The 68,767-nt window shown below is 39.6% G+C and overlaps 6 protein-coding genes and 1 long non-coding RNA gene across 13 annotated transcripts in view; 3 read left to right on the forward strand and 4 right to left on the reverse strand.

Annotated features, from left to right (window-relative positions):
- Positions 1–3,608: 3,608 nt before the first annotated feature.
- Positions 3,609–17,275, reverse strand: LOC137092309 (ecto-ADP-ribosyltransferase 5-like). 2 transcript variants are annotated; one of them, XM_067456586.1, is made up of 3 exons: positions 17,089–17,267; positions 16,860–16,946; positions 3,609–4,470 (listed from the first exon to the last, which is right to left on the reverse strand). In XM_067456586.1, exons 2-3 carry the CDS (start codon positions 16,908–16,910, stop codon positions 3,670–3,672), a joined length of 852 nt encoding a protein of 283 aa, XP_067312687.1. In that variant the 5' UTR covers positions 16,911–16,946; positions 17,089–17,267; the 3' UTR covers positions 3,609–3,669. The 2 variants fall into 2 exon arrangements, with proteins under 2 accessions (XP_067312687.1, XP_067312694.1); XM_067456593.1 differs by lacking the exon at positions 3,609–4,470 and adding an exon at positions 15,887–16,783 and having other exon boundaries at positions 17,089–17,275.
- On the forward strand, positions 16,260–24,004 carry LOC137092275 (uncharacterized). Of its 4 annotated transcripts, none has more exons than XM_067456541.1 (3): positions 16,260–16,375; positions 22,370–22,438; positions 22,865–24,004. In XM_067456541.1, the coding sequence occupies exon 3, from the start codon at positions 22,886–22,888 to the stop codon at positions 23,945–23,947; it is 1,062 nt and encodes a 353-aa protein (XP_067312642.1). In that variant the 5' UTR covers positions 16,260–16,375; positions 22,370–22,438; positions 22,865–22,885; the 3' UTR covers positions 23,948–24,004. The 4 variants fall into 4 exon arrangements, with proteins under 4 accessions (XP_067312642.1, XP_067312655.1, XP_067312649.1 ...); XM_067456548.1 differs by lacking the exon at positions 16,260–16,375 and adding an exon at positions 21,481–21,617; XM_067456554.1 differs by lacking the exon at positions 22,370–22,438 and having other exon boundaries at positions 16,266–16,375.
- LOC137092348 (NAD(P)(+)--arginine ADP-ribosyltransferase 2-like) lies at positions 19,516–22,349 on the reverse strand. The gene is made up of 2 exons (XM_067456629.1): positions 22,093–22,349; positions 19,516–22,016 (listed from the first exon to the last, which is right to left on the reverse strand). Exons 1-2 carry the CDS (start codon positions 22,138–22,140, stop codon positions 21,228–21,230), a joined length of 837 nt encoding a protein of 278 aa, XP_067312730.1. The 5' UTR covers positions 22,141–22,349; the 3' UTR covers positions 19,516–21,227.
- Positions 24,005–25,159: 1,155 nt separating the features above from the next.
- On the forward strand, positions 25,160–36,259 carry LOC137092198 (kelch-like protein 10). 3 transcript variants are annotated; one of them, XM_067456467.1, is made up of 8 exons: positions 25,160–26,886; positions 26,975–27,464; positions 29,346–29,756; positions 30,173–30,370; positions 30,874–31,023; positions 31,199–31,315; positions 31,422–31,513; positions 34,464–35,012. In XM_067456467.1, exons 1-8 carry the CDS (start codon positions 26,741–26,743, stop codon positions 34,597–34,599), a joined length of 1,740 nt encoding a protein of 579 aa, XP_067312568.1. In that variant the 5' UTR covers positions 25,160–26,740; the 3' UTR covers positions 34,600–35,012. The 3 variants fall into 3 exon arrangements, 1 of the variants encoding a protein (XP_067312568.1); XR_010908180.1 differs by lacking the exon at positions 25,160–26,886 and adding an exon at positions 36,125–36,259 and having other exon boundaries at positions 26,906–27,464; positions 34,464–34,939; XR_010908181.1 differs by lacking the exon at positions 25,160–26,886 and adding an exon at positions 36,155–36,237 and having other exon boundaries at positions 26,906–27,464; positions 34,464–34,939.
- A 2,785-nt stretch (positions 36,260–39,044) lies between these two features.
- LOC137048695 (ecto-ADP-ribosyltransferase 5-like) lies at positions 39,045–41,485 on the reverse strand. The gene is made up of 3 exons (XM_067426916.1): positions 41,435–41,485; positions 40,641–41,358; positions 39,045–39,088 (listed from the first exon to the last, which is right to left on the reverse strand). The coding sequence occupies exons 1-3, from the start codon at positions 41,483–41,485 to the stop codon at positions 39,045–39,047; spliced, it is 813 nt and encodes a 270-aa protein (XP_067283017.1).
- Positions 41,486–49,816: 8,331 nt separating this feature from the next.
- On the reverse strand, positions 49,817–56,330 carry LOC137092396 (cytochrome P450 2K6-like). Its single transcript, XM_067456649.1, has 9 exons — positions 56,099–56,330; positions 53,803–53,965; positions 53,028–53,177; positions 52,785–52,945; positions 52,425–52,604; positions 52,192–52,333; positions 50,332–50,516; positions 50,107–50,248; positions 49,817–50,025 (listed from the first exon to the last, which is right to left on the reverse strand). Exons 1-9 carry the CDS (start codon positions 56,300–56,302, stop codon positions 49,838–49,840), a joined length of 1,515 nt encoding a protein of 504 aa, XP_067312750.1. The 5' UTR covers positions 56,303–56,330; the 3' UTR covers positions 49,817–49,837.
- Positions 56,331–68,234: 11,904 nt separating this feature from the next.
- LOC137050704 (uncharacterized) overlaps positions 68,235–68,767 on the forward strand; it is a 1,576-nt gene continuing 1,043 nt past the window's right edge. Inside the window, exon 1 of the long non-coding RNA XR_010899908.1 lies at positions 68,235–68,767. This exon is cut by the window's right edge and continues 23 nt beyond it. This is a non-coding gene — a long non-coding RNA (uncharacterized lncRNA).

The following is a 68,767-nucleotide window of genomic DNA, read 5'->3' on the forward strand; positions in this document are numbered from 1 at the left end:
ACGGCACCAGAGCCACGTATGACACACTGAAACAGGTGGCATATGGGCCTGGGATGCATCAAGATACGGCAGAGTATGTTAGAGAATGGCTAGTTCGCTGCCAGTTCCAACCAGCAAACCCGAGCCACAGAACCCCACTGCAACACAGAGGGACCACGTTCCCATGGTCAAACCTACAAATCGACCGGGTAGAACCCCTGCCCAGGTCCACAAAAGGCAAAAAGTACTTTCTCACAGTGGTGTGCCAGTTTACCAAGTGGGTGGAGTGTCAACCAGCACCCAACGACACCGCCCAGACCACGGCATACCACCTGATGAATCACATCTTTTTCCTGTCAAGATTGCCACTGAGAATCAACTCAGACAGAGGCATCCACTTCACTACTGAGGCCATGCAACAGATCTGGAAATGCCTAAGAAACGCGGCCGTGATCATGCTCCTGTGCCTCCAGACAATCAGAGGCCAGCCACCACCAGACATCATCACACCGGGTCCAGCCTCGGGCATCGTACTGAGAGAGCAACCTGGACTGCTGATCACCAACTGCAAATGAATCCTCAAAAGAAAGACGTACTCTCCTGAACTTCACATCAGCAGCGCAAGCTCCTCCAGCCCTGCACACAAACACAAAGGGGGGGAGGAGCCCAAGCCCTCTGCCTAACCTTACCCCAGCTTCAAGAACCTTCTCCTCCAACACCAGTTAGTCACCTTGTAGGCAATACTGCCAAGCCCCACACTATGTCATGCATGTGATTTGAGAAAGAAGGCCTTTAACGAACACAAGGCCGCCTCTGAAGGGATTCTCAAAACCCCAATGACTTTGAACTTTGAAACAGAGAAACCAAAGTGGATCACCAGAAGGCACCCAGCCTGGCCACAATGCGAGGCACCCTCTGGAAAAGTTCCTAGTCAGCATAGGACATAAAAGTGTCAAGATGCACAGTCCATCTTCCTAGGCAGGAGACCTAAAGGACTGACTTGCCATTGCGAGGAACATGGTTCCACCCAGGGCTGCAGAAAGCCCACAGCACACCTGCACCACACAAACGGACTTCTGGATGACAGGTGACGCACCGTCAGGGCACCTGCTGCCTCGACACCTGCTGCACAAGCACAGAGACCTGAACTGGGCTACTGTCTGCCTTATCTGCCGTGGAACGACCATCACTTCAGGAGACACAAACAACTGGAGCCTAACATGGCTATGGTGTGTCTGATCTTCCTGAATCTTTGATATCGCTCGTTGTTGTCCATAGGAGGGACAACAACTAGCGAAAGGGGGGATTATGTAGCGACTCAGGCGAATCAAACACACAATCGCCAGTTACATTTAACAAATATGTTTTGAAAGTTGTGCTCACTAGCAGACCTTCCCCCAACACAGCAGAGGGAGATTCTTCAGTCACCCTGGAAACCATCTGATAAGGTGTTTTATGGCCCCCAAAGGGTCTTAAACTCTCTTATACACAAAGAGTTTAAGACACAGAGCTTTTGCCTCAAATTATAGACAAACCATCTATAAATGAACATGCACCCCAGGACATTATATGTAAACACATAACTGTCTTGTAAAATGTTTATTCTGTATGGTATTCTGCATCTTTTTATCTTTGTCTTAACAAATTACTAGTTCAGATAACCTCATATATGTCATGTCTCCTATCAAATTAATGCTCACTTCACGACTTACACTTCCATGTATATCACTTATTCAGAAAATGCAGTGTGTGTTTGTTGCATTAATTATAGTATGAAGACTCAGAGACCCACTGAGTCGAACTTTCAAACAAAGGGCAATAAAATCTGCTGAGGAATTTCCCGCCGGGAAATCCCAACACTCTCATTGGTTAAGTCTAACCCTGGAGGGTGGGACTATTTCCAGACCTTAAAAGACCAGTGAAGACAGCCTCTCCTTCTCTTCTCTTCTCCGAAACTCTCTGGCTTTTACTTCTTCAACTCTCTCCTGTGGGAGCCAACACCCACGGGGGGGGGGCTGGCACTTAAGCCATGCCACCAATGCAGGCCCTCCAAGCAGGCCTCATCTCTTCCAAAAATCTTCTCTTCTACAATCCGATCTTCAAGAACACGAAGCATCGCTAAAGCAAACAGCCGCTTCCCTCCCAACCTCGGAAAGGACCGCCGGACACGCAGAGACACGCAGAGACACGCAGAGACACATACGCACACAAGCGAGAAGCCAAAACGAAACCAAAAAGAATGCAAGTATTCTTATTCTTACTGCTGTAAAGAGGATGTGTTATTCTCCCGTTGGGATAAATTAACTCCGTGAAGGTCGTATTTGGTGAATTGAAGGAAAGTTGTTTCTTACCCTCCCCCACTCTCTTTGTCTCTCTCTCTCTCTTTTATCTCTCTCTAACTTCAGTCTAGTCATTATTCTCTTTTATGTATTCTTTCGTTAATATCTATACTTCTACTCTCTTGATGCATATTTAGTATGTACTTTCTGTGTGAATTGTAGTGTTATTTTTAGTCTGTGTTTATTAAACCTTCAAAGGACATTTAATGAGTTGAATCTGTTATTCTGCCACATACACGAAGTCAATGAAACTTGCGATCTAAACGTTACCTAACTGCTTATGCTACTATGTTAGTAAAGTAAACTGTATGACCATTTGAAATATTGAACTTGTCCTGATCAGTAAAGTTAATGTTTCTCATGCGCTCGTAAAGCAGTAATCCCTTTATTGAGAATTGATTTGAAAAGTCTATAACTAATTTGCAGGACAAACTTAGTAGGATAATTTCAAGCAATTTCATAAAGGGTTACTTGTATTTAATTAAACAATTTTCCCTATTGGAAAATTTTAATACGTAATGAACAACTGGCAAATCATATTCATAAATTCATGAATATTGAATATTAAATCCCTTTTGAGTTAATTATTCCCCGAGACATTAAACTCATGAGTCGTTGTTGTTACAGCATTATGCATTTGTTTGAGCCACAGAGGTTAGCTGTCAAACCGTGTAAGAGTCAAAGCAGCTCTGCCCTTGTTCCTCCTGACTGGAGCTTTTATCTGCCTCTGGTTGATTGCCTCATGGTCTTCAGCTGGGACCTGTCAGGTGTTGTCCTAATTAGCTTTGCCACTAGTGACAAGTAGGACACGAGCTTGTCCCAATATATATATTACATGAAGCTAGAATAAAACTTTATTTTGATATATTGCACATTCAGACGTCCACACAACAAAATAATCTGGGGGCCATGATATTTTTTGAGAAAATCATCAAAAACGCTGTTGGGTAAAAAGTTAAGCATTTTTTAACGTTCCCATAACCAAAACTGCATGCTTGGGAATTGTTTTTAAAACAAAAAAATTGTAAGATGGATGTGTATTTTTTGCTGAATGTATTTATTTTTGAGTGAATGTCTGATTTTATTCACACAATATAGCTTTTATTCAGTACAGTTTATCTTTTTTATTTAATTGTATTATTTATTTATAGTTTTAAACATTTCACACACAATATACAATGTGCTCATGACAAAATACCACATTTACAGGCATGTACAAATACAGAAAACAAAATGACTCTATTCATTTTGTTTAGAAAAGCCCCCCCCCCCCATTATTAAACTTGATTGAATTAAGCATGATGAGCAATACAAAGATCAGTAACAACGAGAGACATGTAAAATCTACAGGTTAACTGATTAACAGGTAAACACAAAATAATAATGGCAAAAGTAGTAAACCATTAAAGTAAGCAGCATGGTTTCCACTGTTAAACAATGCACAGTTCAGGTCACTTGTTTTTCCAGTGCTATTCAACACAAAAACAGTCTCACACCAGAGATCTGGCTGATCTGTTCTGTTTTTGACAGCAGTGACATTAAACGTCTCATATGGAGGAATCAGCACCTCTTTCTCATCAGGATACTTTGAATATTTTGTCAAATTAGCCCCTTCACAAGTGTAGATTTCAAAACAAGATTTATTTCCGAAACCCTGTATTACTTTACGATCAAGCGATGAGGATGAAAATGAGCTCAGACGGACCTCTGTGTTCTGGACATCAAACCTAACATTTGTACCACGGTAAGTTACATAGCATCTGTTTTGTGTTTTCTTCAGAATCTGTAATGCCTCTGTTAACAGAAAGTGAAGTGAATACCATTTGAATGTCTTGTCTTGGTACTTTTGTTTGCCAGTACGAGTGGCACTTGTGAAATTACTGTACACTTTAGAGTCTTTGTTAGTGTACACATGAATGGCGACTGAATGAATCTGCTGCAAGTTATCCTCTGGTTCCTTTGCATTCTCTTCAGCTTCTTGCCAAGTCTTTTTAAATTCAGCTGAGGCGGATTTTTCCTCTTCTAGATATTTTGTCTTTACCAGGTGTGCCATTTCCTCTCTACATTCCATATATTGATCATCAACAGATTTCGGTGCCATATCCAATGGAAATATCCTTACTCCAACAGCAGCAGCAGCAGCTCTGTGATCCTGCAGCAACAGGAATCATAATGATCACATCATAAGTATTCATGTCTGTAATATTCATACTAGAACACAAGCTTACCTGTCCCAGAGCAGCTAAAATGAGAAGAGCTTCAATGATCAGCAGCATCTTGATTAAGTCAAATCCCTCAGATGATCTATAGATCTAGAGAAGAATAGCTGAATTGTGACTCTGATGCATCTATCTGTTAATATGGGACAGGTTTGCAATCTTATCTCAAGAGAATTTCTAATAATTATCCAGCAAATATGGTACAAACACACCAATGATCTGAGCCAATTTTGGTGAAGCCAATCACAGCAGTGGGCGTTTACACTGAAGTCTCACAGAAGCCAATCACAGCCGTGGGCATTTACACTGAAGTTTCACAGAAGCCAATCACAGCAGTGGGCATTTACACTGAAGTCTCACAGCAGACACCCCCCTTCAAACAGAGCGTTTACTTTTATTTCTAAAGTATGACTATTTTTGATGTGAAAATCATACTAACATTATAAGTGCTCCACAGGAAACATAATAAAACAATGCAGTGCATAACTCTGGTTTCTAGACCATTTATTCCTAAATTAATTAGCTAAAACCGCAGTGAAGAGGATTTGAGAGGCTGACACCAAATTTGGTCAAATGATTTTTCAGTACCTTTCCCATAAAACTGTTCCAGATTTCATAACATTTTACCATACAGTTCTGCATGTTAATGGTTGAGGGATACGAAGAAAAAGAAGAATGCATAGAAATGCAATAGATGTCTATGCAAATTTAGTGCTTGACCTCTAATACTGTACTATAAGATATAAGACATTAACTAATTACGCTGTTAAGGGGGGGGGGGGGGGGGATGCTGTTTCATGCATACTGAGCTTGTTACACTGTTAAAGACTTGGAGTCCCATCCTAAACATAGACAAAGTTTCAAAAACTAATGTTGGACTTTTGATGGAGTATTTCTGTGTCAAAAATACTCCTTCCGGTTTCTCACAAGTTTTGGAGAGGTTTTTTTTGAGTATGGCTCGTTACGTTAATAGAGCGAAGGGTCCTTGTATGGGCCGTACGGGCTCTTCTCCCGGTAGGGTGCGTGTGCGCGTGACTAGGAAATGCACGACCATAAACACTCTCAGCTGCAGATCCACTCGTCTGTGAACACTTATGTTGTTATAGTCCGCGCCGCGCCGCGCCGCGCTCCACTTTATTCCTATGGGTGACATCAAGCGACTTCAATGCTTTAGCACAGCATTCCGGGAAGGCAGCGCTGCATTTGAACCGATTTGAACGCAGAAATGACGGAAAGCTTCACAACATCGCTTCAGTCGCATCACAAAGTGGATCTCCACCGTTCACTGCTGTCAGGACTTCACCAAATCATACCAAAGAAGTGTGTTTTTGACAGAGCGGTCCCAGCGATAAAGGTTCGGTCCTGCTTTGGAAGCAGCCGGTGAGTAAAACTGCTTCAAATGTCTATGCTGTTGGCTTGTCGCGTGAGTAAACATCAGTAAACGACACGATCGCGTGCTTCGTCATTCAAATGCGCTAACGGTTACTCCATTGTTGTTCTATGTATAACGCTACACTAGTCTGACGTGCAAAACCGGTTTGCATGCTACTGCTAAGGTTTAGTCGCATACAATAGTCCATAAACCGAATCATGTCCTCATAAACTGCGAGTAAACACACACAAATGTTGACAGGCCACTAAATACAGTACATACCACAGAGACTGACGACCTGCTGCTGCTGTTTCTCCTGTTCAATTTATTTCAGCCTCCGAATGATTCTGGATCATATATCTATTAGCTGAGATCGATAGCCATGCGTTTCTCCACGCTTGAGGACGTCACCGCTTTGTTCGCAATTGTCATTCTTTAGCTCCGCCCACTCGATACGCCTCCGGGCGCTCGTTTTTTCCCGGAAAGACTCGGTACAGCCTATATTTCTTTTATAAATATAATAAAACTAAAGACTTTTCGGAGATATGAAGGATGCAATACTACTCTATAGGTACTCAAGATTGACATGAGATTGACTGAAACTGAGTGTTTCACCCCCCCTTTAATGTGAACAGATGCATCAAAATATGTGTGACAAGATTAACTCATGCTGAAAAGAGGTTAGTTCATGCTAAAGGGTTAGTTCACCCAAAAAAAAAAAATATTTCATTAATTACTCACCCTCATGTCGTTGGACACCCGTAAGACCTTCGTTCATCTTTGGAACACAAATGTTGAAATATTCAACACAATTTTTTTTTGAAAGCTGATGGCTGTGAAAGGCTTTCAGAAAGGCCTCCACTGGCATTCAGTACATTCCCACTGACCCACTCACAAGACCCATAAAGGCACTAAAAACATTGATGCAAAGTCCATCTCAATACAGTGGCTTAACAGTAATTTTACATTGCGACGAAAATAGTTTTTGAGCTCAAACTAAATCAAAATAATAACTTTATCCGGCAAGTTATTGTCTTCTGTGTAGGTCTCGGACGTGAACTCACGCGATAGAAGCGCCCCCCTCCTCTTCCGGGTCTTGTATCTGAACGGCGGATCTGCATCATATTCTCACGCATGCGTCAAGTTCACGTCAATAACTTGGTGGATAAAGTCGTTATTTTGATTTTTGTGCGCACAATAACTATGTTCGTCTTTAGTGCCTTTATAGGTCTTGTGAGTGGGAATGTACTGAATGCCAATGGAGGCCTTTCTGAAAGCCTTTCTCAGCCATCAGCTTTCAACAAAAATATCTTCATTTGAAGATGAACAAAGGTCTTACGGGTGTCCAACGACATGAGGGTGAGTAATTAATGAAATAATTTTCATTTTTAATTGAACTAACCCTTTAAATTAAGCATACATTTCTATAAACTGCACTTGTATGCTTTGTTTGCGGATGAAGAAAGAGTCAATGAATCCTCTACAGTCAAGCGGCTTCAGTGTATCCCGTAATACATTCACCAGCTTCAGCATTTCTCTCCGGTTGCTTTCCTGTTCCATCAAGATGCCCATGTCTTCATCCAGGGTCCTAAAAATGGACACATGTTGGTGGTGATCTGCAGGTAGAGACACACACCAGCTTTAAAATGTATCGCTATCTGATTATCTGAAGTGAAGAAATGGCATTAAAAAGGGTGGTCAAAAATGAAGCATGCACTGCGGTATCTTTATGGCAGTACTGAATTCTGGAGTGCAGTTCACATAATGGCCACAAGAGGGGTTGTGTTATTATATCTGGGCTGTTTTCTTCATTGGGTTACATTGGGTTAGGTGTTACACTGTGATTTTCTGTGTTCACTCTTTGAGATTAAAAGTTCAGTTTTTGAGGATACATGTGTTCAATCGGCGAGACATCACAAATTGTTTAATACTCAATCATATAATTTAGACCACATGTGAAACTCAAGGCCCGCGGGCCGGGAACTGTCTTTGGCCCGCACGATAATTGCCAAGCTAGTCACCTATGAAAATATTCAGCTATACCCCCCACCAAAAAAAGAAAAAAAGAAAGGGGTTTTCAAGACTGGTGGGAAGGAGAGAATATGATTGTGGATATAAAGGGTAAACTTGTTTGTCTTTGTCTAAACTTCTGATACTCCCCAGCTGTCAATTTTCATCCATGGAGTGAAACTCAAGTCTGTGCAGGGGAACTTTTGGGATTAAGATCAGTGCATGGGGCTATGGGAAAAGATCTCTCTGAAGAGGTGTCCAGATGCATTAATGAAATGGGGCTGTCTTGGGAAAAACTTGTGGGATTGACGACAGATGGCGCGCCCATGATGTGCGGTCAATTTGGATTGGTGGGCAGGATCCGGGAGACATCATAAACCATCTCAATGCGCTCAACCTACAGCTTCAGGTACGGGGCGTCTGATCACAGGCATGTACGTTGCAGTGAGTACTTTAAAATCAAGCTGTGCCTGTGGGAGACACATATGCTGCAAGGAAACACGAGCCATTTTCCGTGCTGCCAAACTATGAGAGATCAGGTCTCTACTGCCATTTTCCCAACTGAACAGTTTGCTGAAAAACTCAACTCGAACTGCAAGAATGCAGGTTTGCACTGCTCAGTAATCCATTTGCTGACGTAGAAAACACATCTACCAACCTCCAAATTGAGGTGATCTAACTCCCATGTAGTGAAACAATCAAGGCAAAGTATTAGTATGTGGGCGCTGCACATTTTTCCTCGTTTCATCACCGAAACAATGTCCCAGCTACTCAACGTACGTACCCAAGCTGCTGTAATGCTCTCTATGTTTGGCTGCACATATCTCTGTGAACAACTGTTCTCTTTGATTAAGAAAAAAAAAAAAAAAAAAAAAAAAACACTGAATCCTGAGGATTCCTCAGCTCAGAGCCTGACCCCAAACACTGATAAACTTGCATCCAAGACGAGATGATATCTGGCTTAGACTACTGTACATCAGAAGAGATTATCTCTTCCTCTATACTGCACTCTGTCTGTCTCAAGGTGGCATGCGTAGGTGGCCCGATGCGGTATTTTACAGCTTCCTGGATCTTGCTGCATCTTCCTGCAATCAACGCCTGTTTGCTTTTCTAAGGATGTTGTTTTTCATGCATCTCCAGTAATGACTTCATGCTTCAGCTGGCAGAGGAGCTGCACGCTGAGTGGACAACTTTCAAAGTGGCAACAAGCATGGACGTGCACATGGACAGTGCAGATCTACTGATGAGAATGACGGGCACGGTGAAGGCACAATGCAAACAGAATAAAATGTTTGCCAAATGCCTGAAGCTGTCTGTGGGAAATTCATCAGTCACGGTGATGAATGTTTGCTTAAACTGTATTTGAGCAATGTACTGTAAACAGTCACAAAAAGCTTGTTTTTGTTTTGTTTTGTTTTGTTTTGTTTTGTTTTGTTTTTCAAAATTAATCTTACAGTCACCATGATGGTGATCAGTGTTTGCTTTAGTTGTTCTTTTAAAAATGAGTTTTTTTCCCTTTGACTGCTGTACCTATATGTTTAAGACATAATTAATCTAAAAATGGTGACAATCAACAAAACTCTGAATAACAAAAAGCAATCAACTCAATTCAAAACAAAACAAAAGCAAAAATAAAGCAAATAGTAAGAATAAAATAGTTATGTAATTCATCTGCATAATTTATTGATGTATTAACTAAGTTTGAATTATACAGTATCAAAACATCATTCACAACATATCTGATATCTGATTGTGTCGACACTGCTGGATCTCATACTGTAATTTCACAGGATTAGTAATGCAAAATACTTCCTTCTTCATGCAACCACAACTTCTCCACTAAACTCAGCTCACACGTCGAGTGCAAAATGCCCTATACATGCTCAAAATATTATCTTGCATGTGCAGAGTTGTCACATTCGCTCTAAATACTTTCTTCGTGCAACCGCTATTTTTAGATTATGTTGTGTATTTTATTGGATCAGATAAAATTTTATCACTTGGTCACATTATAATGTGCCGCTCACATCTATTTTAACCCAAAAGTTACACAAATTAATAAACGAACAAACAAATAAATAAAAATTATAAAATGCTTTCTCCTCTACTAAACAGCACCAAACTGTCCCCAAATTATCTTACTCAGTGAAGTCTGACAATCATTTTAAACTTTATTAACAGGAAACATCTATCTACGTGTCAGTTTTACAAATTGTAAGTCTATCAATTCAGTATACATTTGCACAATAAAACTGTTCTTGAATTTGTGTTGGCAAAATAATCTGGCACTGTCCTACACATAAAGAAGATTTTATGCATTACCATTATTAATAACTTTTTTATCATCACATCACTTTATTAGCTGTATTAGTATTTGTTTAAAATTCATTTTTTTATAAAAGGAAAAACACTGAACACATTCAATATTTATGCACATTTTTAGTAAAAAAAAAAATCATGTTTTGAAGCTTTCTGACAAAATGTACTGCAAGTTTATGAAACTTTACCTTCCACTTTAAACATATAAAAACACATTAATAGCTTTCCCTCAGAAATGTTCAGTGAAAATACTTACATGAGCAATAATTTGATTCTCAGACTTTTCACTCTTCAAGAAGACCTGCTGTATAAATTCAAACATATATTTTAAATCCTAAAAATTCTCCACGTTTAGTGCATTCAACAAGCCAAAAAGGACAATGAATGCATCTGTAAAGCCTCCCACGTTTTCCATAACAACCTCCTCTTCCAGGACAATGACAACATTGAGCATACTGCAGAGCAATCTCAAGAATTCTCCTTTTCCTTTTCCTTATACTTCCATGCATCTGTACTCTGTAAAAAAGCACAATATTAATACTAGATGAGTCTATAATGAATAAACCAAGAATAGTGAACATCCTCGCTGCACTCACTGTCATTTATTGGAAAAAGTTCCACTTTGTATTTATTTATTATTTTTTTGTCTCAGTGGTTTCAGATCTTCGTATTCAAAATATAACAAAGTTAGCTTTTAGTTACAAGTAACCAATAAAATAGTTTTGCATTTATACATACTGTAAATATCTGTAGCTAAGGGTGGGCCCATTGTCATGTTAATCCAAGAAAAAATAATTAATAAACATAATACAAAACCAAAAACCCACGAGGGGGAAAAAATAAACTATAAATAAAAAAAACAACTTGGAACAGAACATCAAGGATCACAGAGACAACCAGGAGACAAAACACAACGATCAAACACAAGACTGCAAACACAAGGAGACTATAAAGGGTAATGATCAGGAGGGAAAAGGAGGGGTTAATTAAACAATAATGAGATAACAAGAGGGGTGGTACCCAGACAGAAGACAAGAGCACATGGCCCAGATACAAACCAAAACACCATGTGCAAAACAAGACAGGACAGACATGTGACGCCCATCCTGCCAGATATATATATATATATATATATATATTTTAACAATTTTTCAAGAATTATTTTAAATGTGATTTATTTTGTCATTCATTAGAACTCTCTTCTAATATTAATACAAATACGCTAATTCGTCTCTTCAGTGTCACGTCAGTAGTAATGTTTTGTGTTCTCCGTGCCAATATCCAAATTCGAGTTCAACTAGCAGCGTCTCTTTTGTTATAAAAAAAAATGACTGGACAGCCATTTATGACGCATTTAAGACAGAAAATCGTTCTTTTGAATATAGTTGAAATTTAACTGTCCCCAACTGAGCAAGCAAAAATCCAAAGGCGACTATGGAAGCTATGGGAGGTTTTTAGTCTGGCATGTAATATTTGTGAGCAATAATTGTGAGCAATATTTGTGAGCAAGTGGTTTTCTTAAATGCACATAAGATACATGTGCTGCAATTACAATGGCAGATTGTCGATATAGGACTCAGAGATTGTGATTTATCTTTGTGATATAGTTATTAGGACGCGGGTTGTTGCAGCCGCTCACACTTTATTACATTGAGCTTAGTGCTTACAGTATTTTGTTTCTGCGACATTGGTAGCATGGCGGATTTTCAAAAAAACAAACGGTCATTCCGCGCGCCGCACTCAAACACCATGAACACAGCTCAAACGGGAACTTGAGACGGCATCAACATGTAGAAGTAGACATATTACTATATTAAAAGAAAAGAGAGAATAAAAGGTCCAACATATGAGGAATACTCATCAGCACTATGCTGACTTCAAAAGTTTGTTCCTCTTTCCTTCAGTGTTTTCACTAATGCTCAATCATCACTTGATTAAAATAATAATACATTATTTGCAGTGCATCTGGAAAGTATTCACAGTGCTTCACTTTTTTCCACATTTTATGTTACAGCCTTATTCCAAAATGGATTAAATTAATTATTTCCCCAAAAAATTCTACAAACAATACCCCATAATGACAATGTGAAAGTTTGTTGCAAAATAAATAAATAAATACACATGTACATAATTATTTGCTCAATACTTGAAGCCCCTTTGGCACCAATTACAGCCTCAAGTATTTTTGATTATAATGCTAAAAGCTTGGCACACCTATTTTTGGGCAATTTCTACCATTCTTCTTGGCAGAACCTCTCAAGTTCCATCAGGTTGGATGAGAAGTGTCAGTGCACAGCCATTTTCTGTAAAAAAACAAACACACACACACACACACACACACACACACACACACACACACACACACACACACACACATTCAAAACAGCTGCAAGGTGAGCAATGTGAGTAGCAAGTTGAGTAGCTGAGTAACATTTTAAAAAAATTTCTACAAACAATTTATAAATAATGCTTTTGAGCTAACCTTTTGAGAACATCATTAAAGACCAGATAACACTGAACAAACATTCTATTAATATTACTGAGATAATGTTTGTTGGTCATTTTGAGAGGTCTTTGCCAGATAGGCAACATTATGAGAATGCTCTCTGTTAGCTGAATCCTTTAAATAGAGAACAATCCATTAGCATATTAGCAGTTAAAATATGACATCTACACTGCAAACTAGACGGACACCAGAGTAATTGGAGAACAGAAAACAACAAAATATAAATCAAGCAGGACCAAGCTTCTTTAAAAAGTATTCATGGAAATAAACATTACAGCTTGTCTTATGAGAAAGATTCATGAATAATATTCATTCCATTCATGGAGACCTCAGTGCAGAGTCGTGCCTGTCGTGTCAGTACTGGCAGAAAACAAGAGAGACATTGTGATGAGCAGATTCTGATAATGTAAATGTGGATCTTTTACTCCAGATTCCTGCAGGAGACACAAACACATCAATCAGTTCAGTCTCATTAAGTGTGACAGTAAATGAGTCAGTACATGGACAGTATTACTGATACTACAATTTTGTAAATATAGCTGCAGGGAGCAGTTATGAGGCCAAACACACCAATGATATGAATGAATTTTAATGCAGTTCCTAATGATATGTAAAGAGATATAAATCATTATAGACTATGGTATAAAAAGATAATTTCTGTCAAAAACCAGTAGGTGGTGTTGAAACCTCTGTACAAGTGCATTCAGGGCTTCATGTATAGTACAACAAAGCATTGCAAACATATGACATTTCTTCACACACAGTAAAGCCTAACAGTTATATATACTAAATGAAAATTAGATAATTGAACTCAAATATTACCAAAACCATCAACGCCTGATCATATTTTCTTTGGACTTTTGCTTCATAACAAAGTGTTTTATAAAACTTAGTAAATTATCAACATCTAAACCTCAGCTGATTCTCAATAAGAACTTTTGTAGACGCATGACAGAAATAAAGTATATCTGGTGAGTAATAAGTGAAGCTGGTAATGCTGTTTGTGAAGTTGTTTAATCCTTCTCTGCTGAGATCTTCAGAGATTTATTGTCGTCTTTTATCTTCAGATTATTTCATCTAATGCTGTGGCTGAAGTCAGTAGTAGTTTATGTGTTTCTTTCCTTCAGTGATTCTGCTTGTTAACAGCAGGTGTTCATCACTAATCTTCACTTATCACTTAAATATTCACTTATCTACTTAACTGCAATGTATTTCATTTTTTGTGAACTCAACTGAAATAAGTTAAAAGTACTCATAACTGATTTGATTTGACTATTGTGAGCTAGCAGTAACTTTAAGTGCGCTGAGTTCCTTTAAAATTTAATTTCACTGGCTTTACTCAATATAGTGAAGTTTCTGGACTATAATGTATTTGAAGGCAGTGTAAAGTTTAATTGAAATATCCTTGTTTAATGGATTCGATTAAAATAAGTTCAGAGTACACATAACAGTTTACAGTGTGTATGAAGTCCAGAACATAATTTATTTATTGCATTACATGGGTACGATTACTTTATCGCTTCTAATATCTTTTGACTGGTGTTTTCTGAAGATCATCAACCCAAATTTGAGATGATATCATGAGAGCTCAAAAATGAAAACAATTTTTGAACAAAATTTAAAAGTGGGTACTACACAACTCGATTCATAAGACAATGTGGCATGAAACATGTCATCGTTGTTTATGTTTTGTACAATGAATATTAACGTCTAAGTAAGTTTAATAAAATCATGTGTTCAAAATGTCACAATCGTTTTTTTCAAAATCCTTTAGATTATCTTATTAAAATAATGCTGAACCGTATGGTGCAAAATCACAAATCAAAATAGTAATCATAAACATAAATCAATTACAAATCACCCATACAATCAAAGTTCAGATGCTGGATGCGATCAGACTGATTCCTGACAGTATTTTTTGCTTGGCTTTTTCAACATAACAACTGTGTTTTATAAACACACAGTTACATAATAAAAAACTAACATTAAATAGTCAAGGGTCAAGAGTCCGACTAAAGCAAACACTGATCCCCATAATGGTGACTTTAAACAAAACATTCCATAAAACATCAACAACTAAACCTCTGTGATTTCATATACAGAAAAAGGACTTGTGCATATATATATTGGAAATAAAGTCAAACCGGTCAGTAAAACGTGCAGCTGGTAATGCTGTTTTTGGAATTGTCCATATCAAATTCCCATATGGAAACTTCCTGTAAAAAACTTCATCAATAAATTGAAAGAATGTTTCAGGAACACAATCTTTTGATAAAACAAAACAAAAAAGTTCCACAAACATACAGAAAATATTAATGTTCTTTTAACCAAACTGAATTAGAAACATTACTTCTCCATCTAGATGTCTTCTAATTTGTGTGCGGAGGGAAGAGTGAGTTTCAAAATGACAAAATGTCCCCACAAAGACGACATTTTTAGGTCCCCATGAGGAATATATATCTTCTTATAAATCACACATAAGGAGTTTTTTTGAGAAAGTAAAAACGCAGAATGTTTCCTGTGATGGGTAGGTTTAGTTTAGGCAGGGGCAGTGTAAGGGGATAGAAAATACGGTTTGTACAGAATGAAATCCATTACTCCTATTGAAAATAGTAAAACCTGAGATCACCTATATTGTGGGATCCAGCCAGCGGTCCCCACTTTTCAAAGGGCTTATAAATCATGCAGGATGATTTTTTAAATTTTTTTTAGAAAGTACAAATGCAGAATGTTTCCTGTGATAGGTAGATTTAGGGGCAGTGTAGGGGGATAGACTGTACAGTTTGTACGGTATAAAAATCATTACGTCTATGGAGAGTCCCCACAAAGATAGTGAACCAGATATATATATTTTAGTTTATCTTTTCTTATTATTAAACTGTCACATAAGCATTTTCTTGCCTCTTGTTTGAGTCCCCCCACCTATAGGGCAGGTTGTAAAATTTCATAAAAAAATTACAATGTGTGTCATGAAACAAGACAAGTAAAAATGTAAGGTGTAACATGTAAGATCAAAAAATGTAATAATACATCATACAGACATATCATACATCTGGAATGTAAAATGGGAGGGAAAAAATAAAAATGTTTTGAACTGAATCAACACATTGAGATTTTTTTTATTTTTTTATTAAATGTTTGAAAAACATTTTCTACCATCACTACTAAATTTTATCAAACGATCCCTTCAGTTAAGCACAACAAGCACTTCAAACTATGATACAAATATATGTTTAACTGGTTAGCAGGTAAACACTTGGCAAAATAATAATGGCAAAACTAGTAAACCATTAAAGTGAGCAGCATGGTTTCCACTGTTAAGCAAAACACAGTTCATGTCACTTGTTTTTCCAGTGCTATTCAACACAAACACAGTCTCACACCAGAGATCTGGCTGATCTGTTCTGTTTTTGACAGCAGTGACTTTAAACGTCTCATATGGAGGAATCAGCACCTCTTTCTCATCAGGATACTTTGAATATTTAGTCAAATTAGCCCCTTCACAAGTGTAGATTTCAAAACAAGATTCATTTCCGAAACCCTGTATTACTTTACGATCAAGCGATGAGGATGAAAATGAGCTCAGACGGACCTCTGTGTTCTGGACATCAAACTTAACATTTGTACCACGGTAAGTTACATAGCATCTGTTTTGTGTTTTCTTCAGAATCTGTAATGCCTCTGTTAACAGAAAGTGAAGTGAATACCATTTGAACGTCTTGTCTTTGTACTTTTGTTTGTCAGTACGAGTGGCACTTGTGAAATTACTGTACACTTTAGAGTCTTTGTTAGTGTACACATGAATGGCGACTGAATGAATCTGCTGTAAGTTACCCTCTGGTTCCTTTGCATTCTCTTCAGCTTCTTGCCAAGTCTTTTTAAATTCATCCGAGGCAGATTTTTCCTCCTCTAGATATTTTGTCTTTACCAGGTCTGCCATGTAATCTCTACAGCCGTCATATTGATTATCAACAGATTTCTCTGCCATATCCAATGGAAATATCCTTACTCCAACAGCAGCAGCAGCAGCTCTGTGATCCTGCAGCAACAGGAATCATAATGATCACATCATCAGTATTCAAGTCTGTAATATTCATACTAGAACACAAGCTTACCTGTCCCAGAGCAGCTAAAATGAGAAGAAGAGCTTCAATGATCAGCAGCATCTTGATTCAGTCAAATCCCTCAGATGATCTATAGATCTAGTTGGAAACAAATGATAAAAGACATTAACAAACTCAACAGGGTGTCATAAACACTATAATCTATCACTGCAATAAGAACATGTGAACCAGGAATGTTCACTTTTAGAAGTGTTATATTGATCTTTAACCAAAAACTTGCCTCTGAATACTGTCGTTTGTTCTGGTCCGATTCCTTTTCGTTATTTTTTAGGAGCAAAAACGAGAGATCAGAAAAGTCACTGTGTGTGTGTGTGTGTGTGTGTGTGTGTGTGTGTGTGTGTGTGTGTGTGTGTGTGTGTGTGTGTGTGTGTGATAACAAGCAGGGCGGTACCCAGACAGAAGATAAGAGCACATGGCCCAGATACAAACCAGAAAACCATGAGAAAACAAGACTGGACAGACATGTGACACCTATCCTGCCAGATTCAGTGAATATATATATATATATATATATATATATATATATATATATATATATATATATATATATATATATATATATATATATATAATACTATTTTCTAACATTTAACAGTTCTTCAATAATTATTTTAAATGTGATTTATTTTGTCATGGACTTCAGTTATGTCACACCAGTAGTAATATTACGTTTTTCTCCGTGCCAATATCCAAATTCGATTTCAACTAGCAGCGTCTCTTTTGTTATAAAAAAAAAATGGCTGAAGTGCCATTTATGACGCATTTAAGAAAGAAAATCGTTCTTTTGAATATAGTTGAAATTTAACTGTCCCCAACTGAGTAAGCAAAAATCCAAAGGCGACTATGGAAGCTATGGGAGCTTTTTAGTCTGGTATTTAATATTTGTGAGCAATATTTGTGAGCAAGTGGTTTTCTTAAATGCACATAAGATACATGTGCTGCAATTACAATGGCATACCAATCTCTACCACCTCAGTGGAAAGACCTGAATCTATGAGCTAGGCCCCCTCAGAAGCCAAGCCCACAGTTTCCATAACTCTGGGTGGGGTTGAAATATTGACCCCATCCCTTGGAAAAGAAGATCCCTCCTGACAGGAATATCCCCCGGAGGGCTGTCTAGGAGAGACCTATGTTCTAATGTATGTCCGACCAGAATGAGACAAAACCTCGTCCCGGTGTCTCTATCCAGAACTCCTGGGAGCAGCACCACCAGGGGAAAGGTATACAGACACAGCCTCGGCCAAGTCTGCACCATGGCAACCCCAGAGGGGCTGGATAAGTCTCCACTTCCCAGGTGTCAATCCCTGCCTGACAGGAAATCTGCTCCATGATTTACTCATGATTGCCCCCCAGCCGGTGAGGGATGCGTCCGTCGTTAGCATCAGCGACACCGATCCTTGGGACAGAGACCAATGCTTCTTCCACATAATCAGGGCACGGAGGCATTGCCGCGTGACCATGATCATGCAAAAAAAGGATTTCCCCTCGGGGAGAACCCCTTGGTCTTGAGCCACTACTGCAAGGGTCTCATGTACAGCAGGCCAAAAGTTATCACATTGGACGCTGCTGCCATCAGACCTAACAGTCTCTGAAACTGTTTCACAGTAAGTGACTGGCCTAGTCTTTACCTTATTTATGGCTATGAGAATGGCTTCTACCCGAGCGGGCATTAGATAAGCCTTCAGGGTCTTCGAATCCCAAACTACGCCTAGAAATGTGGTACTCTGTATTGGAGATAAAACACTTTCTTGTCGTTTAGCCTCAACCCCGACACTTTCATGTGAGCGAGAACAGCACCTCGATGCTGAACCGCTAGTTTGAATCGTCAATTCTCTCTATAGTTCAGAACACGGATGCCCTGGAGTCTCAGAGGAGCCAGAGTTGCATCCACGCACTTTGTGAATATACGGGGAAATAAAGCTAGGCCGCTTTAGTTTATTTACCTGCAAAGTAACTGATGCGGATCTAGAATGGGATGCAGCCTCCATCCTTCTTCGGAAATATAAAGTACCGGCTGTAACTCTCTGCTGTGGGGAGGGACCCTCTCTATAGCCTCTTTTTGCAGAAGAGTCTGTACTTCTTGTTCCATAACCACAGCATGCTCGGGGCTGACCACTGTGGATACCACCCTGTTATATCTGCAGGACCCAATCAGAGATAATTGGCAGAAGTTTCCACGCTGCCAGGAAATCTACTAAGGGAACTAGCCTCTTAAGGCCAGCCTCTGGTATTTGTTGAGCGGTCAGCTCAGTATCCTGAAATGGCGCACCGGCAGGGAGCAACCGAACTGACCCTCTTTGAGCCCTCCTCGGAGGGCCCGAGCTTCCCCTTGCTGCTACGTTTCCGGGCGGACATGGAGATGTGTGCTCGCTGAGGACCGCTGAGCCCTGAAGCACCAGAGGTGGCAGGGTTGGCAGACCGACACCCTGATGGCACCGAAGGGGGACGGGCACCGTGTAATGCGGTGAACACCGACCCACTCCGAAGAGGACTGCCATCAGAAGTCTGACCCTTCCGGTGTCAGGATTTTATTTTATTTTTAATGCAGCCAAATATCAAGCAGACAAGTAAAATGGTCTGGATGAAAGGCTGAATATAGTGGATAGTATTAATCATTTAATTCCTCAGAATTAAATGCATCCAAATATCAACCAGACAAGTAAACACGGTCTGGATGAAAGGCTGAATATACTATATTAATACAGATTATTTTCTGAAAAGTATTTATCATTTAATTCCTCAGAATTAAATGCTGCCGAATATCAACCAGACAAGTAAAAACGGTATGGATAAAAGGCTGAATATAATGTTTTAATACAGATAATCTTCTGAAAAGTATTTATCATTTTAATCCTCAGAATCAAATGCAGCCAAATATCAACCAGACAAGTAAAAAACGGTCTGGATGAGAGGCAGAATATAATGTTTTAATACTGATAAACTTCTGAAAAGTATTTATAATTAACTCCTCAAAATTAAATGCAGCCATATCAAACAGACAATTAAAAACGGTCTGGATGAGAGGCTGAATACAGTGTTAATACTGACATCAACTCAGATCAGTATCAGAAAACATTTACTAAACTTGGTCTACCATAGACATAGTCTGCAAACACATAGGCTACTTAGTTTGCACACGATCATAAGAGAGAGAAAGGGAAATTCCCGTCTGCTCAATTCCCCACGCATATGCTGCTGACCCATAATCTACACATTGCCTCAGCAAATGCGAGATCTGAGCCGCGATCTGTAGCAATCAGATTCTTATTATAGATGCAGACCCGTGATCTACACGCCACCTCTGCAAACGCGCAATCTGAGCCACTAGACTCAACCCCGTGATCTACACACTGCCTCGGAAAACGCGAGCTCCGAGATCAAATCAAGAATCTTTGTTGACTTTCTCCCCTCGAGATGAAGCCAACAGATACTCACGGTAGGGCATATTGCACATCAGGAATTTTATGAATGAACACTGTCAGCTCCTTTTTACTAGAGCTGACCGTGCAGCATTCACCACTCCAAACAAACAACACATTAATCGCGTGTATCCCTACTTGTAGTGAAGCGAGGGCAGGGAGGAACACACGGTCAAAAATGCTGTCTGCTCGCCATTATATGTCTATATGCATTTTTTTTTTTTTTGGACAAACAACAATAAATAGACAAAGACAGTAAAAACATTTATTTCACACAGAGCGCCTGTGAAGACATCAAAAGCTGACATCGTTTGGGTCAGGGGTGCTTTATAGTTTCCTGGTCAATGACGTCACCTGTCTATCACGTCCCTCGATTAAGGGAACCATATATATATATGTGTGTGTGAGTGTGTTTGTGTGTGTGTGTTAAACTATTTATCTGGTTTTTGCTGACTTTGTTTTGTTGTTTGTTCATTCTCGTGTACCCAAATGAGTAATTGAATAAATGCATTTTATTTAAACAATATTTTAGTTTATCTTTTTTTTTTTTTTTATTAAACTGTCACATAAGCATTTTCTAACATGCCTCTTGTTTGAGTCCCCCCACCTATAGGGCAGGTTGTAACATTTCATAAAAAAATTACAATGTGTGTCATGAAACAAGACCACAAGTTGTAATGTAAAAATGTAAGGTATAACATGTAACATCAAAACATGTAATCATACATCATACATACATATCATACATCTGGAATGTAAAATGTGAGAAAAAAAGAAAAATGTTTTGAACTGAATCAACACATTGAGAAAAAAGTAAAGTTTAAAATTAAACGTTTCAAAAACATATTTTCTACCATCACTACTAAATCTTATCAAACTGTCCCTTCAGTTAAGCACAACAAGCACTTCAAACTATGATAAAAAATATATGTTTAACTGGTTAGCAGGTAAACACTTGGCAAAATAATAATGGCAAAATTAGTAAACCATTAAAGTAAGCAGCATGGTTTCCACTGTTAAGCAAAACACAGTTCAGGTCACTTGTTTTTCCAGTGCTATTCAACACAAACACAGTCTCACACCAGAGATCTGGCTGATCTGTTCTGTTTTTGACAGCAGTGACTTTAAACGTCTCATATGGAGGAATCAGCACCTCTTTCTCATCAGGATACTTTGAATATTTTGTCAAATTAGCCCCTTCACAAGTGTAGATTTCAAAACAAGATTTATTTCCAAAACCCTGTATTACTTTACGATCAAGCGATGAGGATGAAAATGAGCTCAGACGGACCTCTGTGTTCTGGACATCAAACCTAACATTTGTACCACGGTAAGTTACATAGCATCTGTTTTGTGTTTTCTTCAGAATCTGTAATGCCTCTGTTAACAGAAAGTGAAGTGAATACCATTTGAAAGTCTTGTCTTTGTACTTTTCTTTGCCAGTACGAGTGGCACTTGTGAAATTACTGTACACTTTAGAGTCTTTGTTAGTGTACACATGAATGGCGACTGAATGAATCTGCTGTAAGTTACCCTCTGGTTCCTTTGCATTCTCTTCAGCTTCTTGCCAAGTCTTTTTAAATTCATCCGAGGCAGATTTTTCCTCCTCTAGATATTTTGTCTTCACCAGGTCTGCCATGTAATCTCTACAGCCGTCATATTGATTATCAACAGAATTCACTGCCATATCCAATGGAAATATCTGTCCTTTAACAGCAGCTCTTTGATCCTGCAGCAACAGAAATCATAATGATCACATCATCAGTATTCATGTCTGTAATATTCATACTAGAACACAAGCTTACCTGTCCCAGAGCAGCTAAAATGAGAAGAGCTTCAATGATCAGCAGCATCTTGATTCAGTCAAATCCCTCAGATGATCTATAGATCTAGTTAGAAACAAATGATAAAAGACATTAACAAACTCAACAGGGTGTCATAAACACTACAATCTATCACTGCAATAAGAACATGTGAACCAGGAATGTTCACTTTTAGAAGTGTTATATTGACGTTTAACCAAAAACTTGCCTCCGAATACTGTCGTTTTTTCTGGTCCGATTCCTTTTCGTTATTTTTTAGGAGCAAAAACGAGAGGAGATCAGAAAAGTCTGTCGCTCACAACCAGGTGACAATGTCTCTTCAAACTAGGTAAAGAAGGGGGGCTTTTGTATATCGCAAATCTTCCGTGTCCATGTTCTCTCTGTGTGTGTGTGTGTGTGTGCGTGCGTGCGTGCGTGTGTGTTTGTGTGTGTGTGTTAAATAATGCATTAAACTGTCAAAAACAAGATTTTCAAGTTTTGTTTTTCCTCTGAGAATATATTACTTTAATATTAGTTAAATATGTTAGTACCACATAATCTTGTTACAGTGTAAACTAGGATATTTAGTCTAAAATTGTTTGTTCATATGAAGGTTGTTAATGTAATTTGTTTTATTTTGGAAAATTGGGACAACATTTGGAGAAGTTTAAGTATTTAACTAAAGTAAACAAAATAGTCTTCTTATGTTTAGATTATTCCTTTTCGTTTTACATAAATTCTTCCCACTAAAACAACTATATCATATATATTATAGCTTCATGACGTTTGAATCGTCATGAAGACCCATCACCTGGTCTTCAGCTGTCGTGCCTCTGCGATGTCATCAGGACACTGCCGCTGGGAGAAATTTAAAACATGGAGTGGACCACAGTGTGCTGCGGAGCTAACAGAGACTTCCACCATCAGCTGTTTTCTGTTCACCATCAGCTATGTTTCTGTTCACCATCAGCTCTGTTTTCTGTTCACCATCAGCTCTGTTTTCTGTTCACCATCAGCTCTGTTTCTGTTCACCATCAGCTCTGTTTTCTGTTCACCATCAGCTCTGTTTCTGTTCACCATCAGCTCTGTTTTCTGTTCACCATCAGCTCTGTTTCTGTTCACCATCAGCTCTGTTTCTGTTCACCATCAGCTCTGTTTCTGTTCGCCATCAGCTCTGTTTCTGTTCACCATAAGCTCTGTTTCTGTTCACCATCAGCTCTGTTTCTGTTCACCATCAGCTCTGTTTCTGTTCGCCATCAGCTCTGTTTCTGTTCACCATCAGCTCTGTTTTCTGTTCACCATCAGCTCTGTTTCTGTTCGCCATCAGCTCTGTTTCTGTTCACCATCAGCTCTGTTTTCTGTTCACCATCAGCTCTGTTTCTGTTCACCATCAGCTCTGTTTCTGTTCACCATCAGCTCTGTTTCTGTTCACCATCAGCTCTGTTTTCTGTTCACCATCAGCTCTGTTTCTGTTCGCCATCAGCTCTGTTTCTGTTCACCATCAGCTCTGTTTTCTGTTCACCATCAGCTCTGTTTTCTGTTCACTATCAGCTCTGTTTTCTGTTCACCATCAGCTCTGTTTTCTGTTCACCATCAGCTCTGTTTTCTGTTCACCATCAGCTCTGTTTTCTGTTCACCATCAGCTCTGTTTCTGTTCACCATCAGCTCTGTTTTCTGTTCACCATCAGCTCTGTTTTCTGTTCACCATCAGCTCTGTTTTCTGTTCACTATCAGCTCTGTTTTCTGTTCACCATCAGCTCTGTTTCTGTTCACCATCAGCTCTGTTTTCTGTTCACCATCAGCTCTGTTTTCTGTTCACCATCAGCTCTGTTTCTGTTCTGTTTTCTGTGTTGGTTGATTGTTTGTAGTATTCTATATTTTTACTTGTTATTCATTTTTTGTTGTTATTTTTTCCCCCTTTGTTGCACTTTGAGATTCTTCAGAATGAAAAGTGCATTATAAATAAAATCTATTATTATTATTATTATTATTATTATTATTATTATTATATCTTACTATTACCTTAGATATCCAGAAAACTTGCCTTGAAATTAGATAGTTAGCAAGATAGCAAACCTATAATAAATTGTGTGATAGCATTCATTTTATGTTTTCTTTTGAATTTGTATGACAAAAAGTGAGGTGAATTCCATCTGTATGCCATTTTTCTGTATGAAATCACAATAGACCTTTTCATGTCAGTTCAAACATGTGTCGTCACTTGCTTTATTAACTCTACACAATCATTCTTTCATTCATTGTGTCCCATGGGAACGGTTGACTATCTCACAAAGATCTTTTTGACTGCTCTGTTTCTGTTCACCATCAGCTCTTTTTTTCTGTTCACCATCAGCTATGTTTCTGTTCACCATCAGCTATGTTTCTGTTCACCATCAGCTGTTTCTGTTCACCATCAGCTCTGTTTCTGTTCACCATCAGCTATGTTTCTGTTCACCATCAGCTATGTTTCTGTTCACCATCAGCTCTGTTTCTGTTCACCATCAGCTCTGTTTCTGTTCACCATCAGCTCTGTTTCTGTTCACCATCAGCTCTGTTTCTGTTCACCATCAGCTCTGTGTTCTGTTCACCATCAGCTCTGTTTCTGTTCACCATCAGCTGTTTCTGTTCACCATCAGCTCTGTTTCTGTTCACCATCAGCTCTGTTTCTGCTCACCATCAGCTCTGTTTCTGTTCACCATCAGCTCTGTTTTCTGTTCACCATCAGCTCTGTTTTATGTTCACCATCAGCTCTGTTTTCTGTTCACTATCAGCTCTGTTTTCTGTTCACCATCAGCTCTGTTTCTGTTCACCATCAGCTCTGTTTTCTGTTCACCATCAGCTCTGTTTTCTGTTCACCATCAGCTCTGTTTTCTGTTCACCATCAGCTCTGTTTCTGTTCTGTTTTCTGTGTTGGTTGATTGTTTGTAGTATTCTATATTTTTACTTGTTATTCATTTTTTGTTGTTATTTTTTTCCCCCTTTGTTGCACTTTGAGATTCTTCGGAATGAAAAGTGCATTATAAATAAAATCTATTATTATTATTATTATTATTATTATTATTATTATATCTTACTATTACCTTAGATATCCAGAAAACTTGCCTTGAAATTAGATAGTTAGCAAGATAGCAAACCTATAATAAATTGTGTGATAGCATTCATTTTATGTTTTCTTTTGAATTTGTATGACAAAAAGTGAGGTGAATTCCATCTGTATGCCATTTTTCTGTATGAAATCACCATAGACCTTTTCATGTCAGTTCAAACATGTGTCGTCACTTGCTTTATTAACTCTACACAATCATTCTTTCATTCATTGTGTCCCATGGGAACGGTTGACTATCTCACAAAGATCTTTTTGACTGATAATGTCTGAATAACATTTCACCCAAATTTGGTTTGGTCTTTTGAAAGGTCATGAACGAGTTTGAACAAGTATGGGCAACACTATTTAAAAGTGGTTTCTAGACTATTAATTCAAAAATAATTATTAGCTAAAAGCAAAGAAAAATATGAACTGTTGCTAGCGCCAGAGGGTTTGAAAGACATAGCTTGAGCACAAAATGCTCCCATTTATTCAAACGGTCATGAATTAACGTATTGATTCATTATTCGGATTGCCAATGTACGTGATTTCAGCAGTTTGACATGCGATCAGGAAACATGAATCAATCCGCTGATTCATGACCGTTTGAATCTTCATTTGAGGATTGAACACAATCAGTATAGTGTGCATACACTTGTATACGCTCTCGGACTAAATATAAAATATCGTAAACTGTGTTCCGAAGATGAACGGAGGTCTTACAGGTGTGGAACAACATGAGGGTGAGGAGTTAATGACATCAATTACATTTTTGGGTGAACTACCCCTTTAAGACATCAATGTGTCACCACGAGCCACGGGTTTAATATGGATTCGTATATCGGTGTGTTTTTACTCTCAAATTGTCTCTCATAAAAATAAAAATAAAACACCCTATTGACATGCATCATATGACGGGCACAGTGCAATGGTTGGAGTTAAAAATATTAAATTGTGAAGAAACTAACACACCTACATCTTGGATGCCCTGGGGGTAAACAGATAAACATCACATTTTCATTTTTGGGTGAACTATCCCTTTAAAAATATGAAATATCTGATTTGCTTACCTGCACGTCATATGACTATTAAACAACAACAGAGAACCATAAACAAGCAAATGTTTTGATAAATTATTGAAATATCAACTTAAAATCATAAAGGGTAGGCCTATTTTTTTTGTTTTTTTTTTGTTTATTGAATGTTGAGAATAAAAGAAAGTGGCATAGTTTTTCTCAATAACAGTAGGAATCACCTGTTCTTCTGTCAAAAACGCATTTTGTGCTTTTATTCGATTAAATCCTTAATAGCAAATTCAAACATAAAAGGCTCATCATTTTTATTTACAATATTGCCAATGAGTTTTAATTAAATTTTAATTGGATTTATAATAACTTTCTGTTAAAAGGCTGTGAGGATTTAAACCAGATAGAACGTTGAACTTCAACTATGATGTCACAACCATTCTAGAAATCTTTTGAGCATTTGGAGATTTCACTAAAACAATACATTACTTTAATCAGTGTTTGATTAGTTTGTGTTCAAGTTTATTTTAAGCTAGAAAACATGGAGAACAAGTTCATTGCCACATCTTTTAATGTTTTTGACGAAGTTCGTTCAGAGGGCGAGCACACAGACGTCATTATCAAAGTTAATGGCGAAGAGTTTAAAGCTCACAAGATCATCCTTTGTGGCTGCAGCCCTTACTTTAGGTAAGGACATGCGGGAACATGCTTTACCATTGTACAATGTCTAATTTAGAAGTGTCATCTTTAGAAATTGATAGTATTTGTTCCACAGGGATCTCTTTTCCACACAATGTTCCGCGGAGAAACATTCCTATGATATTGAAGGAATCTCCTCAGACACCATGTCTCTATTCATTAAATACGCATATGCAGGAAATGTCCACATCTCTGAAGAGAATGTGGCAGAGCTCTTGGTGGCGGCTGATCAGTTTTTAGTTTCAGATCTTGTGGATGCTTGCTGCAAGTTCCTGGAGGCAAACTTGAGCCTGCAGAACTGCATTGGCATCTGCATGTTCACAGGGCAGTTTTACTCCTGCTCAAATCTCCACCGCAAAGCAAAGCGATATGCTCTACAGCACTTTGAGGGGGTGCAGCAAGAGTCTGAGGAGTTCCTGAAGCTCTCGCTGGAACACCTAGTTGAGATGATTGATCAGGATGAGCTGAATGCTAAAAATGAGGAGGTGGTTTTTGAGGCTGTCCTCCGCTGGATTGATCACTCACCTGAAAGCAGGAGAGGGCACATTGCTGAGCTTCTGCCAAAGGTAAAATAGAGACAAATTCATCATAGTTTTGCTTTACTGTTTATCAGACCAAAAAGTAACTCAATATAATGTTTAATTTCCAACTTAAAGGGTAAGTTCACCCAAAAATGTTCTGTCATTGATTACTTACCCTCATGTCGTTTGGCACCCGTAAGACCTCTGTTTATCTTCAGAACACAAATGAAGATATTTTAGTTAAAATCCAATGGCTCAGAAAGGTAGCCTGACGTAATTATACTCAATTCTAGTCATAATATGAGTCTGAAACTGATCCATTGGGCTGTGATTACGAGGCGTGTTTCATCCGAACCAGGAAAGACCTCAATTGGATAGACCTACAACCAATCAGAGCAAAGAAGTGACAGATTGTCAAATGTCAACAGAGCTCAACTGCACTGTGTTGCCAAGTCCGTGTTTTTCTCTGCGGGTTGTTTTCTATGTCCGCGGGTTGAAGCGACTATTATGTGATATAAAGATCTATGAGTGCGAATTTTAGCAGGCAACCTTGCCAAAATAACACATTTTAACCGACAAACACCATTTTTTTTTTGGACAACCCCCCCGAGAAGCTATTGTTTTGGGCTAGTAGTTGGCGGGTTTTGTTGTAAAAACTTGGCAACCCTGTCTGCACGCACGCTAGAATGAACTATCTTTGCCGGTGTTGTAAAAAAATAAAATAATTTAATGATACACAGAGTACTTACCCAACATGATCATCATTTCTGAGAGAAATTGTGATGGTGAATGCATATACAAACAAGTTCTCCGTTTAGGATTCGAACAAATATAATCAAAGCCCCTTTGATAACGTGCATGATTACGTTACTGTTTATCATCTGTCCATCATCGTCTAAAGCCCGCCCTGATGATTTCATTGGTCCGAACAGTTTCTGTTCGGGGATAATTACTCCTCTATGGATCGAGGCCAGACCGAACCGCCCGACCTAAAAATGTTGTGGGCGGGGCTAAGTTCGGCTGGCATCCAGGCTATGAACTAATGGGACCTTAGGGTTTTTTTGTAAAGCACTTTGAATTGCCATTGTGTATGAAATGTGCTATATAAATAAACTAGGGCCGGGACTTTAACGCGTTAATTAAGATTAATTAATTACGTGACTTTAACGCGTTAATTAATTACGCGTTAAAGATAACGCGTTATTAAGTCATTTCCTCTCTCAAGACCCATAAAGGCACTAAAAACATCGCTACAAAGTCCATCTTACTACAGTGGTTCTACAATACCTTCATTTTATGAAACAACAAGAATAGTTTATGTGCGCAAAAATAAATAAATAACAACTTATATAGTGATGGGCCAATTTCAAAACAAACCTTGGAACGGTTATGAATCAACCTATTGATTTATGATTCGGATCGCGTATCAAACTGCCATAATGCTGAAATCACGTGACTTTGGCAACCCGAACTGCTGATTTGAGACACTTATTCATAATGGTTCGAAGCTTTGTTTTGAAATCGACCCATCACTATGTAAGTCGTTATTTTTTAATTTATTTTTTCCACACAAAAACTATTCTCGTCGTTTCATAAAATGATTGTAGAGCCACTGTAGTGAAATGGGCTTTTAATGACGTCTTTAGTGCCTTTTATGGCTCTTGAGAGAGGAACTGACATTTGTGTCAATGGAGGCCTGTCTGAGCCATCAGATTTAAACACAAATATCTTCATTTGTGTTCCGAAGATGAATGGAGGTCTTACGGGTGTCGACGACATGAGGGTAAGTAATTAATGACAGAATTTTCATTTTTGGGTAAACTATCCCCTTAAACTAAGTTGGGTTTTAATTTATGCATAAAGTATTTCCCCATAGACATTGATAATAAAGACCACATTTGGTTCCCTTCTCTCACTGTGCTTCAGGTTCGAATGGGGTTGATGTCACCAGAGTACTTCATGAGTAATGTAAGGAACAAGGCACTGTTGTTGGAGAATGAGGCGTGTTTGGCCATTCTCATCAGTGCAATGAGGGCCATTTTTGACCTCCACATGGAGGGACCCACCGTTTCAGACCAATTGACACGCCCACGCCTGCCCTCTGAGATCCTATTGGCCATTGGAGGGTGGAGCATAGGAAATCCCACCAATGCAATTGAGGCATATGACGCAAGAGCAGGCTGTTGGGTCGATGTGACTCAAAAGGATGAGCATCCCAGAGCCTACAGTGGTACAGTGTTCCTTGATGGGTTTGTCTACTGTATCGGTGGCTTTGATGGCGAGAACTGTTTCAGCAGTGTGAGGAAGTTCGATCCCATCTCGCATACTTGGCATGAGGTGAGCATTGTTACTTATCCGAGTATCAACTTGTTTACTTTTACTAATAACAAATATTGTGCCTTTTGACTGTGTATGGGCCTACCTAGTCCGCTTTTCTGGGTATCATATGCACATTTGAACATCAGAAATGTTGTTAGGGTATGTAACACACTGGTATTTGAAACAGCCATAATATTGCCCAAAATATTACTGTGATGGTCCCAAGTTATCAGATGGCACTTTGAAATATACTATGGTATCACTTGGTTATAATATTTATATAGTATTTAAAGACACTGTACAGTACTTACATTTAGGTATGTATGGTGATACCATGGTACATTTCCAACAAAAAAAACAACAACAGTATTTCAATAATGTTGTTCATATACCAAGCTTGCTTTGTTTTGTGTTGTCTGTGCATTACACACCAGGTGGCCCCCATGTATGAACAGCGATGTTACGTTAGTGTCGCTGTTTTGGATGGATTAATTTATGCTATGGGTGGTATTAATAGACACGTACGGCTAAGAACAACAGAATGCTACGATCCAAACACCAACCAGTGGACAATGTTGGCGCCCATGAATGAACTGAGGAGTGTCGCTAGCGCCACCTCACTGCAGGGCAGGGTAAGAACACTCACCCAAGTCAAACACTTGATGGTTTAAAGATGCAGTCTGTGGATTTTAGTGGCATCTAGTGGTGAGGTTGTAAATTGCAATCACCCAAATGTCACCCCTCCCTTTCGAAGCTACGGTGGCTGACACAGGACAAAAACATTTTTGCTTTCAAAAACATTTAGTCACTATCTGCACATTAGAGAGCAGATAGTGACTAGCGCTCTGTAGAGAAGTTTGTCCGCTAAGGGCTACTGTAGAAACATGACGGTGCAAAATGGCGTCTACAATGTAAGGGGACCCACGGTGTACGGAGATAGAAATGGCTCATTCTAAGGTAATAAAAACATAACGGTACATTGTGTAAGGTCTTTATACACCACTGAAAACATAGTTAGGTATATCATATTGCGTTTCTGTCAATAGATCCTCATAAATACCACACACTGCACCTTTAAGAGCATGTCGGACACTAGCAGTGTGTTAATTCTATTGCATTTGTGTGATTCTGGCAGGTTTATATCTGTGGTGGTTTTACTGGGATCGAGTATCTCTTCACAGCTGAGAGCTTTAACCCAGAAACAAACCAGTGGACGCTCATCGCTCCCATGAGCAGCCGCCGCAGTGGTGTCGGTGTGATCAATTATGGGAATCTAGTTTACGCTGTGAGTATTATACACACGTACAGGGCAACATATGACAATATATAATACGTTTTTTAAATGAGACGTATTATCAACTGTACAAAAATAGATAGGCCTCCTTGAAGTGCATTCATGAGTGCAAATCCTTTTGGGGCTGCTGCCATATTAACAGATCAATGCACATTTATGTTTCAAGGTTGGTGGTTATGATGGTGCCAATCGTTTGCAAAGCGCAGAGGCCTACAACCCTCTCACTGATAGCTGGCATGATGTTGAATCTATGATCAGCCCACGCAGCAACTTCGGTATTGAGGTGAGATATGGATTCTGCAGAAACAAAACGTTTTTAAAGATTCTCTCTGGTCGCATACTGGACATGTTTCATATAAGTAACAGTTATTTGATTATCCGAACTCCAGGTTATGGACGATCGGCTGTTTGTTGTTGGTGGATTTAATGGCCTCAGCACCTGCTCTAATGTGGAGTATTACGACCAGAGGACAAATGAATGGTAACATTTACAAACAATACAGATCACTGATCATTTCAAACTGCATGATGTAATGACTACAAAGGAACTGTGACCTAATTTTGCAAAAACTGAAAAAATAGAAACACTTTAGGCAAGGCAAGGCAAGTTTATTTATATAGCACATTTCATACACAATGGCAATTCAAAGTGCTTTACATAGAAAGGAATTTAAAAAAAACCTAAGGTCCCATTAGTTCATAGCCTGGATGCCAGCCGAACTTAGCCCCGCCCACAACATTTTTAGGTCGGGCAGTTCGGTCTGGCCTTGCTCCATAGAGGAGTAATTATCCCCGAACAGAAACTGTTCGGACCAATGTGTAGCGACTCAGGCGAATCAAACACACAATCGCCAGTTACATTTAACAAATATGTTTTGAAAGTTGTGCTCACTAGCATACCTTCCCCCAACACAACAGAGGGAGATTCTTCAGTCACCCTGGAAACCATCTGATAAGGTGTTTTATGGCCGGAAAGAATGTGGCCACAGAGCTTTTGACACAGAGACACAGAGCTTTTGCCTCAAATTATAGACAAACCATCTATAAATGAACATGCACCCCAGGACATTATATGTAAACACATAACTGTCTTGTAAAATGTTTATTCTGTATGGTATTTTGCATCTTTTTGTCTTTGTCTTAACAAAGTACTAGTTCAGATAACCTCATATATGTCATGTCTCCTATCAAATTAATGCTCACTTCACGACTTACACTTCCATGTATATCACTTATTCAGAAAATGCAGTGTGTGTTTGTTGCATTAATTATAGTATGAAGACTCAGAGACCCACTGAGTCGAACCTTCAAACAAAGAGCTATAAATTCTGCTGAGGAATTTCCCGCCGGGAAATCCCAACACTCTCATTGGTTAAGTCTAACCCTGGAGGGTGGGACTATTTCCAGACCTTAAAAGACCAGTGAAGACAAGCTCTTCCCCCTCTTCCTTTTCTCTCTCTTCTCTCTCTGGCTGAACCAACACGTCATCGTGGCTGGCCCTTGAGCCAGGCCACCAATGCAGGCCCTCCAAGCAGGCCTCAGCCCTTCCAAAAATCTTCTCTTCTACAATCCGATCTTCAAGAACACGAAGCCTCGCTAAAGCAAACAGCCGCTTCCCTCCCAACCTCGGAAAGGACCGCCGGATACGCAGAGACACATGCACATAAGCGAGAAGCCAAAACGAAACCAAAAAGAATGCAAGTATTCTTACTTTTACTGCTGTAAAGAGGGTGTGTTATTCTCCCGTTGGGATAAATTAACTCCGTGAAGGTCGTATTTGTTGAACTGAAGGAAAAGCTGTTTCTTACCCTCCCCCACTCTCTTTGTCTCTCTCTCTCCCTCACTCTCTTTGTCTCTCTCTCTCTCTCTTTTATCTCTCTCTAACTTCAGTCTATTCATTATTCTCTTTTATGTATTCTTTCGTTAATATCTATACTTCTACTCTCTTGATGCATATTTAGTATGTACTTTCTGTGTGAATTGTAGTGTTATTTTTAGTCTGTGTTTATTAAACCTTCAAAAGACATTTAATGAGTTGAATCTGTTATTCTGCCACATACACAAAGTCAATGAAACTTGCGATCTAAACGTTACCTAACTGCTTATGCTACTATGTTAGTAAAGTAAATTGTATGACCATTTGAAATATTGAACTTGTCCTGATCAGTAAAGTTAATGTTTCTCATGCGCTCGTAAAGCAGTAATCCATTATTGAGAATTGATTTGAAAAGTCTATAACTAATTTGCAGGACAAACTTAGTAGGATAATTTCAAGCAATTTCATAAAGGGTTACTTGTATTTAATTAAACAATTTTCCCTATCGGAAAATTTTAATACGTAATGAACAACTGGCAAATCATATTCATAAATTCATGAATATTGAATATTAAATCCCTTTTGAGTTAATTATTCCCCGAGACATTAAACTCATGAGTCGTTGTTGTTACAAATGAAATCATCAGGGCGGGCTTTAGATGATGACGGACAGATGATCAACAGTAACGTAATCATGCACGTCATCAAATGGGCTTGGATTATATTTTTTCGAATCCTAAACGGAGAGCTTGTTTGTATATGCATTCACCTTCACAATTTCTCTCAGAAATGATGATCATGTTGGGTAAGTACTCTGTGTATCATTAAATTATTCTATTTTTTTTACAACACCGGCAAAGATCGTGTATTCCAGCCTGATTTCAGAGTGCGTGCAGACAGGGTTGTCAAGTTTTTACAACAAAACCCGCCAACTACTAGCCCAAAACAATAGCTTCTCGGGGAGTTCTCCGGGGAAAAAATGGTGTTTGGGGGGTAAAATGTGTGTTATTTTAAAATTCGCACTCATGGATCCATATATCACATATTAGTCGCTTCAACCCGCAGACATAGAAAACATCCCGCGGGGAAAAAAACGCGGACTTGGCAATACAGTGCAGTTGAGCTCTGTTGACATTTGACAACACGTCGCTTCTTTGCTCTGATTGGTTTTCGGTCTATCCAATTGATGTCTTTCCTGGTTCGGTTGAAACACACCCCATAATCACAGCCCAATGGAGCATTTTCAGACTCATACTCTGACTAGAATTGAGTATGACCACGTCAGGCTAATTAGTTCATGCAATAACTAATATTAACTAACGATGATCAATACATTTGTTCAATATTTTTTAACCATTGTTTGGTAAATAAAAACACAACTTGTTGAATGTAAAATCCTGATGCTTAGCCACAATAAATCACCTCAGATACACATCTCAAGCAGGAAGTATTTAAAATCACAATGAAATGCCACATGCAACCCATCTTAACTCTGTAATGTATTTCTGAGTCAAACAGGATGTTAAAGGAGAACGAATTGGTGGGACTTCATTGTATCTGTAGAACTGATTGGATAGTGAAACGTAAGTCTATATGTGAGTTTCTTTCCGCACAGGAATGAGGCAAGTGACATGAGCATTTCCCGCAGTGCTGTGAGCTGCTGTATAATATCCGGGTTACCTGATGTCACACAGTATGTGGCCAGTCGAGACTCTCTCCAGATATCAGAAGACAAGTCTGACAGTGATTGATCCACCTTCGCTTTCCGGAGAAGCATCATAGCAGCAGTAACTTGGCACATGATATGATTAAATGCAGTTAAAAAGATTTTAAAAATGTGTTGGATCGTGCACTTTAAAGTCACCATGAAATGCAAGTTGCATGTCTATTCTTTCCTATTGTGATGCATATCCAAGGGAAAAGGCTACTGGGGCACGGCGTGATTTTGTCCACTAGGAATTGATTGGATGATTGGATGGTTGTGGTTTGCTATTGGTGGATCTCATGTGAGTGACAGGTTGCCCCGCCCTCACGCCAGTAAACGCATCACAAGAAGGAGGGGAAGATATTTTGATTAAAGATTACAATAAGGTAACACTTTATAATAACGTTCAGTTATAAGACACTTGTATATAATGCATCACACACACACACACACACACACACACACACACACACACACACACACACACACACACACACACACACACACACACACACACACACACACACACACACTATAATGTACCAATTCAGGAACATATTAACTAAGAGTCTCCCCGACTAAGGATTTACACATTTGAATCAGAATTGTCAAATCTTTCTATGGTAGACCGATAGTCAAATCATCTATGTGTGTGTGAATGGGTTGGGAGGAGCACAACACTAGTCAGCAGGAGGGTAAAACTATTTTCATTTTTATTTTATTTTAACTTTTAATAAAGCGTCCAAAACTGCCTGCCAACTGACAGAAAAACTGGCAATGGCTTTATTATTTAGGTTTAAATAAAAGGTAATGTGGTGAATAAACATTCGTAAACCGTTTTCTCATAACATGTTAAAGCCACGATCGAAATACAGAACATCACACAAATATATAAAAGAACATTTTGATCAATAAAGATTAAAAAAATACCTGCCTAGAGAGGAAAAGAACACTTTGAGTGTGTTTATATGCACGTTCTAAAGCTGATTATGCCGTGCACTCATTAAATGTGTTCGAATTTTAAAGGCATAAAAGCTTCACTTCGCTTCGTGGTGCCCTTAAAGCGGTCGCACACCGGACGTGAAGGTCAGCGTTGTGCCATGTCTATAAAATATTGAGCACCCCCATAATGCCAAAATGGTATGATCCTCATTTCATAGAACCCGTGAACATGCGACTGTGAGATCGTGGTCGAATCCGGCTCCGCATATCAATGCATCGACTCTTCTACTATTCGGGGTCACCCCTAATATTAACTAATAATTTATAAATAACTTTATGTAATAATACAGAATTAAAAAAAAAAAAACTAATTCTTAAAATGTTAGCATATCACTTTGTAATCATTTATGAATGTATAGTCATGTTTTGTAAATTATTAGTTCATCATTAGTGTCACAGACACACCATGCTCCCACGTCACCGAATCTCAGCCCACGCTCTCACCTGAGTATTAACCATGCACACCTGCAGCTCATCATCACCCCAATCACCAGCAGCACAAAAGATACACACTCAGTCACTGTCCGGTCTCGTTTGTAAAAGGTACTAACCCTTCTGCTGTCTTCAAGGACTCCTTTGATGTTCTTACCTATCTACAGCGTCTACTTCCTAGTCTTCAGCGTCTTCCTGTGTCCAGCTTGTGTGTGTTCCGTGTCTCCATTGCCAATCGCCTGAGATTCACAACCACCATCTGCAAGTACACCCAGAGTATCATCCCAGAGAATCATCGTTGCAAACCTGCACTTCTGTCAAGTTACTCACCTACTCACCTGTTACTCACCACTCAACTGGTTGCTCAATAAACCTGACTCACTTACCATCATGTCTCCGTAGCCTTTTTACCATAATAATTAGCTAATGATTTGTGTTATGAGGCATAAATCGTTCTCACAAAATCAAGCTTAAAGAAGGAGTCACTTAATTACAGTAGGGATACATATTAATAAAGTGTTTATTAACACTGAGTAATTATTACTATATGTCTAATTATTACTATATGTACAATGTACATTTCAATAGTTCATTAATCATTTCTAAATGAATGTATAAGAACCACTGAAAACTCATAAATAACTGGTTTGTAAATAATGTAATGCATAATTTCTAAATGATAAATTGATCATTAAAAAGTATGAAAAAACAATTATTAAACACATTATAGATATGGTTATAAATCAATAATGAATCATTTATAGTTTTCTGATAATATATTAATGCTTTATGATTTATTAACTAACTATTTGCTAATGCTTTACTGAGTATTCAAAGCATGTAGGTATTATAAAGTTTTTTTTTTATATATATAGAGCTTTTTCAAAGCTTCACAGTGTAACAGGAAAATAATGCAACAGAATTTGATTCAGCTGTACAGCCGCTCTGGAAAAAACGGTGATGTCACCCAGCTAATTTGAATTATCATATAGCGACAATGTGGGCAGATCAGTAGTTAAGTTGATATAGTTAAGTAAGTAAAATCATTTGGATATTTAGTTAAAAATGTAATGTCCCCAACTGAGCAAGCCAAGCCAAAGGCGACAGTGGCAAGGAACCAAAACTCCATCAGGGCGTGATGGAGAAAAATAAACCTTTGGAGAAACCAAACTGAGTTGGGGTACCAGTTCTCCTCTGGCCTATTAACACACCGTGTATGATGTATTAAAGGGGTGAAGAATTGAGAAATCAACTTTCTCTTGATTTTTTGATATATAAAACGTTATGGTAATATAAGAATGTCCTGTAAGTTACTCAGTCCACACAGAACACAAGTGCTGATGAGTAAAATGATTTAACACAACCCACTAGAAGCCCCTGACTGTAAGACATTTAAAAATGTGTATCTGCTTCAAAACAAATACAGTACTGTTCTTTAAAATACATGTTTATGCTTTAAAAAACCCAGACCATTTTAACCCTTAGATAGATCAAATGATTATTTACTAATGGTTTGTTTAACAAGTGTTCATGATTAACCATAGTTTATTGAGATTATACTAAAAATGTTTTTGATATAAATACTTCAGTGATTCATGATACATAATGTATCAACTAATAACTTGTCTACTATTGATGTGTTTGATATGATTTACAATTTACGACAACTTACAACAAATTTGTAAATCGTTAACATATAACCTATTAATAATTTATAGTCATGTTTTGTGAATGATTAGTTCATCATAAACTAATAATTAATGAACGATTTAACTGAATTAAAAAAGCATTTATAAAAATGTTAACTTAACTTGCTAATCATTTTTGAATATATAGTCATGTTTTGTTAATGATTAGTTCATCATTAACTAATAACTTAACTAACTTTTTGGTAACACTTTATTTTAAAGTTCAGTTATTAATATTAGCATGCATATTTCTAGGATATTGTCTGTGTATTAGTACTTATAAAGCACATATTAATGCCTTATTCTGCATGACCTTATTCTACATCCCTTAATCCTACCCAATACCTTAACCCCTTAAGTGTCACTGGCCCACCGGTGGGCCCATTTGCCACTGCATGTTTTAAACAATATATCCTATATTTATCCTGATCTAATGTTGACAAACTATATATCAATCGAAAGCTTACGAACTCAAGATTCATCCTGTGCAAACCGATTTGAAATCGGACCTTGCGTTACCATGGAAACGGTGCTCTAAATTATTCTAGCGGGCTCCTCCCCAAGTGGCGTTGTCATGTTTCATATTTATTTAACATATTTATTTAATTTATAATAAAAACCTTTTCTAATCTTGACAAAACGCATATCGTCGGAAAGGTCTTAGTCTCACCGTTCTATATCTGCAAACTTTTTTGTGATATTTACACAAAAATATGTACATTTGACACAGGAAATTGCATTTAAAAAAATCAATGGAATTCGAATGACACCCGGTGGCTATTTGTGGTACAACGCCTAAACAAAATCTCATGGGAACTTCAATTTTTGTGATATCAACTTCAAATTTGGAACACAAATTGATTAGACATATGGCTTTGATTTGATAGTAATTTTAGAGTCCACATTATTTTGTAACATATATATTGTATATTAAATATTAAATATCTAGTACAGTATATTTGATTTACAGTACATTTAAACTTCCATAACTTTTTAAAACTTAAATTTTTTGAAGTGATTTCACTTGAGCAATACTCTGCTGACTGTCTTCTTTAAAATGAGACCAAACTTATGTCTATATTCCAAAGCATTCTTGAATTGCAACCATTTAATTTTGGATAGTGAATTTTCATGTATATTTTCAAAAAGGGGGGTGACACTTAAGGGGTTAACTTAAATGCTACAAAATCTACCTTACTAACTATTAATAAGCAGTAAATTAGGAGTTTATTGAGGCAGAAGTCGAAGTTAATAGTGAATATGTGTTCCCCATACTAAAGTGTTACCAACTTTTTATAAAGTGTTTCCAACAAGTAACCACTTTTGTTCAGGGATAAGATTAGTCAATTATTCTACTTTATGATGAAAATTACCTCTCCTGATCATCTTTTCTTTCTTGCTCAAACTGCCCAACTAAAAGAAAACAGTGATCACCATAATGGTGACCAAACATTTCCAAAGAAACATTTACGTTGTCACAAGGTCTTTGGGTTATGTTCATGTTTTTAAATTTGCCAAGTTCACTGTTATGTTTCTCAGTTGCCATGTTCGCAGTCTTTGTTTTGTCATGTATTTTCTGGTTTGCCAGGCGACTCATTACCTCATGTGATCCTGCCATGTGTTCCTGAGTCATGTTGTCATTCGTTTTTAGGTTAATCCTTGTTCACAGGTGTCCCTTGTCTTGTCTTTAGCCTATGTGCATTTAAGCCTTCATGTTTGCCACGTCTCCTTGTCTGATATCGAATGTGGTAACCCACTCTTGGTGAGTCTTTGTGTTTAGTCAAGGTGAGTGTTTGTTTTATGTTTTAGATTTTGATTTATGTTTGAAGTTTGTGAGATCTTCAGAGAGGTGAAGTCACATGGAGTTGTTGAACCAACATCACACTGTAACATTGATTCAATTCCATTACCGTTGATTTTTAGAGGAAATTTCAATGTTGATTCAATGCAGTTAACATGGACACATTAACATTATTACGATGGTTGCTTGCTATCTGGGATGTGTGGAGCAAGTGGTGATTTCTTGTTGTCTAACTAATTGCGTTTTGCTTTTGATTTGATGGTTGTCATATACATCACACTAATGGACTGTGAGTCAAATCTTCTGACATTGCCAGAATTTCATCAAAATAAAAATAAACTGCATTTAAATAAAATTTGTTTGGTCATTAATCAGATGAATGTTTTCACAAAAGGTGCCTCAGATGGCCAAATCATGGCCAATCACGCAGCGTGAACCCGGCTTAACTCTTTCCAACCAACTGGCCATGAAGCAGACAGGATTCAAGTTATAATAAAAATCAGCATTTATTGAGATCATTGAATAATCTTCATCTGACCAGCACAAATTCAACATAAAGCAATGCAAAAACAATGGAAACTACTGCTTCACAATATTGAAATTCACTTATTTCTAACCAACTTGTGAAGACAATACAACAAACATATTACAGTAATAGAAAAACATGTAAATCGATACATCTTTAAATCCTTCATTTATGTCACAATTGCATGAGCAAATATTATTTCTGTCATAGAACTAAAACTATTTGTTTAATTAAGTGAGGAAGTGAAGAAAGCGTGTAGATTAAGAACACTCAGCATGCATTTTAAAATGTCATTTTAGTTCAAACGATAGAGCAAGGCTTTAGTAATGGCAAGATAAGGGGGGCAAATCCCACAGAATACACAAACCGATGGCAGTGCCATTTCTGACAAATGTTCTACCTAACGTGAATTTTCTCAACCAGCAGCTCAAATATATTCAGCCACTATAGATACATCTCGTTGTCAGTGGGAATATTCTCACCTTTATTTATATAGCGCTATACAATACAGATTAATTTAAAGTAGCTTTAATCTGACATTACATACATTGTGCAAACGCCCTTTGAGCATATGCATTTAGTTCTAAATTTTTTTTTTTTTTCAGAGACCCTTGCTATTTTTTTTAAATCCGCTTCACATTTCAGGTCACTTCTTGTTCCAGAGCTTTCCAACTTGTACACAGTTTCACACCAGAGATTTTTCTGCTGTTTTCTTGTCGTGACTGCAGTGACTTTAAACTTCTCATATGGAGGAATCAGCACCTCTTTCTGTTCAGGATACTTAGAATATTTGATCACATCAGCACCTTTGCAGGTTTTGATTTCAAAACAAGATTTAGTTCCAAATCTCTGTGCTACTTTACGATTAAGAGAGGATGAAACAAATGAGCCGAAACGAACCTCTTTGTCCGTGACATTATAATTAAATTCAGTTTTTGTACCACGATATGTTGACTTGCATTTGTTTTGTGTTTTAGACAATATCTGTATAGCATCTGTTAACAAAAAGTGAAGTGAATACCATTTGAATGTCTGGTTTGTGTAGTGTTGTTTACCATTATGAACAGCCACATTAAAATTGCTATATATGCTAGAATTAAGGTTAGTGTACACATAAATGGCGATAGAATTATTCCTTGTCAATTTATCTTCTGGTGCAGTGGCATTCATTTCAGCTTCTTGCCAAGCTTTTTTAAATTCAGCTGAGTTATTCATTTCATTCTCTAGATATTGCCCCTTCACCAGATTCGCCATTCTCTTTTTACAACCAATGTAATGGTTATCAACAGAATTCAGTGCCATATCCAATGGAAATATCTTTCCTTTAACAGCAGCAGCAGCAGCAGCTCTGTGATCCTGCAGCAACAGAAATCATAATGATCACATCATCAGTATTCATGTCTGTAATATTCATACATGAACACAAGCTTACCTGTCCCAGAGCAGCTAAAATGAGAAGAAGAGCTTCAATGATCAGCAGCATCTTGAGTCAGTCAAATCCCTCAGATGATCTATAGATCTAGTGAAGAACAAATGCTGAAAGACAACAAGAAAAGTATTTCACCAAATATCCAATCACTCCAATACATAGGTTACACAATACAGTTTTACACTAATGTAATTGATATGTTCTGCTAGATAGAAAACCATTTGATGCAAACAATTTAAATAACAATAAAGAATAAGACCCCTTTAAATCTTTTAAAAATTACCTCAGAATATGGTTATTTTTGTGAGGTTCTTCAGGAGCTCAAGAACATTGATGAGAAGATCAGAAAATCCATGCAGTCAGGCGACAACAGCAGTATTTAAACCAAAAGATGAGGAAGTTTGCTTTTTTTGTAGCAAAAAAGAAAAGAAGAAGTATAGTATAGTATAGTTTAAAGGGTTAGTTCACCCAAAAATTAAATTGATGTCATAAATGGCTCATTCTAATGTCGTTCCACGCCCGTAAGACCTTCGTTCATCATCGGGACACAGTTTAAGATATTTTATATTTTAGTCCCAGAGCATAATGCAGTCTATGCTTACTTTACTGTCCATGTCCAGAAAGCTAATAAAAACATAATCAAAGTGATAATAATAATAATAATAATAGATTTAATTTATAATCCACTTTTCATTCCAATGAATCTCACAGTGCAACAATGGAAAAAGGGGAAAACAAATAAATAAATAACAAAAATGAATAAAAAAAATAAAAATAAAGAAAAATACAAACAATCAACACATAAAAGCCTTTTTGAACAAAAAAAGTCTTCAGTTCAGCTTTAAACTGGTCCAGGCTCTGTACTGCTCTCAACTCACTGGGAAGGTGGCTCCAAAGCTGTGGTGCAGCTGAGCAGAAAGCTTGATCTCCCATTGTACGAAACCTGGTGATGGGGACTTGAAGAAGCAGGTGGCCTGAAGATCTGAGGGTGCAGGTGGAGGATTTCAGAGTGATGAGTTCCTATAGATATGGAGGTGCATGTCCGGTGATGCATTTATGTGTGAGTAGGAGTATTTTGTAGTCGATCCTGGATGAAATGGGAAGCCAGTGCAATAAGTGTAGGATGGAGTTATGTGATCACATTTACTGACTCTCATAAGGACTCTGGCAGCACTGTTCTGGATGCATTTGTCACAGTCACGCCCGTTCCCGGACTCCATTTCCCAGGATCCTCCCTGTCTCACACCTGAACTCACTCCCTCATCATCTCTCCCGCTCTCCCCGGATTCCCTGCACCTGGTCTTCGTCATTAGCACTCCTTTATGTTTGGACTCACTTCCCTCACTTCTTGCCGGTTCTAAACGTTTGTTTGATGTGTTTTGTTCCTGTTTAGCCCCAGGGTGTTCATTGTATCTATTTGAGTTATCATTTATCAAAGAAAACCATTTCGTTTGGATGTCTTGGATCTCTCATTGCCTGATGACACCACACGTAACAGAAGAACCGGCCTAACTGACAAGACATCTGAGGCAAGATGGGAATCTTCGTTGTGCCTGTATCTCCTGCGTCCCCAGCCTCCGGCAGGATGGATGGCTGCTGGAGAGGTACGTGGAGGAATTTTCCGAGCTAGCTTATCTGGTGAACTGGCCCGATGTGGAACTAGTGGAAACTATTAATCTCATTTCGTTTTTCAATGGTTCCCCATACGAAATTGAAGAGTGTGTGCCTCATCCAGACCCATCAATGACATCCGCGGCTGGGCCAGTTCGCCAGCAGCCGGGTGCCCCCACTCACCCCTCCAGTGGACCGTCCAAAGAGGTCCCGCGGGCAAGGAAGCGACGGAGGCCAAGAAAGGCCAGCAGCACGCCTGCGCCTCCCAGCCCTATGGCCACTGCACCGGAGCCAGCAGAGGAGGGCTGGCTAATAGACTTTTGGGCCGAAGCCTTCCCCGAGCCTTCGTCCGGCTTCCCAGAGCCGCTTCCAGGCTTCCCCGAGCCTTCGTCCGGCTTCCCAGAGCCGCATCCAGGCTTCCCCGAGCCTTCGCCCGGCTTCCAGGCTTCCCCTAGCCTTCGCCCGGCTTCCAGGCTTCCCCGAGCCTTCGTCCGGCTTCCCAGAGCCGCTTCCAGGCTTCCCTGAGCCTTCGCCCGGCTTCCAAGAGCCGCTTCCAGGCTTCCCTGAGCTTTCCCCCGGCTTCCAAGAGCCGCTTCCAGAGCCTTCGTCCGGCTTCCAAGAGCCGCTTCCAGGCTTCCCTGAGCATTCGCCCGGCTTCCAAGAGCCGCTTCCAGAGCCTTCATCCGGCTTCCAAGAGCCGCTTCCAGGGTTCCCAGAGCCTTCGTCCGGCTTCCCAGAGCCGCTTCCAGGCTTCCCTGAGCCTTCGCCTGGTTTCCCTGAGCCTTCGCCCGGCTTCCAAGAGCCACTTCCAGGCCTCCCAGAGCCTTCACCCGGCTACCCAGAGCTGCCTACCGGCTACCCAGAGCCGTCGCCAGAGCTCCCACGAGCACCCCACTCTAACCGCCCACGAGCCCCCCAGCCAAGCCCCTAAATTTGAGAATCAATTTTTTGGGGGGGGGTTTATATACCCGTGGGTGGGCCTCGAGCACAGCCCAAGGCGCCAGCCCCGGCCAAGACCCCAGCCTCTTCCAAGCCCGAGTACTAATACTGGCCATCCTGGCACTCCTCGCAGCTACATGGCCGCCCCAGGCTCCTGTCCCGCCATGGCCGCCCCAGGCTTCTGTCCCGCCATGGCCACCCCAGGCTCCTGTCCTGCCATGGCCGCCCCAGGCTCCTGTCTCGCCATGGCCACCCCAGGCTCCTGTCCCGCCATGACTGCCCCAGGCTCCTGTCCCGCCATGGCCGCCCCAGGCTCCTGTCCCGCCATGGCCGCCCCAGGCTCCTGTCCCGCCATGGCCGCCCCAGGCTCCAGGCCCGCCATGACCATCCCAGGCTCCGGAGGTCCTAGTCCCGCCCTGGAGACCGCCATACCCATTTGCACCTCCCCCGCACCTGAGTGGTGGTCTCCAGGGCGCCCACCCCTCCTCCCCGATGTTACATCTTAGGCGCGAGGACGCGCCTACGGGGAGGGGGAGGTAATGTCACAGTCACGCCCGTTCCCAGACTCCATTTCCCAGGATCCTCCCTGTCTCACACCTGAACTTACTCCCTCATCATCTCTCCCGCTCTCCCCGGATTCCCTGCACCTGGTCTTCGTCATTAGCACTCCTTTATGTTTGGACTCACTTCCCTCACTCCTTACCGGTTCTAAACATTTGTTTGATGTGTGTTGTTCCTGTTTAGCCCCAGCGTGTTCATTGTATCTATTTGAGTTATCATTTATTAAAGAAACCCATTTTCGTTTTACATTTTACAAATGTGCTTAATGTGGTCATTGAAGGTCAGCTGTGGGTAAAACCGAACCCCTAGATTTGTGAATGAGGAGGAGAAAGTGATGACCTGGCCATCAAAGATGAGCTGGGATAAAGGAGAGGAGTGGATCTGATGAGGGGTGCCAACCAGTAGTGCCTCAGTTTTACTGGAGTTCAGCTGGAGGAAGTTAGTTCCAATCCATGCCTTAATCTCCTCAAGACATGTGGTGAGTCGTGACAGAGCTGTGGAGGGGCTCGGGGCAGTTTTATTATAAAGTTGCATGTCATCAGCATAACAAGTGAAAAGATAGTCCAGGACCGAGGGGAAGCATGTAGAGGATGAATAAGATTTGGCCGAGAACTGACCTCTGCCGCTAATAGAGGAGAATACGCAGTGATGGTGATCCTGAATCAGCTGTCATTACTGTTTCAGTGCTGTGGGCCGAGCGAAAGCCTGATTGAAATATCTCAAATAATTTGTTGTTTTTTAGATGGTTGTGGAGCTGAGAGGCGGCTTCCTTCTCTAGAACCTTTGACAGGAAGGTGAGGTTGGAGATCGGCCTACAATTAGCAAGGACCTCCGGGTCTAGGGTTGGTTTCTTAAGTATAGGATGGATGACAGCAGTTTTAAGGGCATGACCAGTTTTAAGAGAGAGATTAACAAACTGAGTGATGATTGGGCTGACAATGGGAATGAATGACTTGAGCACAACAGTCGGGATGGGATCCAAGGTACAGGTGGACGACTTCATTTTTTTGATGGTTTCTTCAACGTGGCTCTGCTGAACCTCAGTAAAGTGAGGAAGGGATGGCAATCTCCTGGGCGAGTGGTTGGAGGACGGTGGAGACAGGGAGGAAGAGCTAGAAATTGAAGAGCGAATGTTATTGACTTTAGATCTAAAAAAAGTCAATAAAGCTGTTGCATCGCTCCACTGTGGTTTCAATGGATGAAGATGACTTCGGCTTCAGGAGAGAGTTAACTGTGAAAAAAAGCTGCTTAGAGTTTCCAGTATTTTTATTGATGAGGTTTGAATAGAACTATGTATGAACTATAAGAACTATATATGGAGAGTAGTCCATATGTGACATCAGTTGGTTAATTAGAATCTTTTGAAGAATCGAAAATACATTTTGGTCCAAAAATATCAAAAACTATTTTATTCAGCAGTCTTCTCTTCCGTGTTCCTCCAAAAAGATTCAAACGGTGTAAATTGATCAATGATTCGGGTCGCCAATGTCATGTGATTTCAGCAGTTTGGATCGCGTCAAACCGCCAAACTGCTGTAATCACGTGACATCGGCGACCCGATTCACACCGTTTGAATCTTTTTGGAGGAACACGGAAGAGAAGACAATGCTGAATAAAATCATAGTTTTTAATTAGTTTGGACCAAAATGTATTTTCGATGCTTCATGAGATTGTAATCAACCAACTGATGTCACATATGGACTACTTTGATTATGTTTTTATTAGCTTTCTGGACATGGACTGTAAAGTGGGCATAGATGAAAGCTCTGGGACTAAAATATAAAATATCTTAAACTGTGTTCCGATGATGAACGAAGGTCTTACGGATGAGGAACGGCATTAAGGTGAGTAATTAATGACATTCATTTTTGGGTGAACTAACCCTTTAAGTATATACCACATATTACCAAATATATACCAAACAAAAATGATGTGTTTGTTATGGTACATAAACGCTAGGACATAATGGGGACAAACTTTTCTTTTTTTATTAATTAACTTCAGACATTTTCTGTGATTAAATATGTTCTTTCCACTGACAGGACCTTTCAAACCATCTATTATTGCATAATTATGTCAGATACTGTATATTAAGGTTTTCTGAGAATCTTTGCATCAGGATGTGAAACTGCACTTCTGCATATTTTTTTAAATAAACCAGCCCTTAGTTCCCTTCAGTCTCTTGAGTCATGATGTTCCTTTCTGAAAATATGTCCTGTCTCACTTCAAACTGTTATATCAAATAAAGCTAACACGTATTTGTTCTAAAAAAATATATATTTTCCAAACATTCAGTTTTGATTAGGGAAAAATTCAAATGTCCAGTTTCCTTAATAGTAGAATCCCATTTAAAGGTTGGTGTGATGTTTCCAAAACATCCCGGTCTGCCCGGAAACACTAGGCTCCCTCGTCACTCCTGGTCGGCTTTCGGCGTTCCACGCACAGCGTATGCCCCGGACTTCCAGGATCCGGGCTGTGCCCTCACCCTGCACCCCTAGAGAGCCAGCATGCTCCTCCTTTCCTCCAGCCTCCCCGTCGGCCTTACTCGCCACATCGTCATTCTGGCCCTCCGAGTCCCCGATGCCGCCTCAGTCCCGTGAGCCAGCAGCTCAATGCCAGGCTTCTAGGCCTGCGATGTCACCATGGTCCATCGCCCGGTCTATTCTACCAGGTCCTCTTCTCACCATGGCTGGCCAAGACTCTTTGTTACCCTCATCTCCTTTGTCGTGCACTTAATACAGCCAGTTTGTAACAGATTGGAGGTAAAGTTTATTTTTAAAAAAAGTACATCCAAAAAGTACAAATATTCCAAGTGTTCCAAAGCTAAACAATGGATTGTTTGTGAAGAAAATACCCAAAAGTGATCAGCATATATATCTGCCAAAGATCATGCACACAAATGTAAAAAAATGTCCACCCTATGAAACGTTAAATCAGTTTTCATAGTGAAATTGCATTGTCTCTCTTATGTCTGGTGAACAATTGCATCATTACTTCAGCTTTGATTGTAACATGTCATTGGCTCTCGTGTGTCTTGTGACCGATCCCGTCAGGCTCAGTTGTGTGTTGTGTGTATCATTTGTGTGTTTCATTTGAATGAGTTATGACTGAGTAGAGTGTGTGTGTGTGTTCACGGAGCGGCAGGATCATCATTTCAGCGATTAAAACATTAAGATCAACTCTGTTCTTTACATGAAGGTATCAAATGGCTTCAGAATACTGTTTTGGTTAGGTTGTGCAATGTGCAGTTTTACCTGTTATTGTACTTTTATTTGCCTGTTACATGTTTTAAAGAGGTGGGTTAGTTTCTCCAAAATTTAAAAGTAGCCTATAAAATCATGTCTGCTTTTACAAATGCAAAAAATGTAATGCCTCTTGACCTGATGCATTAGGCAAACAGCTGAAAACAATGGAGTACCCTGAGTGCCGATATAGTGATAACTAGGGGTACCTTTAGCGTCTTCATTGTGACGCAGAAGGCACTTGACCATGCTTCAAAATTTGACATCTTGGGAGAATGGGTTGTTAAATCTCTCAAGATCTTAGCAGAGAAGGATTAAACAATTCCACAAACTGAATTAAAAGCTTCACCTATTGCTATCTAGTTGACTTTATTTATTTTACAATTGTACAACATTTCTTATTAAGATAAACAGGGTTTTAATTGTTGATGTGTGGTTGAAAAGTCACCATGAGGGTGATTAGTGTTTGCTTAGTTGGGCTCATGACCCTTGACTTTTATTAACTAATTTATCTTTCAGCAATTGCAAGTGTTTTCAATGATCATTTGTGTATTGCTCAAGCCATATTTTGATGAAAAAACAGATTGACATGTTTGATTTCATGACTGCTTCTTCTGTAATTTTATGACTAGTTTCAATAGTTATGAAGTTGAAGCATTAAGAAACAAAATAGATTATAATTTCAGCCATTGTGAGAAAAAAATAACTTCTTAGACAGCAACATAGTGTCGGCCAAATCCATCCCACATCTGGTACAATTGTAATCCACATGTGGCAGATGTGGCCCGGATCTTGGCCGACGAAACTTGGTGTCTGGGTTGTAACAATGAAAAGATCTGTGTGAGATCTTCCAAAAACACTACAACTTCTTGTCTAAAGGTTGTGACACATATAGTACAAACCTCAACAATAGTGACAATAAAAAAAAAAAGTAAAATATAAATAGTAAAATAATTTAGCTGCATAATATATTTATGCCACAATGCTTGCTGGGAGCAATGAAGGAGTTGTGTGCTGGCATGAAGTATGTCATCATTGTTAAGTATCATAATGATTGTGGATGTCTGTGAGTGTCTAAAGAGCACCATAGTTTATAATTTCGTGCTCACAATATAGTTTCATAATTTTGATCTTGGCCTGAATGTGGAATGTAAACTTGAAACTGTCAACAATGGCATGTATCCTGCAGGCAGAGCTTGGCCGTGTGTGGATCACAGCAAACAGTCTGCCATATCATATAAAGCGAACTTTCCTCTTTATGCTTCTTTCTTCTACATACCCCCCCCCCCCCCCCACCCCCCTCGTATGCACACTCACTAATCCCAAACCTCCACCCCCAAGTCATTCTTGTTGTTTATTGGCTTTATTATGTTTTGTTGTCTAGACTGCCCAAGTTTGTTTTGTTGCCGTTTGTGGAACTTGTGCTGACTAGAGGAGACTGCATTTTTTTATAGAGTGTTCAGGGGACAGGCAACTACCAGATAGTGAGGAGATGTTTGCTGTATGTGAAAAAAAATGTTTTGGCCTAAAAAAATGTGTGACATTGCTTATAGCACTTTTAAGTGAATTAAATTAATGTCTGAATTCACTCTCTTCTTTTCATTCACCCTGTCAAATGGACTATATTTGTAAACTACATGAAGTTATAGGCTGTGATTTGATGTAAGATAATGAATATTGTATTTTGAGTGTCAACCTTGAGCACTGTTAATTCACTGTATTTTCCTGAAGGCTACTTTCTCGTATTTACCCATCAGTAGGCAGCTATTTCCAAAGTGCTTCCATAAGTGCAATTTACATGCTAACTTTTTTGGGGGGGGTTAAGCATTAATACCAACAGTTGTTTCTAATGTCTTTAATGTGAAAAAATATTTTTACATATTAAAATTCTTATATATTCTTCTTACATAAGAAGAACAAAGCCACTATGCCATAAAGGAAGAATCTTATAAACATTGAACGTGTTTCCAAATGAAACCTAAATGCAACACAAACACACATTAAATGACCATGTTAGTCCAATACAAGTTAATATTTTGCGGTATATATAACTTTATGACCGCTTTACTGCACACAGTTTGTATGGGTTCGGGTTCAGGGTGAAGCCCACGACTGGAGTGAGATCCAGATCATCTTCAGACACTCCAGGAGGAGGAGTGAAGCGGAAATGCTGAAGGAGGGAAGTGAAGAACAGGAAGAGCTCCATCCTGGCCAAACTCTCTCCAGGACAAACCCTGCGGCCTGAGAAAACAATAAGCAAAGTATTAACAAAAATCACCTCTGATGGCATAATATAACTGGTGATTTAGAAGTCCATTGAACCTGCAGAGAAGGGCATGAAGGCGTCCTTCTTGACAAACTGTCCCTGCTTATTTAGGAAGTGTCTTGGGTTGAAGCTGTCAGGAGTTTCCCACTCATTTTCATCCCTTAATACAGATACCAGTAGCGCGAACACACTGGTTCCCTGCACAAAACAACACAACTGATCAATGATAAATGGTGCAAACACATAATCAAGAACACAGCATGCTCTTATTGGAGCCAGACCTTTTTGATGAGGTATCCGTTCAGGTGAACGTCACAGGTGGTCTGATGGGGGGTACCAAGGGGTACTATGTTTGCAAATCTCTGCGTTTCATGGATCACAGCGTCTGTGTATGGTAAGTTCTTTCTGTCTTCCACCACTGGCTGACGTCCACCAATCACTCGACCAATCTCATCTTGGACTTCGTCTTAGTTAAAAAGACCACAGTATGAACGTATATAACAGCATTACTGAATAGCTGGCACTTTGCATGGTTAATAATTACATTTTCAGACTTATTAAAATTATTATAACATAATGCAATAGTCCTGGTTTTAACTTGACTATAATTGAGGACTCTATGTTGACTGTAAACAATAATTAAGGGGCAAACACCGAAGGTGCTTATTAGGCGCCTATTGTATCTGTTCCTGTATTATTATTATTCCACCATTGAAGTCTATGGCAGCCCATAGTTTGTAGGAAAGTTGTAACAATTTGACATTCTGACAGAGGACAGTGACAACATTAAATACACCAATTTTGTTGTATCGTATGAAACATCATATCCACTGTGGCGGAGCAAATCTTCACAATCTCCGACCGCTGTGTCGAGCAACACAGCTGGAAACACCGCTGGTAAGCGAGTCATCTTTTGTTCTGAAAAGGGCACTTGTCAATGCACGCTCCCTGGCAAATAAAAACTTCATTTTAAACGACTTTTTCACCATGCAAGCCTTGGACTGCCTCTGTATTACAGAATCATGGATTAAGCCTGGAGAATTATGCGCGCTTGCTGAGCTGGTATCGCAAGGATGTAATTTTTTTAACACCCCGCTTGTGTCTGGTCCCGGAGGGGGTCTAGTGATTATTTTTAAAACGCCTTTCCTTGCCGAACTCTTTCCACTGTTTTGTATCGCAGTTTTGAGAACTATCTCAACTACTGCTGGGAAACCCTGTTGCTTTGTTGTATCGTCCACCTAAGCAAAACTCTAACATTCTTAATGAATTTGCTGCGTTTGTGGGGGATCTTGCTACTACCCATGATAAAATATTGCTGCTGGGGGATTTTAATGTTCATGTATGCTGTATGTCTGTAAAATTGTCAATGGAGTTTTTAAATCTAATGGACTCAATGGACTTTGTTCAGAGGGTATCTGGCCCAACACATTCACATGGTCATACTCTGGACTTGATTTTAACTCATGGACTATCTGATTCGGACATTACTACCAGCAGTGCAACTTTCTCCCTCCACATGCCTGTAACTTTCTCTGTTCTTTTCTCTGGTCAAATCCTAAAAAAATCAGCCCTTGGTGCGTAAGTCGGGTACCTTTACCCCAGGCTCAAGTAAAGAGTTCACTTTTGCCTATCATGTGGCTTGCGAGTCATCAGACTTGAAATATACTCTGCGTAATCTGGATGCTGGGATTTTTAACGACCTCAGAGAGTCAGGACCTCAGTTTAACGTCTCATCCAAAAGACGGTGCTCTTTGACAGTATAGTGATGGGGGCACTGTACTGTCAAAGAGCACCGTCTTTTGGATTGGGGTGTTAGGAGCCACACAGAGCACAGGGTGAGCGCCCCCCTACTGGCCTCCCTAACACCTCTACCAGCAGAAACCTGGTTTTCCCAGTTGGTCTCCAATCCAGGTACTGACCAGGCTCAGCCCTGCTTAGCTTCAGGGGGAAACCAGTCTTGGGCTACAGGGTGATATGGCTGTTGCTTAATTATTAATACTAATAAATTCATACTAATTATAAGCATTAATTGTCATTTCTTTGTAATTATTTGCAAAAATTCACAAGCAATTTCTAAGTTACAATTGTTTCAATACCTTTTTTCCCCCCAGTATTCAAATATATGCATATACAAGCCATACCTTGTATTTCAGGGTATTTGGCCATGAGCAGAAGACTCCAGCGAAGTGTTGTGGCCGTAGTGTCAGTGCCAGCAGCAAACAGGTTGTTGATTGTATAATGTAAATTCAATGAATGGTACAAAGAGTCTGTTTTGCCAGATTCCTGCAGAAATCATGACAATGATTTCAAAATATTTAAGATGTCAGAACATTAAAAAGATTATTGCCATTTGATTTAAAGCTATAAAAAGTACCTCGTCCTTCTGCTGTCGTATCAGGAAACAGTCAGCGATTCCTCTGGGCTCCTGAAGGTTCAGAGTCTTCTTCAGACCATTTATTATTTCCTCGCTTTGTTTGATTGTGTCTCTGACGTTATTCACGATACGTTTCTGATTAGCCACAAAAGGACGAAGCCAGGGAAACATGTTGTAGAGCTGCAAACAAGCAGAATTGGAAATAATCATAATCTAATAATTGAACACTGTACATACAGCATGACTAACACTCAAAATCATACATAAAAAATAACAAATATTTATTGTATTTCTTGAATAATAAAAATATATAAATCCTTGTATGAATTATTGGTGGATTGTACAGCAATGTCTGGGTACCTGAACTGAAGCTGATCCAGTCATCTTCATATTTTCATAAGTTCGTTTGATCATTTGATGTAACTTAATGTTGGTGTACTCATATCTGGTGCCGAAGACAATGGCTGAGATGACGTTTGAAACAGCCATGGCAACTGACAGAGTTGTATCAAATGGTTTTCCTGCACATGGGCGAACAAGATGTTAATACTTAAATCAGTTTCAGTCACATTATTACCTTGTCCTTGTGGTTCACAATCTTACCTTCAAACTTCTCAAATTCCTCTTTTAAATGTTGTGTTTCTTCAATGATAATCTCTTCACTTCTTTTCTTGCCCATTCCAAAATCTCGCAGGTTCGAGAGAGCAAAGCGTCTCATTTCTCTCCAGTTTTCACCATTGGAAAACACAATCCCTACAAAAGAATTTTTTTTATCCATTATTCCAAAGTGGACCTCACATTTCAGAAACTAAAATACAAACAGATGATTTATAACTGTATACAAGTCTGTTTATATCTTGTCACAATGTGTTTTGGTGTTGTTTCATGTTTTTAAGTTTGTCATTATGGCCTACAATGTTTTTCCACAAGGTTGCGTTGTTCTATGTTCTAGAGTGAGCATCAGGAACAGGCGTGGTGCATTACCAGTGATTGCGCTCCAGTCAAGAGACATGGCGGAGTTGGACTTAGGCCGTTCACCTTTTCCTCTTCAGTTCCAGATTGTTTTTCTTGTCTTTATTTTTTCTTGAGTTGTTGTATTATTATTTTGACTTATTTTCTATTAAATTGTTATTTGTTAAATTGAGTTCTACTTGTGTGGCCTCTTTTATTATGTTAAAATAAATCAAGATGTGATGGAGCTTTCTCTGTAGTCGCCTGCAAAGCTTTAAACAGTGTACCAAAGGTACTCTGTTCAACACTTGAACAGTGTACCTTTGAACAGCAGGGCCTCTCTATCAGTGGATGCTTTTAAATCCACTTTAAAGACGTATTTTTACTCTCTAGTGTTCGAGTGATGCTGTGAATGTAAAAACCTTACCATATCCCTGGTTGAAATCATGGAATATGGGTGTAATATCTCTGTCTCCAAACTCCTCTGAAAGGTTCACCAGTGCCTGTTTGACGGTCTTGTATCCTGATAATATTACCACTTTTTTGGGGCCCAAGTGCACTGTGTAAACTGAACCATATCGTTTTGACAGCTGCAAGAGAGAAAAGATCCAGGAAAGCCATTAATGTCTGTCTGTCTGTCTGTCTGTCTGTCTGTCTGTCTGTCTGTCTGTCTGTCTGTCTGTCTATCTATCTATCTATCTATCTATCTATCTATCTATCTATCTATCTATCTATCTATCTATCGACACATAGCACAACACCTCCATAGTATTCCCTCAATGGTCACATATTACCTATATTACTTATTAACCTAGTGTGAACAGTGACCTAGTTTGTTAAATGCATAATCAGTCTATCTATGTATTGGCATCAGCTTATCTATGGCCCCTCTTTTTGTGCTTTTGCCCAATGGCATGAATTGCCTAACCAGCAATAGTGGCAATTATGTTCTTTTTCTAACTAAAGACAAAGGAGATTCAACAGACTTTATTAATTATATGGTAAGATAATATATAATATTGCTATTAAATAAATGTATTAATTCCTTAATAGCATAATAACTAATAATGTAAATGAATGTGTTAATTACCACAATGGCAAAAGCTATGTACTTCAACTTCCAGTTGTCTGCTTTAATGAATCATTAGCTAATGATTTACAAAGTTATAATTATTTTATGACTTTACTTGTTGAGGCACATCACTATTAACTAATTGTTAAGTAATATGCGATTTTGGTTATGGGTTTTGAATACATTATACAATTATACAATACTCGGACATCAAAGATCTTCATCAATGATTGTATATTAAGAGCATGGACATGTTTGTGTGCATTTTGTTTTGTGATTTCACCGGAAAGAATAGTTTCTCTACGCAACGGCATTAAGCGATTGATTGACGCACTCATCTGTGTGTGAAGACTGCACGAGCCAAAAGAGAACGTTAACCCCGCCTACGTTAATTTGATCTCAATCACTTTGACATTGACGAGCACTGTTAGACTACATTCATTTTGACTGTCTGATCAGCCTCACATCCTGTATGTCAATCACACGGTGTCATTTATGCATTTGGCAGATGCTTTAATCCAAAGCGACTTACATTGCATTCAAGGTACACATTTTTACATTATTGTCAGTTCTTGCTTTCCCTGGGAATCGAACCCATGACCTTGGCGTTGCTAGCGCCATGCTCTACCGGTTGAGCTACAGGTGTCATCCAATTATACTGCACGGTCATCCAATTATACTACACGGTGTCATCCAATTATACTGCACGAGGAAGGTCCGAGCCAACACACACACGCACAGGCGTTTGTTTTTGTGAACAGAGGGGGCAATCCATTATCATAATGATTTTTATACCATACAAACCATGTTTTCTATCCCTCTACCTACCCATCACAGGAACCATTCTGTAGTTTACTTTCTCAAAAAAAAAAACTAATTCCATATGATTTATAAGCCTTTTAAAAATTGGGGACATGGGTAATGTCCTCGTTAGTCAGCCTCTCCTTGTAATAGCTATGTCATACCAATGTTATTATACAAATTTGTGTCCTGATAGGTCACAAACACACACACGCGCACAAAGTGAGGAATTTTTTAATTTCTGAAAATAAAATCATTAAGCGCGGCACTTGCACTAAGACTACATTTAAAAGATGTGTTTCAGAACAACGCGTGGGCCTAACACTAAACTTTGATGTAAAGTAGGGGGCCACAAAATATCATAGGCCCGCAGGCTGCGACCCATGATTTAGGATAATGTCTTGTTTGCATGTTCACCTAGTCACACATTAACCCCGAGACCCATTCATAAACTCGATCTAAATCACGACTGTTTATTAGCCTAAAGTTAGAACATTGCCATGATTGCTGGTTAGCACTCATGAAGACAAATGAGATTCAACAGACTTTATTAACTTTGCATACTCAGAAAAGCATGAATGAATGCAAACCAAACAATATATTTACAAGATTAGACAGAGAACTGAACAGAATACACAGGAGGTAACAAAATAACTCAATTAGACACAGGTGATGATAATGAAACAAACTGGCACTCACTAGGACACTAGGTCAACCTACAATTTCAGGGAACACAGGCAAATGGGAACAGAATTAAAACAATTAATCTAAAAAAAAGAAAAAGAAAAAAAGAAATAGGAACATGTTTAAATAGTAGGTACAATCATCTGATTTAAACATTTTTGCTCACCTCCCACAAACTCATGTAGGATTTCTTGAGGTCGAGCATGTGCAGGTTTCCCAGCAGAGGCAGTGGTTTGGGTCCTGGAGGATATTTTCCCTCATCCTGGGAGCTGGAGTTGATGAAGAAGAGAAAAATAACCAAAAACAACAGCAGGACAAGTATGGCACCTGTGCTGGAGCTCTGTGAGAGTAACGCATCTATTAAAGCCATAGTCAGAGAGATCTTTAAGTTATGTTGGCTATAGTCTTGCTCTTATGTACTCTGGAGGTAAAGTATAGGAGGGGCCATAAGAGAGGGTAACCTTTACTCGAAATTAAAGGAATCTGAGATCAGAGTCAAACAAAACACACACACACACACACGCACACACACACACACACACACACACACACACACACACACACACACACACACATATACATATATATATATATATATATATATATATATATATATATATATATATATATATATATATACACTTTAAAAAAATTGTGGTGGTTTTTGTTGGTTTAACTTAAACAAGTAAGTAACCTGGTTGCCTTAACATTTTGAGTTTATTGAAATTAAAAATGTGAGTTGATACAATGAAGGAAATTAGTTTAATAAATAGAAACTCCAAATATTTTTGTATCTGAACCACATAAAAAATGTGATAAATCATGAAAATAGCACAATTTGGCATGTTTTACTGCGTCATCAGAAATAACACACAGATAATTACCCAATATGCTTACAAAATCTGTTAATAATATTTTAATAAAGGCTGTCTCAAAAATCTCAAAAAAATGTTCATTGTATTAACTCAAAATTTTAATTTCAATGAACTCAAAATTTTAAGGCAACCAGGTAACTTTTTTTCTAAATAATTTTTTACAGTGTATATATATACACACACACATTTATTTGTGTGTACACGCACACAAATAAATGTAAAAATAAACAAATAAAAAGGTATTCATACTTTTATTTGATATATATATATATATATATATATATATATATATATATATATATATATATATATATATATATATATATATATATATATATATATATATATATATATATATTTATTTATTTATTTATTTATTTATTTATAAAATATTTTATTAGATGCCCATAAGTGTCACACAGGGAATGAGTGAGTTAGGGATGTGAGGTATCAAAAATCTTATATCATGATTTTAGTCATAACATTACCTTAACTGTATGTATGTAGGGTTAAGCCACCCACTATAAAGCCTATAAACAAAGCATCCGGCTGTCTTTGAGTTCACATGAACAACGGTTAAAGTTACTTGTCAGGCTACTGACGAATTCCATAATTCCTCCATTCAACTAGGCTTAGGACATCGATAGTCAAGCAGACCTATATCAACCCAACCACGAAACATAATTAGGAATAACATGCCTTAACTTAACACTAATCGACAACAATGACCTGGGGTCAGCTTCCTTTGCTGTTCATCCAGAATTCCAAGATCAAGAAGTGAATATTCGTTTATATTTTTTCTACAAATCTTTGCGTTGATCATAGACTGTAAAACGTTGACATGTACTAAACGAGTGGAATTTGCACAGCAGCGCCACCACACCTTGATTGTCATGACTAGAATAGCATATAGTTATCTTTATTGAAGTGAATTAGATTAAAATGGCCGTCATCTATGAATTAATTATATTTTTGAGTGTTCATCACCATGGTAACTTACACTACATGGCTAACCTGCTCTGGAGCAGGTCTTATTCTGGATTAGAGAACGCAAACACTTTCAGGTGCACGCGCTTCAGAGTTAATCGCTAACTCTGGATTAAACTCTGGATCTAAATCAGGTTGGATTTATCAACTCTAAACCTTTGAAAACTTTGAAACTCAGAGTTTGTTCAGCTAGCTTCATACAACAGGCCTCTGGCCAGTAGCATATTATTTAACAGAATTAATAACAAAACACACTTCAGTGATTACGCTTAAATTTCATCAGTCACTTTATGTTGATAATCGTCATTAACCGCCATCACCTAAACCTGCTATTCTGTTTCTGATTATTCTGCCACAGTACAAGAAGCTTTAGAAAACACAGTTAAAGCAGCCAGAGGAAAAAAAAAAAACATCATAAAATATTTTCACTAAACACTGATCCCCATGATGGTGACTTCAAATGTTTGTTCTCCAGCACTGCTTCTGTGTTATTTGAACAATCAGTAGTGTGGAAACATACGAACACTGAGCAGTGTTAATGATTTAACTGTTACCCCTTTTTCACCAGAATGATCCGGGTGCTAGTTCAGAGCTTGTGCTAGTATCAGTTCGGAGTTGGTTTTGACTGATGAGCCTTCTAAGAACCGGTTTGCCTTTCCACATGAGCCACCACAGAGCCAGGTCTTACATCACTTTATATGTCTCATCTTTCTCAGCAACGCTAGTGATGCAGCAGCAACACAAACACTGAAAAACAGGCTTGCTCGAGATTCATCAGCGCTGCACAGACCGATCCATGTATGATATCAAAATATCGCATAAGCGATTCAAAAGCACACGGAGTTGTATGTCTCGCTGTATTTGGATGTCATATGGTGATCGCTCTGCACAGCACCGATGCATCTCAAACAAGCCTTACATCAACGATGGCGAAAGTTGAGTTACCATTGATGCTCATGGGTTTATGATCCGTGATTTGTGTAGATGGAGATTAGAAATTAGGCAGCTATTAGCTCAATTAGCTGCTATTTAAAAAATGGTGGTCACAAAAAACAAAAAAAATTCTTCCAACATTGTGATAACATCCGATATGAATGACAATATGGGGTGATTTCATTTTCATTGGTGTTTTCATTTAAAAACAAAATGTAATGGTAATAATGGTACTTTAAATGCTTTTGTGTATTTTTCGTGCTGAGACAAGTGAGGTGTTGACCTAAATATAATAACCTTCAGCACTGACATGCGACAGCAGGTTTAGATTTAATGGATTTTAAGTTAATATTTACATAATTGAGCACTATTTTGGTTTTGTGTTTTAAAGTCTCCTGTTACTGTTCTACAGAGCAGTGATGAATTAAATGTGCCAAGGGTCACTTCATGCAGCGTAAGTTTCTGGTATGTGCACACTTGAAATTGCAGAAAAAGTGCCTATGTAACATTACCTTAGAAATTGATAACACCTGTTATGTTAGGAAAACAATGTTTCTCAATATCAGAATTCAGGTAATTTTCCACTTTGAGTTGTCACATGATACTTGGTATTTGTCTTAGCGGAGGTCAGACTGCTCCACTCTGCTAGAGCAAAAGGCAAGTTTATTTATATAGCACATTCCATACACAATAGTTATTCAAAGTGCTTTACATAGGTAGGGTATTAAAGTGATTCTAGAATATTTACAATATATGCATACGAAATAACATCTATAAGAAATACAAATAACAGTCATATATATAACTAAAGACTAAAATACTATTCCTGACTAAATTTGGGGCTCTATCCTCTGTCTGAGTTTTTCGGTTTGTGAGACACACTAGTAACCTCCCAGGTTCCTTGTGAACTCCTGCCCTTAAATAGGGAGGAGTTTCTCCAACCAGTTCTGCCTCTGATGGCTACCAGTGTCCCTCAGACCCTTCAGTGGACTGCAGTTCTCAACTACCGTCTTCCTCTAAAGGCTTTTGGCACTACAGCCTCGCGTCTGAGTATGTACATCCAAACTGTTCTGACCAGACAACCTTGACCAAAAATAAATAAAATTTTAACCAAAATAAAATAAAGGATAATTAATTAAAATATTAAAAATATGACATAAAGATAAGCAAATGCATAAGCAGATGGGCTGTCAATTTTGTTTTTGTTTTTAATAATTAATTTAATGTGTGTCTGAACATGTCTAAATGGAATTACCGTCTATTTCAGAACGTTACAATTATATTTTCAGAATTATGTGGTTATTTGTTGTGAGACTGAGCTGTATTTTCCATATATCATCATCTAAACGCATTACAGTTCCGCAGACCAGCACTAGTAGTAGAGCTAGCCTTCTGTTGAAGCTGCTATTTTCCATTGGATCATAATTTTGACAGGCGTGGGTCATCAACCAATCAAAATTTGATGTGTAGTAACCGAACGCCCCTGAGGCCCAGTGATATGTCGGCACTACTCCCTGCTGATGTCATCAAGGCAAGGCAAGTTTATTTATTTAGTACATTTCATACACAATGGCAATTCAAATTGCTTTACATAGAAATGATTTAGAATAGAGATAACAAATGCATAAGAAAAAGAATACAATGTGTAAAAATAAAAATGGAAAAAAAGGAAGGATCTACACCTAAGCTGGATGGACTGGCCAAGGTCGGAAAAGGATTTGTGTAGCATTTCACTGAGGGCGAATATGACCACTATGACTGGATTACAGCTAGGCACTCATGGAAGAGGTCTAACTGGAAGCCATGTTAATCTTGGACTAAATCAGGCACCGTAGGAGTTAAAACGAAATGGGAATTGAGAGGAACAGAAACTAATATTCACTGGATGGTCATATACCTTTACACCGCTAGATGGGGGAAAATATCACACAGTGTAGCTTTAATAGCTTCAACAAGGCAGCTATCAAACACCAGGCATGCGAGCGTCACCTCACTGTGGTGGTACATTTGAAAACGTTTGGTGAATCCAGGGTGGATTTTTAAGATGGACGACCAACGTAGACGAGATAGAAGCCTGCATAATGAGAGACTGAAGGAAAATCGGGACATACCGAAGCACCTCATTGATTGTGTCATCTTTTGGGGATAGCAAGAATTGTCTTTTAGGGAACATGACAAGGGGAAGCAGTTCCTGATTCGAGGTACCGTATTTCCCGGAAAATATAAGTCGGATCAGTCAAAAAATGCATCATGAAGAGGAAAAAAACATATATAAGTCGCATTATACTGTAATGCGAGCATCACACCGCACTCACAGGCGTTGGCAAGGCAGAATCAGTGCGGAGACCGGGAGCCACGTGCCAGTGAGTGAGAAACTTGTGAGGGGCTGGCGGAAAGCAGAGATTACTTTAACTATAAGAAGAAAACAAAGACAGCTAATCGCGGACTGAAAGCAAGATGGCCAGAGCTGGAGGAACGAGTCCACAGATGGGTGCTTGAACGCTCTGCCCGGAGAACCTAAGCTGCGCGAGACAATCGCTGCCAGTGTGAATCGTTTTCAGTTGCATATTTTGATACCTGCAGTTCGTAATTTGCAGAATATAATTTTCTTTATTGGGGGCATATTGTTTGTGTTCAGTCTTTCTCAGTTGTTGTCTTTAAATTAATATTTCAGCTAACAGTTTTTTCTGTTTGCAGTTAACTTTTTTCACGGGTAGGCTACATGAGCAGCGTAGAGCACCCTCTCACAGCTGTAGACGTAGCTAAATATTTATTCTTGTCAGTCAGTATGAATTAAGTTTGATTTATAAGTCACACCTGACTATAAGTCGCAGGACCAGCCAAACTATGAAAGAAGTGTGACTTATAGTCCGGAAAATACTGTAATTACTTGAAGTTACTATCTCTGCAATCAGAATACAATGCCGACTTGCGACACATCGAGCCACAGCCACCATTTTTATTCGAATGTCTGGGAAAATTCAAAACGATCTCATAAATGCTGTTGCTGAGGTGCTACATAATGCCATCTAAGAAGAGATCAACAACACCAAGTTTGTCACAGTTATGGTAGATCTGCAAAATAAGAGCTTGAACGTGGAGTTCAGTCTGGCCAGAATTGCAGATTTTTGCCAGATTCTTGAAAGCAAGCATGGAAAATTTGATGTCATCTATGAGAGGACAGCGGAAGCAGCGGGACAGCCGAGCATAGCCAGAGGCCAAACAGACGCGTGTGCACTACAGACAGCTGTATACAGCGCTAATCGACAGCATCATCACACAAATCAGGAATCGATTTGAGGATCGCGTCTACTGTGTGTTGCATTGCTGGACGCACAGCTGTTTGCAAAGTTCAAGCAGAACTTCATTTCCTGAAGCAGAGCTCAGGAGCCTAGATGAGAGCTACGGTGCACAGTTTGACCTTGGCAGACTTAAAGCTGAGCTCAAAGTGATAAACTTTCAGGGAAAGAGTCCAAGTGACCTACCAACGTTTTTGAGGAGCATGGGGTTGAGGAGCAGTTAGCATGTGACAGATTTATGCCCTCTCAAGCTTGATTGTGACAATCCCAGTGTCCATGAGCCCTGTGTTGATGTTCCTAGTTAATTTGTTATAATGTAAAGTGGTTTGCGTGTGTGTGGTGCTCCCTTTCAGTCGGTCACGTTCGATGTACATCAGACTTAGACCGAAAAATTGGGGATAACTTCTGGGAGCCCCTATCAGCTTCGAGATATAGAAAACGGGCCAATGAACATTGGCGTGCGTGCTTTGCATATTGCAGCCCGCCCCGCTGCGCGGGTATAAAGCGGAAGCGATCACCACGCACTGTTGTCATTCACTTCGGAGCCGAAAGGCGTTGATGAAGCATCTGACTGCCTTCCCAGCCCGTTGAGAGGGGGTCCGGGGACTCCCGCAGGGCGTTTCACGTTTCAAAATCACGTTTTTGTGAAAGACTGTATCCAGATCAGATTCTGAACGATGATCAAACACAGATGGAGGAGATCGAGACCATCAACACCCCTAATGCTTACAGTCCTGTAGCTCATCCTGGGTCCACATTTCATTCAGTAACATTAGATAGTTTTTATTTATATGATGTTTAATGTGGATGATCATGTTGCTTTACATATGCATATGATTACATGCAATCAATTGTTTTACTGAGTCTTCATTGCATGTGTTTTGATCAGGAGGTTCAGTACTCATCCATAAGATGTGTAAAAGCGCCCCCTAGCATCTGACAGGGAAAACACGGAAAATTCCTTTTTTGGCCAGGAAGCGTTTTCTCACAAATAACGGAAAATTCTGTGTTTGGCAGGGAAAGAGTTATTACTATTGTGGCAAGCAGCGAGGTGAGGGACTGGGTGAATGGACCAGTGATGAGTGCTAATGAGCGCCAGCTGCGCGCCACATCGGTCTCATAATTATGCTCGGGAGCATAAAAGAAGGAGTGATGACAGTAGAAGAAGAGAGAGGACCAGGCCTGGATTTATGTTATGTTTTTTATGTTTTGTTGGGCGTGTTGTCAATTGTCCGTGAGGGTCTGCTCGCATTTTGTTGAGTGTGTGTGCAGGCAGTCGTCCGTGAGAGGCTGCCCGCATTACTTTCATTTTGTTTATTATTTATTAAGTCTTTGAATGTTCGCCGGTTCCTGTCTCCTTCCTTCCCATCTATGGACCCCCTGTTACAATTATTATAATTATTATTATTATTATTATGAAGCTTGGTATGAGTCATACAAGCGTCAACGTAGTAGTGCATACAGTGCAAGATTGTATTTTGTATGTATCAGTGTATCTGGTGTTGTTATGGTAGTGTTGTGGGATTGTTAGTTAAGGCCCTGACTGAAACCCCACTGTATGCTACTGTGCATAGGAAATATAAATATCATGTATCAGCAATAAAAATCACTAAATATACGGCTTCCCTGTCTGAATAGAAGCGTCAGCAATTTATAGTTTCATGAGACCAAAGTTCCCCCATAGATACACAAGACAAATTATCTATGTTTACCCACTACAGACACATCAGAACCAATAGAAAATGTCATAAGGACTAGCCGAGGTAAGGCTGTTCCATGAAGGGTTAATGAGCACTGAGTACCCGGGATCTCACAACTATATTTAAAACCACATTTTGTGATACAATAACTGCTTTCTGGTCGGTGTGAGATACATTCTGGGATATCTGGCAAGACGAATGTGGATTTATCTGTGATGTATGTGAACTTTGAATCGTAACAGTACTTAGGCAGTGACTAATGTTTCACAAGTTCACAAGAACACATATTAAAAGAACACATATTGAGAAACAACAGGCCTGACCTCCACTAAGAAAAATAACAGGTATCATGTGACAACTCAAAGCGAAAAGTTACCTGAATTTTGATACTGAGAAACATTATTTTGATTAGATTATAGCCAATGAATTAAAAATTCCCAGGCAAATCATTTAGGCTGATGGCAAAGTGAAGTTTCATATCATTATACTGTATATTTATTCCACTTTACTGTTGTACTAGAAGGCTGACTTTGTATGTTTAACAGAATTGTTTGGATGTCTTTGGCTTGCTTTCACAGACAGGGCTTAGTTTAAGCCAGACTATTGACAGAAATGAGAGGAGGAGATGTGAGGAAGGATTTTTCAGCCAGGACTTTTTACTGCGCCGAGTTGAAGTACTCTCAGAAGTGCTATTCCGCCATACAGTATAGTTCTCCTTTTTATTCCGCTTAGAAAAGTGCCATGTTTTATTTTGTCACCATACTTGATCGTTCAACTATTCATGTAACTGTATTTAAATAGGGAAAACGTGGAGGTGTTTAGTCGCTTTTAACTTGATCTCTGTTTGGTACCAATGAACTGGGCTTAGTCGGCTAAGCTAAATGCTATCAGAATGTCACCGCGCATGATAGAGATTAAGTGCACGCACTGAGATGAGAGAGGTATGTGTCAACTCGTTTTAGTTAAGGGAATAACATGGTTTAATATGAAAAAGCGGTGACGTATCCCTTTAAGGGTAACAGAGAAGCCTCACAACACCTGGGTTGCTGTCAAAAGTGATGGAAATATCCTGGCAACCCATTGTGAGTGCATGGCAGGGTAAGACCGAACAAAATAAATGTAACCCTCCTTGTAAAACTTCCATTAATCTACTTGGTCAGTAAACTGTGATAAAGGTGTTTTTTTTTTTTTTTTTCTGACTTGGGGAACATCGTTCACACATTGGGGCAGTACTGTTTAAGCTGGGAGCCTGTGTCTGCCTGGGTTACAACAAAGTCACATGCACCAGCGTCGCCAGTGCCTGGAATGGTGTTTCAACCCCCCAAAAATGTACCCAGCAATGATTAAATTCATTGAGTTCTATAGTAAGCACACCAAAAAAAAAAAATAAGTGTCAGGAACCAGAGACTCATTCCAAAAGCTTAAGCCTCACAGCAAATTCAGCTACAACAAATGATCTCTAACACTAAGGAGCTTCCTATTGGGTTAAGCACTTTTAAGAGCATGCTAATGTTTTCACCCCCAAACGCCGATACAGCAACTTAGAAGACTTTACAGAAGAGCAGTGCTCCCAAGTGGAAAATAAAACAAAATGCCAAGCTTCCTGCAAGGTTTGGCATCAACAACAGGTAGAGCGGTTCACAGGCTCTACTTTACACAGAGTCATCCACACATTCCTGGAAACATCATCACAAACATTAATTAATGGGATCTGGAGTCACTCCTTGGTCCCACTGAGAGTGCTGTCTTTGCAGCGGGGCACGGACCACAAGGTGTAATCAACAGACACCTATAAATAAGTGACCTCAGCCTGCCTACAAACATTCCCACCGAGGAGGAACCTCACGTTTCTACGGGTGGGAATTCCCTTAGAACGAGTTTTCAGGCATGTTGTGGTAACCACGGATGCCTCTACCTCTGCCACGGGCTTGGGTACCATGTGCTGGGGTGCTGCCTGGAAAGAGACCCAGCATGTGTGTTACATCAATTGCCTTGAGTTGCTAGCTGTACGTCTTGCCCTGCACTGCTTCCAAGCCCTGCTCAAGGACAGGCATGTACTGGTCCGATCAGACAACATGGCGACAGTAGCGTACATCAACCATCAAGGTGGTCTATGCTCCCGTCGGATGTCAAAACTCGCCCACCACCTCTTGTTATGGAGTCAGAAGCATCTGAGGTCGCTTTGGGTCATTTATTTCCCCGGGGAACTGAAATGCGCAGCTGACGAGCTGTCGCGGTTTCAGCCTCTCTCGGGGGAATGGAGACTCCATCCCCAAGTGGTTCAACTGATATGGGACCAGTTCTCTGATAGATCTGTTTGCCTCCCACAACTCCTCCCATTGCCGCTGGTACTATTCCCTGACCGAAAGGACCATCGGCACGGATGTACTAGTGCATAGCTGGCCGTAGGGCCTACGCAAATATGCATTTCCCCGCAGTGAGTCTTCTCGCACATCTCCTGTGCAAAATCAGGGAGGACAGGGTGCAGGTCCTCATGGTCGCCCCGTATTGGCCCGGCCGGATCTGGTTCTCCGAACTCATACTCCTTGCGACAGCACCTCCCTGGCATATTCCTCTGAGGAAGGACCTCCTTTCTCAGAGAGGGGGCACCATATGGCACCCGCATCCCGACCTTTGGAACCTCCACGTGTGGCTCCTGGACGGGACGCGGCAAGTTTGAGTAGCTTACCACCACCGGTGGTCGCTACCATCACTTCAGCGAGAGCCTCGTCCATGAGACAGGCCTATGCTTTGAAGTGGAACCTCTTCGTCACCTGGTGTGCTTCTCGAGAAGAAGATCCCACCAAATGCCGATCGGGTCCGTGCTCTCCTTCCTCCAGGAAGGGTTGGAGAGAAGGCTGTCTCCCTCCACCCTCAATGTCTATGTGGCGGCAATAGCTTCTCACCTGCTGGACTGAAAAAAGCAGGTTCCTCAGGAGGGGCGAAAAGATTAAATTCACCTCGCCCCTTACAGGTAGCTTCTTGGGACCTCGCAATGGTCTTAACTGCTCTGCGTATGGCTCCCTTCGAGCCACTGCAGACAGTGAAGTTCCTGTCAATGAAGACAGCGCTCTTGTTGTTCTGACTTTGTTCAAGAGGGTAGGGGACCTGCATACATTTTCGGTTGATGAAGCGTGCCTGAAATTCGGGCCGGCCAACTCTCACATTATCCTGAGACTCCGGCCTGGATATGTGCCCAAGGTTCCTACCACTCCCTTCAGGGACCTGTCTACGTTGCGCTTACGTAGACAGGACACGGTGCTTTAGGACCTCAGACCAGCTCTTTGTCTGTTACGGAGGGGAGCAGAGAGGGAAGGCTCTCTCCAAGCAGAGGCTGTCTCACTGGATAGTGGACCCCATTGTCCTGGCTTACCAGGTTCAGGGCTTGCCATGCACACTCCACTAGGAGCATAGCTGCCTCTTGGGCTTTAGTGCGTGGCGCCTCGTTGACAGTATGTTTGACAGACATTTGTATAGCTGCAGGCTGGGAGACACCCAAACACATTTGCTAGTTTCTATAATCTGCGAGTGGAGCCTGTGTCCTCACGTATACTCGCCTCAGGTGGCCAGTGAATGGACACACGCTGGTGTCTTTGCTTGCTGCACCATTCCCCTCCAAAAACGGACTGGATACGTGCACTTATATTTGCTTGGGTGAGCCTCCCTGAAGGCCCTGAGTTCCTCCAGCACTGTTGATGCCGGCACCAGAGTGCATGCCCGAATGGTCCCAGCCCTCGTTCCAGGCTAGGTGCCCGTGAGCATGGTTCCCCCGCAGGCCAACCGTCACGTGTATTCTCCACGGTAAGTCTCCTTGAGCGCGTTTCTTCCCTTGCCAAGACCCTTGCTTCCCCTGGGGTTGAAAAACGTTTCCACCTGCGGCTGGATACTCCAGGTTCCTCCGTATGCAGCCCATACGTGGGTCATATGTGTATTCCTAAGTCCTCCCTATGGGTAGGCACTGTTATTGCATTTCTCCAAGTGGGATATGCTTCCCAGTGTAACTTGGTAGCTGAGCCGGACCCTCGTCATGGTAACTCAGAGACAGGGTGCACAGGTCAGCCCAAGATTCTGGAAGACAGCCGCTGTGGCGTGATTAGACTAGGACCCCCATTTCGTCAGTACTGATGTAACTCGTAGTGTACTGACTGAAAGGTAACATCTCGGTTATGTATGTAACCCTCGTTCCCTGAAGGAAGGGAATGGAGACGTTACGTCCCAAAGCCACAACCGCTGTACCACTGGTATGGCCGGGCGGTCAGCCTCAGCTCCTCAGTAGGTAACATAAATGCGTGACTGTTATGTAACGCCGTTTATACCCATGCAGTGGAGCAGGGTTGCATTAGGCAAATTCTGCAGACCCATGACATTTTCATGTTTTGATTGAGATTGAAGGCAGCTGGCTTTCTAAGTGAAACCCCCATTTCGTCAGTACTGACGCAATGTCTCCCTTTAGCGAACGAGGGTTACATTCGTAACTGAGACGATTTCTAGGCTAGTGGTTTCCTGCTTGCAGAAAAGACTGCATGCATCTTGCACAGGCATATGGTAGGACTTGAATATGGTGCATACTGTTTTAAGTGTAAAGCATGTACATAAATTATGAGATGATGATGATTATTATAGTATAATATATTTGTATTTTGATTAATGTTATTTATTGTTGTTTGTTGTCATTGTTTGTAGTATGAACAGTAAAATGAAATATTGTATTTCTTATTATTTCAGGTTTATTACCTGGTTACCATTTGTGAAAAATGTGGAAAAAAAACAAACAAATGTTAAAGACCGAGTAATATCCTTTGTACGCTGGGTTGCACTTTCCGTGGGGAGAACACAGAACAATACAATATAATAATTATAGGAATGTACATGATGCTGATCCATCTCACAATATCGCACATGTCCTGGAGAGTAGAATGTCCTTTGTGCAGAATCTGGCTAAGGAGGGCAACAGATGGATTCAGCTTCAGTTTCAGTAGGGTCAGAAAGAGCTGGTCCTGCATGTGCAATTTAAACAGCCTCTCTGAAAAGAACTATTCAT

Source organism: Pseudorasbora parva, chromosome 2 (genome assembly GCF_024679245.1).
Source record: "Pseudorasbora parva isolate DD20220531a chromosome 2, ASM2467924v1, whole genome shotgun sequence".
Classification (NCBI taxonomy): Eukaryota; Metazoa; Chordata; class Actinopteri; order Cypriniformes; family Gobionidae; genus Pseudorasbora; species Pseudorasbora parva.

Coding starts and splice junctions, on each gene's coding strand:
- LOC137048695 (XM_067426916.1), bottom strand. CDS start 41,485: ATGCTGCTGATCATTGAAGCTCTTCTTCTCATTTTAGCTGCTCTGGGA. Junction 41,359..41,434: donor TTTTAGCTGCTCTGGGACAG/GTAAGCTTGTGT, acceptor CTGTTGCTGCAG/GATCACAGAGCTGCTGCTGC. Junction 39,089..40,640: donor AACAAGAAGTGACCTGAAAT/GTGAAGCGGATT, acceptor GTTTTCTTTTAG/TTGGGCAGTTTGAGCAAGAA.
- LOC137092309 (XM_067456586.1), bottom strand. CDS start 16,910: ATGCTGCTGATCATTGAAGCTCTTCTTCTCATTTTAGCTGCTCTGGGA. Junction 4,471..16,859: donor TTTTAGCTGCTCTGGGACAG/GTAAGCTTGTGT, acceptor CTGTTGCTGCAG/GATCACAGAGCTGCTGCTGC.
- LOC137092348 (XM_067456629.1), bottom strand. CDS start 22,140: ATGCTGCTGATCATTGAAGCTCTTCTCATTTTAGCTGCTCTGGGACAG. Junction 22,017..22,092: donor TTTTAGCTGCTCTGGGACAG/GTAAGCTTGTGT, acceptor CTGTTGCTGCAG/GATCAAAGAGCTGCTGTTAA.
- LOC137092396 (XM_067456649.1), bottom strand. CDS start 56,302: ATGGCTTTAATAGATGCGTTACTCTCACAGAGCTCCAGCACAGGTGCC. Junction 53,178..53,802: donor TGATTTCAACCAGGGATATG/GTAAGGTTTTTA, acceptor ATTCTTTTGTAG/GGATTGTGTTTTCCAATGGT. Junction 52,946..53,027: donor GGAATTTGAGAAGTTTGAAG/GTAAGATTGTGA, acceptor GCCCATGTGCAG/GAAAACCATTTGATACAACT.
- LOC137092198 (XM_067456467.1), top strand. CDS start 26,741: ATGGAGAACAAGTTCATTGCCACATCTTTTAATGTTTTTGACGAAGTT. Junction 27,465..29,345: donor TTGCTGAGCTTCTGCCAAAG/GTAAAATAGAGA, acceptor ACTGTGCTTCAG/GTTCGAATGGGGTTGATGTC. Junction 31,316..31,421: donor GCAGCAACTTCGGTATTGAG/GTGAGATATGGA, acceptor TCCGAACTCCAG/GTTATGGACGATCGGCTGTT.
- LOC137092275 (XM_067456541.1), top strand. CDS start 22,886: ATGAAGACCCATCACCTGGTCTTCAGCTGTCGTGCCTCTGCGATGTCA.